Source organism: Lissotriton vulgaris, chromosome 9 (assembly GCF_964263255.1).
Source record: "Lissotriton vulgaris chromosome 9, aLisVul1.2, whole genome shotgun sequence".
NCBI classification, from domain to species: Eukaryota; Metazoa; Chordata; class Amphibia; order Caudata; family Salamandridae; genus Lissotriton; species Lissotriton vulgaris.
The window spans coordinates 521,880,599-521,952,687 of NC_141697.1; positions in this window are offsets into that span (position 1 = coordinate 521,880,599).

The window sequence follows — 72,089 nt, forward strand, 5'->3', positions numbered from 1 at the left end:
CCTTACTGCGAGTCAACTGGGTGAAGGAAGTCTTGCATATTCCCCTTTCTCCCTGGTGTGCCCAATACATGCTTTATCCATAATGGGATGCAATTGGATTGACAACAACACACATTCAGAAATGTAGGGGTGCATGTTTGCCACTCCCTGCCTGATATGTTTGAATGAAATGTCGCTCAGTCCCTGACATTGCATGCTCAAATGGCCATCTGGCACATACTGCTTTGGCATTAGCGGGCAGGGTAGCACTGCTGAAGATGGTGGTTTTGCCCTGATTATTGTATTTATTTACTATCTTCCTATACACATCCATGGCACATTTCGTCATGAGTTTGAGCAACAGACTCGCAAATTCATCTGTAATCAGTAGAGGTGCAGTGTGGCATTGGCAAAACTCTGCTTACCCACAGACGGGGGAGTCTGAATGTCCCGGTTTTCTAGCAGCATTACAAATCCAATGGATAGCACAGTGGCTAGCGAGTTGACATCCGTCAGACAGAACCACGTCCTCCCCTAGCTGGAGCCTGCCCACAGTGCTGACCCTATTTCATCCTTGCACAAGAGCGCGGGCACCTGACTCATTGCTGCGGGGGTTTGCATTTCGATGCTTTCACAGATGCCTATGTATTACTAACCATGTGACTCCCTACGCCCCAGGGTTGGCTCTGCTGGGTACGCCTAGGCTTGGGGGACCACATCCACAGCTGTGCTGCTACCATGGCATTCAGTGGGAATACACACATTGGGGCACTTGTACAGGGATGGTACAGTGGCAACATATGAGGTGCTGATGAAGGAGGATTGCCTACCGGGACAGTTTTTGCTGCACAACACATTACTGGCTACTCTGGGACACCTCTAGTGTGACATGACGACTGAACTGCCCATGCATCACACAATTCGAGACCTACACATTATGGGTGGGGGCAGATACCTCATGCGCTGGGTCGCTGATGCACTCCGCTCCCACACTGCTCCCCAGCTCCTCCCTTTGGGTCACCACTGGGGTAATTATTTAGCACCCTCTTGCATGGAGAGGGAATGGGCTGCATTGTTGAAAAGTGCGCGACACGTGCCACACAATGCCCGATTCAACCTTATTCAGCTTTACATTATACATAGGGCTTTTCTCACATCTGCCAACATAAGCAGGATTTATCACAGAGTAGATGCAGCTTGTCCATGCAGCCCCTAGGTAGATGCTGACTTATTGCACATGTTTTGGCCCTGCCCTTGTTTACATACAGACTGGACCAATGGCACTTCAAGACTGTCTGTTTGCACTGAGTTCCTTGACCTGCATAAATAGGGGATACCTGCATAAATAGATGATATGTATCTAGGGATTGTTTCACAGGAGTAAAAAAAACATAGGCTACCTTCTGCTCCCTAGATTCTGGGCTTCATAGTGGACAAGCATCTTATTACCCGTAGATGGAAAGCTCTGCTGCTCCTACTGATTAAAGCTTAGGAACATTCGATGCTCAACTGAGTGCAAGTCAAAGGCGTAATCGTGCATAGGGAAGACACACTTGAGCTGAGAAAATACCCAATTGCCACTTACTGAGACACCATATTATTTGAATTACAGTCTAATCGCCCTTCTGCAATGCGCAGTAGCTCTGGCATAGCGGTAGAGACACGGGTGAGCAGACAACGGTTATGGGCCGATATTGTTTTTTGCAATTATAATGATGCCCCTCATGCATGCTCCTTTTCTCTGAGATCTTGGGTTTGCACTAATCTGCACAATACCTGTCAAAGAGAACAGACAGGAGGAATGGTGGCGGGCTATTAAGTTGTGGGGACCGTTATGATGTTTTTCTTTGGTATTAATTTTTCTTGTTTATCAACATTTGTGATTCTGTGTTTTTTCAGTGTCAATTATGATTCTGCTGGTGCTCCACCTCTCCTATTATCTATCGCAGGGATTAACATGTAAGAGGCCCACTATCTGTGCAAGTATGTACATTTTGGAAATGTATACTCTACTTTTCTTTTGCTTTTTCAATGCATTATACGAAAAGCAAAAGTGTTAATAAACAAATTTAAACAACAAAAAAGAACCAGGCAACAGCGGCACAGACTCAGACACAGGAGCCAGACCTGCAGGCGAGATTGCCTCCGACATGGTTTCAGGAGCGGGCAAGTGTTGAGGTAGGTGTTTAAAGTGTGATGTGATGTGATGTGATGCAGATTTGCTCATCTGGCTCCCAAACTCTGGAACCAGTTGCCGTTATCTTTCAAATCCTCCATGTCTCTGCTGGAATTCAGAAAACTTCTTAAAACCAATCTTTTTACACAGTCTGGCTAGCTCCCCCTCTCTACATCTCTCAGTACCACCCAGCGCCAGGAAACCTATGGTGACAGAGCGCTATACAAGTCCCTCTTAAGATAAGATAGGATAAGATGTGTCCCAAGTGATGGACTTCCCAGGATGATGTGCTGCAACCATGTGTCCCTTGCATGCCACCACCTGTAAAGGATCAGTGGCGAAAGTTATGTCCGTCTTTCATTTCTGACTCTGCTTTACCAGTATCCATTCTCCATTGACAAATACTATTTCCTGGGCGTGGCAGCATTTATGAACACATGCTTTTGTTTCTCTCTTATGAGTAGAGTCGGTGTAATGAAGTTTGTCAGCATTTGCTAATTGGTTTGATGTCCATTGAGGTAGGTTTCTTCTGATGACACTCCCAAAGAATAAAGTAGCTGGGCTCTCACCCATTGTGAAGTGAGGAGTTGATTGATAGGCCCAGATGGCCTGGCAGATAGCTTGGTTCAAGTTTATTCCTTTTAATGGATGCTTGTTGATTTGCCCTCTTGAGGGTGCCCATAAAACATTTGACTACACTGTTGACATGGGGCCAGAGGGGTGTACTCCTTCAGTGTGTGACGATGAGTCATACAAGAAACTCCTTTGAACTCTTTACTGGAAAACAGCAGGCCATTATCAGAATTAAGGATCTCAGGGATTCCCCAAGTTGCAAAGATGTCATCAAGCCATTCTAAGACTTTAACATGAGTTGTTGAGGACAGTGTTTCCACCAAAGGAAAAGGCGAATATTCATCTATGACTGCCATGAGATGATGTCCATCTCCTAATGGTTTGAAGAAGCTTTCTGCAACTCTCTCCCAGGCATGGGCAGGAAGGTCTGACATGATCACATGGTGCTGTGTCACCTTGGGGACGTGGCATTCTTTCAATTCCTTTTCTACTCGCTCATCTAGTTAAGGGAACCACACTCTGTCTCTCATTGCTCTCTAGGAGGCTACATGCCACAATGTCTTTCATGGGCCAACTCGATGACCCTTTGCCTGAGACTCTCAGGTATGATGATTTTCGAGCCTCTCAGTATTATGCCTTCTTATGTGACTGTAAATTCATCCTGTACGTTTTTAAACTTTTTGAAATTCAGTATTATCTGCCAGAAGCTGTGTGTGTCGTCACCATGATTTTGTCTCAATGAGCTCTTTGACAATAGTCATGCCGTTGTCAGTGTTGGTCGGAGCAATGTTTTGGTCCACAGACATATCCACTTTCGTGCTGGACCTCACAGTAAAATGTTGCTATTCTTCAGCTGTCCTGGATGTCAAACTAGGATGATGTAGCGGCGCTCATGAAAACTAATCTGCTAGGTTCTGATCCTACCCATGTTTTTATGAACAATCTCATAGTTATACTCTTGCAGCCTCATCCCACCCTTTCAATGAGAAGGGGCATCTTAGCCTTCAGGTTTCCAAAAATAGTGAGCAATGCCTGCTGGTCTGTGATGACAGTAAATTATTTCTGTAGAAGAGTACATGATAATGTTTGCGAACTGCTCTGATGCCCTGACCAGGCTCATGGGGGTAGGTTGTGACGGCTGTGACTGCGCACGTATCCGGTATCTGACCATTGGTGCAGGTCCCACGAGAGCAGACTACGAGGCGCCTTAGGGAATCACTTAGGGTCGTCTTTCAATAGCAGGACCTGTCGGCCTGCCTCCCTATTGACCTCCTGTAATAAGGTTGTAAATCACTTTTATTCTCTGTGTAGTACTGAACACTTAGGTCCTGACGAATTACCATTGGAGCAAGAAACACGTTGACCTGACTAGAGGGTCTCAGATGCCCTACTGAGTACTTTCTCAGCACATATCCCCCCTCCAACTCTTTTTAGCCAAGGGCGTCAGCCACGCTAATAAATTCCTTGTGGACTGACCCACCTTTTTTATCCACCACCACTTCACGACTACACCTTCACTTGCCCAATCACGCACATGCACCATATGGCCGGAACAAAAGATCTCCGATAAAGAGCCCCTTCACGGATGCCTGTCAAACATTGCAGCGCCAGTCTGATGAGGAGCAGAACCCATATGATGAATCATGACATCTAGCTTGCTAGGTGTGTGAGGGTTTTAGTTCCAAAGAGGAAAATGCCCTTTTCCCCTTTCTTCTTTTCTCGATGCTGCATGCACTCTTGGTTTCTTACACTCACACCGGGGAACTTTGTACCCTTCTTGTGCTACTAATGTTTGCAAGCCCACAGCATAGCCAGACTATCCTTCTCTAGCTGAGAGTAGGCATGTTCTGTTTCAGACAGACTTCACTAGCATAGGCCACAATGTGCCTCTGAGCATTTGGATGGCCGCTGTGTTGAGCAAGGATTGCCCCCAGCTCCTCCGGGCTTGCATCTACTGTGGCTTCAGTGTGTAGCTCGGGGTTAAAGTAGGCTATTTCAGTTGCATTCTCAATTGCATGGTTTATTTCTTTGAAACTTTGATCACATTCAGGAGACCACTGAAAAGGAACATTTTGCTTTGTCAAATGTCTCAATAGAGCATTCACTGTGGCGAAATGACGAATGTGTTTTAAGCAATAACTGCCCATGCCTAAAAGGGATCGCAGCATGGGAACATCTTGCACCTTGTCTGGAACTGAAATCATGCCCCCATCAGAAAATATGTGCCCACAAAATGTAAGTATGGTTTGTGAAATTCACATTCACTGCATTCAAAGTGAGACCTGCATCAGCAAGTAACTGGCACACTGGATAAGGACTCTGTTGTGTTCTTTCTGGGTTCTACCGAAGACCAATATGCCGTCACTGTAATTGAAAGCATGTGTAATAGGTTGGATTACTCTGAAAATAACATCCTGAAATATCTCAGGAGCCGAAGATACTCCAAAGAGTGGAAAAATGGGTAAAATTCCTGCAGTTCTCTTATAGCTTGAGTTGGTGGTACTCTTTGTTTAGGTCAAGATTGGAAAAGACTTTAGCCCCGTTCAGTTACACGATCATGTCTGCTATATGAGGACCAGGGTTGTCTCCCTTTCAATGGCTCTGTTTGACTGGTACATATCAACACAAATTGCACTGCTCCACTACTGTCTTTTTTTGGTACAACTACGATGGACGAAACCCATGGCGTGGGGCCAATGGAATATTCAATGATATCCTGTTTCAAAGGTTTTGCAAAATATTTATCTACTGCTTCTTGCCAATGAAAGTGACTCTACAGTGTCACTGGGTAACAGGACGAACATCTTTGTTGATGTGAAACTGTACTTTAATCATTTTACGTTTTTCCAAGCCATGAAACAACAGGAAATTGGCTTGTGATATAAGGCTGAGCGCAGAGGTTTTGTGGTTGAGGGATAGTAACCTCATATCAGCTGAGGTGGCAAAACTGAGCAAACATGCAGTAGACAAGGTTCCTTGTCGAACATTAATTGTGGCTCGTACTGATGTTGTTTCCTATTGCATTTCCACTGAGAATGACCCTTGGCTTTGTTACAGTCTAGAAGAAACCCAGGCGTATACCTTCATGTCTGAAGGAGTGAGGGGTGGTGCAGGCGAGAGGCTGTTGAACTTTCCCACTGGCATGATATTACTTGACACCCCACCGCCAATGATAAAGGTTATGGGGAGACAGTTCACCTTAAATGAAATTATGGGACAGTGTCCAAAAGAAGTTTGGAGTGTGGTTTGGTGATTTTCTTTTAAACTTAGGCCTTCTTCACAGGCAGCCAACTCCACATGTGGAAGACATCTTTTGGTGTACATCATCAGCACGCACCCATCTTTTTCACTGGTACTCAATAGCGACATTGAAGAACCTTTTTACGACAAACTTGACAACAATTGATTTTGCTTGGTCTCTATTTGTTGTAGCTGATGCTATTTGATTTTGTGAGTGTGGCAAGAGTGCTTTTGGTATGTTCTCACATCCTTCTTTTCTTTCTATCGTGATTTTTCCTTGGCTCGTTACACAGTTATGAAGCGGTTCTCGTTTCCTCCACCCCTACAGATTTGTCCTAGGGCTGGACATTTTCCTTCAAGGGGAAATGAAAAGCTACATCTGAAGCATAGTTTTGTTTTCTCCGGTGACTTCGACTTACATGCCTCTGTTTTATGCTTGTGCTTCCATTTCATGGTCATTGCTGATTCATTGTGCAGTGTCCCTGCTTTTATGTCAGTAACTTGTCGTTCTACTTGTTCCTCTGCTCTTGCAGCCAACAACATGTTCCCTAAACTGAGTGTCTCTCTCAACATGCGCCTTCTAAAAGAATCTGAAATGCATCCACCTGATGACTCGGAGGCACATAGATTCTCATTGGTAAAGTCACTGAACTTGCAATGTTAAATAAGTGCACCAAGTCTTTTAACAAACGCATCCATTGTTTCACCAGTCTATTGTGCTTTATTGAAGATACTCCTTTCATGATCCACATTAGGCATTGGATTGAACTTTGCTTCTAGTGCTTCTTTCACCTTTAGCTACGATGTTGCGTCACTCTGAGAAACATTCTTTAGCTCTTCTCTCACTCCATCACCTGCACAGTTTTTTTTATATTTGATGATTTTCTAATCATCTTTCTCCTCTAGTGTGTCTATGAAGTCATTGACTGTTTCAATCCACGCAGTCTACCTGACACCAATATTCTGTTTCTTGGATGTGTCGAATGGCGGTGGTGGCTTCAAGAACAAGGTTGCATTGTATTTCAAGCTCCCTTCTGCTGCTATTGTGTAAGCATGTGTCGCAGTATGCTTCAATCGTCCCTGAGTGCGAGTATGGTCTCTGTTTCTTGTACCTTGTTGGTATTGCAGTTATGTTCTTGCTTCGTCTGAATAGTTGCTCTATGTTCAGGGCGCACCGTCTCTGCCGACAACCTCACCAGCGATATTGACAGGAGTTTTGAAATATGCTCCTCTAAAGGGCCTTCAATAGCTTCTGCTGCTATGCTTGGGCAGGAGCACGGCTTTGACTCCGCATGTGCCGGTCGCGGACAGCTTTTCATCGATTCTGGGGACGCGCGGCAAACACAAGCAGATTGCTGTACCATTGCAAATTCTCCAGGGACCAGTCTTGTTTTCCATAGGCATGTATCCCAGTTCTAGAGATTTCCCCAGCCCTGGAGCATGTAAATAGATTGCAACATAAAGGTGAGCTGTGGTTGGGCATATCTTTTATCTCCAACCTTCATTCAATTTCTGCACATTACGTCATGCTTCCCTTAACCACACCCTGACACCTCCCCGTATATGACGTAGTTCCTTTTCAAAATCTGCCCAGAACCACAAGGGTCCTATTGCATATAGCATCAATATACCACACCTCTGAACACGCCACCTTCAATACACTTCACAGCTCTTGTCAGAGTACTGGAAGACCAAATAGGACACTACAGAAACCTTCCACTGTTCCAAGTACAGTGCCAAACAATTCTGCCCTATTTCATTGTTTGCAAAATACGGAATGCAGCATGTATTTTTTGACCCATTGACCCACTTCGGTTTACCAGAAGGGTTCTTACAGGAGTGCAAATATGAGAAAATGTATTTGGGAACCATTGATAAAAAATATGAACATACATGTTTGCTTATAAATTATTTTATCATTCTCAAAAGGTGATATAGATTTAAATATAGAAACCCTGGTCCAAGCTCAACAGTTTATTTTATTTTTGTATTAATACACCAAATAATTTCCTCTGCTTTATCTTTTTATGTAATAGAAACGGGACGAACTCAGTTGAAATCTGCACCACTCCCATAGGTAAACCACATACACGAGCCACCAGTTTCAGAGTAATAACATTTAATTTTGATTGCAAACCTTACCCATTCTGAGAAACCTTCTTTCAGTCTAGCATTGAGGAAGCTGCTCTTCCAAAAATATGTGCCTGGAAAAAACACATTCACAATGTAATGGTAAACGTAGCTGTTGTGTAGCATACTGATGAGCATGGCGAAGGGGGTCGCTGAACATTGATGCATTGCAAGCGCACAACAAAAGCCTACTTCCGCATCCAAGATGGACGCGTCCTTGCACTTGGTAACAATTAGATGTCTTTGATAACGCCCGCTACCTCTGCTCTCCCGGGAGCTCGACCGACAGGCGATGCGTGATGGAGCACGCTACCGAGCTACCCTACTCGCGTCCTCGGATATTTTGCAAAATGATTGCCTCCATTGGCACAATACTCTGGGCAAATCGCCCTATTAATAATTATAACTATTCTGCAGAGTGACACTCCATTCCCTGCAGCTGGCATCAGCTGCTCTCGGTCTTTGCCCCATGATTTAATTTTAATAGATTCCAGCCTTTTTTCATACAATTGTTTGATGAACGGCTAACAAAGAGGCGAGCGTTAAAATTATGTACTTGATTACTGTTTTCTAAATAAAGCTTACGTTTGACACCACGTCTTCGGAAACATGTTTTTTTCTTACTAAATACAGCTTTTGAGGAATAGAAAACAAATTAGATTTTATATTTTGCATTCAAGCGGGATCTGAAATACTGCATTTTGGTTTGCGGTTGAGCTGCGTGCATTGCTAGGCATAAAAAATATATATATCAGTTTTGGCGCGTCATTGATTTTTCACATGCTAGGTTTCTTTGCAAAATTTCTCTACCCATATTCCTAAATACATGTACAATTTTGTTGCTATAAAGCAATCTTTGACCAAAACATTCATATTCTTCTGTTACAGCTATTATAAACTGCAATAGGGCGATATATTTGTAGACGACTATTTAGGTTAGATGATATTTCGACAACATTACGCAATTAATACACCTATTGCGAACGGGAACCTTCCTATTGCGTTGAAGTTCACATCCCGGCAGACGAAGAAGACGCCATGAGTGATCTTGTCATCAGCACAGTGATAACCGCATTAGTCGTGCCCGCCATAATGAAAGGCCCCGGGTCAGTTAATTTACTCGAAGTGTGAAGAATTAGAATGTCATGTGGCACGGCAAGTGTATTGCCTCACTCCCCCCCCCCCCCCCCCCCCCCCTGCGGATAGGGCTTGACAGTTATAAAATAAGCCATAATAGTGATGCTGCTTGGACAAAAACATTAATTAGTTGTGGGCGCCTCACCACCCTGCCCTGTCAGCTCAAGCCCATTCATTATTTACCCTCCAGGGCCCATCCTCAAGCCTCCGGGGATTCACTTATTACAGGCTCTGCTCTGTTTTATGAAGCACTGCATTAGGGACTGCTTCTGGCAGTAATATATTCCATTTGAAATGTCTACATTTAGAAACCACGTGAAATAATTTAAAAATTGTGGGTTTGAGGGATGGATGTGGACTACCAAATTATGACAGCATGATCTGAGGATTTATAATGAGCTCACTATGTAAATTTCCTCAGTTAATGGACATGCTTGGGAGCTTGAAATGCCCTATGACTTAAGTACTAACAATTCAGCCAGTTAGACATTGGCTTCTGAGAGCCTATCTTCATTAAAGCTTCAATTCTTTCCACAAACTAAAAGTAATGTTCCTTTGCTTATAGACATTGTGGGTCTCTTTTATTGGATTTTGGCGTAGGGTAGCGGGTCAAGACACCTGCTGCGCTGCCCTAAGCTAAAGTGAAAGTGCAGGAATACACCATATTTATGCATTTATGTGCATTCCTGTCCTTTCTTCTTACCCTGGTGCCATTTCGCCAGCCTAGCAGCAATGTAGGCACCCTTCCACCATGGTGGAAGGGTGCAAGGGTGCCTCCATTGCATGCAGGTTTGTTTTTGAGCGGAAAAAGACAGCTTCGTTTGCAACAACAATCCCAAGAGGCGTTTTCCTCTTTCTGTGTCTGCTGGAGAAATAAACATATTTCCTAATGCAGCACACATAGAAAGAGGAAAAAACCAGGAGAAATAAACATATTTCTTCTGTTTATGCCTCACCTCATGAGGCGTACAGACTTGGCACTTCCCCAGGTTTATATGATTTTGTAAAACTGGGGCAGCGTCAAAATCCATAGGTGTTGCGCGGGAAAACCCACTGCAACCCCCATGGAATGCCTCCCGGGCGCAGAGTAAGGTGACGCAGCAATTTGCCTTGTATTGCCTTGCTCAGGATTTATGAGGCCACACAAAGCCACGCAGAGTGGCTTTGAGTGACTCCATAAATCAGATAGAGTGTATTGCATCACACATGTACCGCGTTGAGTGATGCAAGAGTGACCAGGCCTCTCAGAAATTAGCCCCTAAGTTATTTGGGTGCTTTGCAAAGTGCTGGTTGTTGTTTCGCAGTAACTCAGAGCTCTTAGGCATACATAAAGAACAAGCATTGAAAATGCAATAGGTCTCGCCTTTGATTAAGTTAAAGCCATTTGCTTTGCTAATGGTATTGTATAGCAAAGCAAATGGCTGTAACTTAATATTTGGCGAGACCAATTGCTTGTTTTCTACTCCTACCACTACTTTTTTACCTGTACCTTTAGCATATTGCCTTTATACTAATACCTCCACCAAAACCGTGTAATACCTAGACACTAGTATATCTGCGTGTAGCTAGATCTTGGTTCCTATACCTTCATACCAATTACCCTTCCCCAGAACCAAGTATCTTTAACCCTGCATACCTGTGCCCTAGTTCCTCTACTACTACCCTCTCTCTACCCAGTGCCCTCACCCTATCTATTTCATAGAACCTCTAAACCTACCTGTACCACAGTGCCCCTTCCATATACCATAGAACCTATTTCCCTTCCTCTTGCCATTACTTCCTCCCTCTTTTCTCCTTGCTTCTTTTCTTGTGTTGTCGCCCCGAGTTGCATTGTCCAGTTTTTTTTTTTCAAATCCATTCTTTAGAGGGTAAGCGTTTTCTCATTTTGGAATCCTACCTACATCAAGGTTTCAGCAGCCTACGGTTGCTAGGCTGTATTTTCAACGGTAGCGCCTGTGGCAGTAGAGTTTGGGAGTTGTAGGGAAGGTGAAACTGATGAGGGAGTAGCCAGACTAGGAAGTCAGGCTAGTGGGTTAATGTCAGTGTCACAGATGGGAGGCAGGGATGTGACGAGCTGCGAGTGAAATCAGAAGTACGTTCATTCAATTCTATGTCAGGACAGGAGGCTCTGATTATGCTATTCTCATTTCTTTATTAGAAATGCTCAGCAGCCAATAAAACAGTGAAAAACTACAGTACCCATGAACACCAGGGTAACAACGATACAGACTACAGTATAAAAGGTCCCATAGATAGTCTCTCTTCCTCTTTCTTTGCTGCTCCGCAGCCAGTTAAGTGCATTTGGCTTCTTATCTCTTGTTACTTTACATTTTCATGCTTATTTACTGCTTCCTTGCTTTGTTTGGTTTAGCGCTTCAACTCGCGCTGTGTTTCGCGTCTCCCGCGCTTTGTTTATATCGGCTCGTTGGGTTGGCGTGTTCGTTGTTGCGCCGCTTCTGTGTGCGCTGCTGTGGGGAGCGTGGGCTCACCTCCCTTTCAACCGGGCGCTTGCGCCCGTGTTTTGCTTTCTTTGTGGAGCGGGAGACCGGGGTTGGGAGGCTCGCTCGCTGTGCGCGAGCTCTTCTCTTAGTGTCTTGGGGCGGCCGTTTCCGCGCATGCGCGGCGGCCATTTCCCGGATTCGCTACAGTGTTTCCACAGCGCCGGGAGTCATTGCAGGTCGTCCTTGTTACGGCAGAGCCCACAGCCTTGATATTTAACCCCTTTGACGCCTCTTGCTCACACATTAGCATTGGCCTGGATAATTTGCATAGGCTTTGCCTAAAGTGCGATTTTTTCTTTGGCAGCAAGCCCTCCCTCCACACTTTATTGATCACTGCGCAGGTTTTGCCTATGTTGCTGGCTTGCTGTGGGGTTTTTGACATTCCCCCTGAATTGTGCCTTTGGCCACGTATATTTTTAGTCATCGTGTGGGCATTACTTTTACACATTGTGTAACCATGGAGGATTATTACGATGAAGATGACTGCTATTATGATGAGGATGCCTCTGGCTCTTTGGAGCATGATTTGGTGGAGGCTTTAGACCAAGGTGTGCAGCGCTCCGTGAAAACGGCGCTTGTGCGTGCCATTAACCCTTTGAAGCGTCATTTGACTCAGTATGCTCAACAGCAGGGTTGGTTGCCTGTTGCACGTAAGTCCTCTAAGTCCCCTGTCAATCCTCACAGTCTGATTTTCAGAAATTGGCTAAAAATTTGGCGTCTGGCAAATCCGCATCCGCTGTGGGTGCGTCGTCAGTCGTTCCTCCACCTACTGACACGGATGACACTCACTCTTCTGCGTCTTCAGATCATGATGACCCTCCCCCTAAGAAGAGGGTCTGTAAGGAACATTTTGTGGATGCTCCCACACACCCTCCCGTGTTAACTTTTGATCCTGCAGATATTATCCATCCCCAGTCCACCTCCTGGCTTCCCTCCCCTGCGGTGGCAGAGTATGTCCAGGCGCACGTCCGCCGACCTTTTGAGAAGGATGTTAGGGCACGCCTACGGTCCGAATGCCCTTGGCCGGATCTTGCTGATCATTTGGCGGAAACTCCTGAGGTTGACCCCACGATGGTCACCTATCTCAGGAAGTACGCCAAGGATCCGAAGAAGGGTCTGGACAGATCTTGGCGTTCCTGTCAAGACAAGGAGCTTGATTTACTGGGTCCTCTCACAAAGATTCTAGATCTTGGATTCCTGGCAAAAGAATCTGCGGCTCTTGTGGACCCGGATGAACTTATTGAATGGGCGCAAAGGGCTATCTGCCAGTTGGGTAATGCCAACTGTGCACTTTCATGTGAGAGACGCTGGTCTATACTTCTTAAGTTGAGTCCAAAGTTGGCAGAGCTCTCCACCTCAGAATCTGGTCCTGATGCGCAGGGTCTATTATTTGGCCAGGCCTTTTTGAAGGAACTCACCAAATTTGTGGCCACCTTCAGTGGCTTGGATAAGGCTCAGGCTTCGCTGCGGCGAGCGTTTCGACCGGTTTTTGCCAAGGCCGGACGAAACACGGGACGCTCGTTCGGCTGTGGCTCTCAACAACATTCCTAGAGGGGGAACCAGTCCCACAGAGGAAGTAGTCAGGATGCCGGATACCAGTCCCGGTCAAATTTCTACCCCTCTCGCAAAGGGAGAGGTCAATATGGGAAAGGACGTTCCGGAGGCCACCAAGTTGGCTACCAAGATTCCAACAATCCAGGTGAGCCTTATTCCTGCTTGCGATGTGGTTCTGGGGGGAAGGATACAATTTTTTCTAAACAATTGGTGACTGATCTCCAGCGATGCTTGGGTGCTAGAAACTGTTCAAGGGTACAAGATAGAGTTTTACCACCCTCAATGTCAAGTCCACCCTCCCACTCCTCTGAGTTTTTCCCTTCAAGATCAAGATTTCATTTCGGCAGAAATAAACTCACTCCTACAGAAGGGGGCGATAGTTCTGACGGTCCGTCATCCCAATGGGTTCGTCAGCACGGTATTTCTGGTCGAGAAGAAATGGGGTGGGTCCCGCCTCGTTCTCAACCTAAAGGAGTTCAACGGAGGGGTTGTTTACAGGCATTTCAAGATGGAAGGGATCCATCTGTTGCGAGATCTTTTGCGAGAGGGGGATTGGATGGTTCGTCTCGATCTCAAAGACGCGTACATGGCGCTTCCCATCTTCGGTCCTCATCGTCGCTTCCTTCAATTCTTTTGGCAAGGGACTTGGTTCGAGTATCAAGTTCTCCCGTTCGGCCTCTCGTCAGCACCTCGGTGCTTCACGAAGCTTCTGAGGCCAGTCATGGAACACTTGCGCGCTCAGGGTGTTCACCTGATTATTTACTTGGACGACATTCTGATTATGTCGGATTGTCCTCTCAAACTCCTGTCTCATCTGGAGTGGTCCATCGACTTCTTACAATCTCTGGGGTTTCTGGTGAACGTTCAGAAATCTGTCTTGGCTCCCACACAAGTGATCGACTTTCTGGGCTTCAAGGTCAATTCACTTTTGTGTCAACTTCTTTTACCCAATCAAAAGATTCTGTGGAATTTTAATTTGCGATCTGAACATCATCTGCGCCAGCTTGTCACCTATGTACTACGTGCACGGCAGCCATTCTAGGTCACCCATGTACTACGTGCACGGCAGCCATTTTAGATATCATGGTCTCCCTGTCCACGATCGATCGCCAGCACGCCCCTCTGACCCAGCAAGTATCCTCCGCGCACCCTGGCTCCCCCTCCCTCCTCCTTACGAGCATGACCCTTCTGCATGACCCTGTCCTTGGGAGTCACGCCAGCGCCTGACCAACACCTCCTCTCCTCCCATGAATGCCCCTCTGTTGATAAACCTCCCCTCTGCACTGGATTGTCCACGCAGCATGAATACCACTCCATTGATGGCCCCTCACCCCGTGTCCGACTGTCCACACAGGTCCGAGGCCATTGCCTAAGCCGGGAGATATCATTTACTGCCCCTTATTGTATGAGGTCACTCTCCTTCAAAGGACCCTCTATTGATCCAGGCCTCTCCACCCCCTGTGATATGATCAGGCGCCCACATCCTAAGACTCGACAGAACACTCAGCTGCGTGATGACCCCCTCCTCTTATCAGCAGGTTGAGGACCTCTATTGTGAAGGTATATGGGGGTGGGATTAACACGAGGATTACGGGGATGTCTTTTCCTTGCTTTACAAAGTTCTGATTGTAATAAAGGAAGGTCACATGCCATAAACCAGTGTATAAGAGGCCAGGCCTCCGAGAGACTGTTAGAGCACCTCGAGACGATACCTTGTTGTCTGATCTGATGTGTTCTGCTCCGTCGGAATAAAACTTCTGTTTCCTGCCTTCTGGTCTCCGGCGCCTGCCTCATTGCTTGGTAAATTTTGAATGGTACAAGGGCGGTTAGCGCCGGGCAAATCTTGAGAAAGGTCCTAGCCCTACCTTTTTCGACAATTGGCGTCCCAAAGCGTGGGGCCCATCAGCGACACGTGGATCCAGTGGGAGAGGTCCCGATGACAGAGTCAACGACTGCAACGATCGGGAAGAGCTCGTGTCCGATAGACCCTCGTCTGACAGCCGATCATCCGACCTTCACTAGTTCTGAACAGACCTCTCTCGAGTGATCTACGGTCCTGACTGGGAACCATCAGGAGTGCCACGAACATCACGAAGGAGAGAGGACGATCGGGCGCTGGATCCAGAGGACAGGAAACCGTCCATGCGGTCCGGGTAAGGTCGTGTAAACACGACGAATTGAGGAAAAATTGTTTTGTTTGGATAATACTAGTATTACGCTTTGTTGAAACCTCTGGAGATTCGCTGTCTGCAAACGGAGAAAAACAACAGGCTCTCTCTTTGCAAACAGTGAAGGATAGGTAACGCAGACTTTTGTCCCCGTTGTAATCCGTCGTGCCTATTTTCCTCCCCCACTGTTTCCCGAACTGTCGTTCGTGGATTATTGTCTGGAGATTCTTTGTCTGCAAACAGGGAAGAAACAAGGTCTCTCTTTGCAGGTAGAGAAAGAGTGGGTAACGATAACTTTTCGTGCCCACTTATTCTCCCCACTGAATTGTTTTGATTGACCGATTGTTCGGTATTGGTTCGTTTGAGGTATTCACCGCCGGCAAATAACGGAGAATAGAAATATTCTGTCTAGTCTTTGCCCGCCGTGATAAGATAGGTAGTGCAGACTTTTTGTCCCCAGTGTAAACCGTCATGCCTATCTTCTCCCCACTGGTTGGTAGCCTGTTTAGCCCGGACCGCTTATTAGAGATGAACCATCCAGCTCCACTGGAGGGCACCCCTAATAAGGACATGTTCACTAAGTATGGACTAGTCGCTATAGCTTACACTAAACTATGGCATAAATATACGAAAAAGAACCCTGAAAGTCAGTGGCCACTGATAGGTTCCTTTAATGAAAATAAAATAAAAACATTAGAAATAGCGCTCCAGAAGAATAAGACCACGCCCACTATGCTCGACAGTATCGGCATGTGGCGCAAAGAAACGGAACAACGAAAGAAAAGAGAAGAAGCAAAAATAGGGAAAGAATTACAAAAGGCAGCCCACCTAGCCGCGAAACAACTAGAAGAAGAAATAAAAGAAAGAAAAGAAGCTACACAAAACCAAGAATCAGGGTCAACAGGCCAATGTCCTGTTAGGACCCCCTCTGCGCTCTACCCTGAACTACCCTCCAAACAACGGGCAAACGATGAGTTACTGCTAGGTCCCCCAATCATCTACATGCCCCCTCCATATGCTCCCAGTCAGCAAAGCCTGCAAGCCCCGAGTGTGAGTGAAAGTGACCCTAGCGCTAGTGCACCGGCCCTCACGGCCTCCGCACCAGCCGCATTGACAACTTCATCAGACGACCCCGAGGCTAGCAAACAATCATCAGCCAGGCTAAATAGGTTAAGCAAAGATGAGCGGGATGGGATCAACGAAATAGCAAAGACATTGGTAGAACGAAGGGAGAGCGAAGAATACACAATGAGCGTATATAATTCACATGCCGACAGCCACAGACGGCATTTCATTTTGCGATTCAGCTACCACACCCTGAACGCGTATGAAGATAGGTATCAGAGTAAGGGTCCCGCTAAACTAACAGCACTGTATAGGAAGATTGATGTTGGAGATGGGACTGAACGTGAGGCGACGGAGCTCTTCATGCAAATGCTTGAGGTCTTCCGCCACCTCGCGGAACAGAAACCAGAAGCCAAGGTTACGGTCCCTGAAACAACCTCGGCAGAAGTAGCCAATACTATGATGCCTATCAGAGAAGCGGCTCCTTACTGGATCCCGCCACGGGGCCAGGGAACGAGCGATGATATTAATAATGAAAATGCAAAGGGGAGGGTCGTGTACAATTGGGTTTACCAACCATGGGACTGACAAGACATCCTAACCTTTAAGCAAACCCTGCCCGACTTAAGAAAGAACCCGACGGCATTTTATACTGTATTAGGCACAGCCTTGGGTTCGACAATAATGACTTTAGCAGATATTGACTTGTTCTTTGGGTTATGCCTGCCAGCTGATGTGTGGAAGCAAATCCGGAAGGCTGACCACACGGATCTGTTTGGACATACCTGGGACCAACTCGGTAAACTAGATAGACAGCGAGAGCCGGGGAGTAAACCAGTGAAAGACATACTGGAACTCCCAGACAAACTGGTTCAGAAGTTAAAAACACTGGTCCCGGAAAGAAAAGTAGACTGGTCGATAGTCACGGCCTGTCGACAGAAACCCCAGGAAGATGTGTCAGAATACTTCTCCCGATTTGAGACAGTGTTCTCCGACTACAGTGGCCAAGACATGACCACCGCAACCGGACAGCACCTGTTTGTGCAAAATTATGTAAAGGGACTAACACAAGAAGTCTCCCAAAAACTACAGACGAGTGAGAGTAGTTGGGGGGCCTCCAAACCCGCAGCTATCCTTCAGATGGCTCAGTATTACGAGCACCAAAAAATGAGAATGATAGGGCGTCCGAGAAAAAGAAGAAAGATTTAAAGGAAAGGGTAATGATAGCCCAGATACAGGGTATAGCGCTAGGACGGGAACACCAAAGGGGGAACTACCAATCAACCACCCCCAGAGATCTACCTCCTAAAGATCACACCCCAGCACCCCACACTGGACGTAGAGACATTAGCAATGACCAATGCGCCTTCTGCAAAGGGCTCGGCCATTGGAAATCCCAGTGTCCGGTTCTGCTAGAGATGAATAGAAATAGGGATTCCAGGAATGTGGCAGGTGGTCCGAGGAATAGAGTACAGGGACGAGGGCACCCCAACGACACCAACAATGACAGATCAGGGAGACTGAACACATTTGACCGTCCCCGGCAGAACCAATATCAGCTATCCGAAGGTGAAAATGCCCCCGACTTTGCATAGGACTGCCAGGGGCAAGGGAGGGATCCAGTCGAGCTCTGTGTTGACCAGCAAGGTCCTTATGTCACCGCTAAGGTCCTGGGTACAGAGTCTCCATTCTTGGTAGACACTGGGGCGACACGTAGTGTGTTATCAAAACGACTGATTCCAAGGGCACCCTTGTCTGGCTCACACATAACGTCGATAGGTTTCGATGGAACGCCCTCCACTAACCCCCTGTCCGTACCTATTACCTTTGACCTGGAAAACAACACCACTGACGCGACATTTCTACTCTCCTCCAACTCCCCTGACGCCATTATGGGTATTGACTTACTGAAACATTTTCGAGCTACCATTAGGTGTTCCCCAGATGGAATACGAGTCATCCTGTACGACAACCCAGACATGCCCAGATCCCGTCCCCCACGACACATGTGCTCCATAACTGACGCTGACCTGTCCCTGCTTGACACCCTGCCTCCGTACCTGTGGGCCAAAAATGACTCTGATGTGGGGCGAATGATGATTGATCCTATTCACATAACTGTACGACAGGACGCTATGCTCCCGAAACTCCCGCAATATCGGATATCGCCAGAGGGTGAGAAGGCACTGGTAGCGATCATTCAGTCTCTGGTAGATGCAGGAGTGGTTGAAGAGGTGGTTAGCAACGTCTGCAACAGCCCAATCCTACCTATTGTTAAGAAGCAAGGTGAAGGAGATGAGAAAGCGTACCGCTTCATCATCGACTTGCGAGAGATTAACAAAGTGGTTGTACCCCAATATCCTGTGGTCTCTGATATCACCACCATTCTGACCCTCATCCCGTCCACTGCCACCACCTTCTCTGTTATCGACCTTAAAAACGCGTTTTTCTCTATCCCCATCCATCCAGACAGCCGTTATCTCTTCGGCTTCACTTTAAAATCCCGCTCGTACCGATTCTGTAGAGCTCCCCAGGGGTACACTGAAAGTCCCAGCATTTACAGCCAGGCCCTCAAAAGACAGCTGGATGCCTTCCAGCTACCAGAGGGAGTGGTGTTGATCCAATATGTCGACGATATCCTTTTGGCGGCCGACACCACCCCACTTGCAACGGCAGCCACCGTCCAACTCCTACACTTTCTTGCAGAAAATGGCCACAAGGTCTCCAAAAAGAAGTTGCAGTTCTGCCAGCCACAAGTGACTTACCTAGGCCATCTCCTGTCCAAAGAAGGGAGGAAACTTACACCCGACCGAATCCAAACCATCCTAGACACCCCCATCCCAAAAACACAAAAGCAGGTCCGCTCTTTGGTTGGCCTAACCTCTTTTTGCAGACAGTGGTTGCCTAATTACAGCCTCATTGTGAAACCACTACTTGCCCTGCTGACCAAAGATGTCCCCTCCCCGCTTCCTTGGACCGCTGAGTGTCAAGCCTCCTTTAAGGAATTACGGGATGCACTCTGTTCAGCGCCTGTCCTAGGAACTCCGGATTACTCCAAACCCTTCTCCCTCTTCACCCACGAAAGGGAGGGATGTGCATTGTCTGTCCTAACTCAATCAATTGGTCCTAAGCAGCGCCCTTGTGCCTACTTCTCCGCCACTCTTGATCCTGTAGCCAGAGCTTTGCCTACCTGCCTTCGAGTAGCCGCCGCTGCTGTCTCTATCCGTCAGAGCGAGGGAATTGTACTTTCCAACTCTCTCACAGTGCTAGTACCCCATGCAGTCGACACCCTCTTGAACCAGACCAAAACCCAGCACCTGACTAGCGCACGACTGACAGGGTACGAGTTGACTCTGCTTGCACCCCACATCACACTAAAGAGATGCACGATTTAGTCTCCGCTCTGATTGAAGCAGTTCTCCTCCCCAAACGATTAGCGGTGATAAAATGTCAGGCACACAAAAGGGTGACAGACTTAGTCGGACAAGGGAATGCGTTGGCCGACATCACTGCACGAACCACAGCTGAGAATAGGACGGTGACACGCATGTACATGACCAGGTCACAAGCAGAAACATGGAGTGACACAAGGATAATGATCAGAGACATACAATCGGCCAGCACCCCTCACGAGTTGACTAAGTGGGCAAGGGTGGGTTTGAAGGATGAGGAGGGCTGTTGGCGAACGAAGGATGCCAGCAAATGGTTGCTGCCCGACTCATATCTGATTCCCATACTGACAATGGCTCACTCCCCCGCACACATAGGATCTGCACCCATGATCGAACTCATTTCCAAAGTCTGGCATAACGACAAAATCCCTGACTCAGCCAGACGCCTAGTTCAGCAGTGCCTTATCTGTCTGCAACACAACCCCGGGAAAGGAACTGTAGTACCCCGGGGAGGGTTTGGGACCCCCAATCACCCCTTTGAGGTCCTTCAGATGGACTACATCCAACTAGAGAGATGCCAAAGCCTGAAGTATGTACTAGTCATCGTGTGTGCCTTCAGCAAATGGGTAGAGGCCTATCCAACCCGTGACAACACTGCCATGACTACTGCCAAAGTACTACTGAAGGAATTCTTCCCTCGCTATGGCCTTTGTCGAATTTTATGGAGCGACAATGGCCCCCACTTCATAGCTGAGGTTATCCAACTAATCCTAAAGGGGTTGGGGGTGAAGCAACGATTCCATGCGGGCTTCCACCCCCAATCCGCTGGTCTAGTGGAACGCCATAATGCCACACTGAAGCTGAAACTGGCAAAAATAGTGGCCACCACAGGACTTAACTGGCCGGATGCCCTCCCACTGGCTTTGTTATCGATGCGCTCCACTCCCACCAAGCACCATTTGACCCCCTACGAGGTCGTGTTTGGGCGACCGATGAATCTCTGGACTGCTCCCAAACCGACCTCCATTCATGACGTCCCGGACGTCCTACTGTCTGATTATTTGTGCAAGTTAACTAAAACGTTGTCTGTCATTCATCAACAGGTGCAGCAGGCCATCCCCGATGCTTCCAGGGGCCCCGGCCATGACATCCAACCGGGAGATTTCGTATTGATACGAAATTTCCAGCGAACCAAGAGTCTGGAACCTCGGTGGACGGGCCCCTGGCAAGTGCTGATCACCACCCGAACGGCACTCCGAGTGGAGGGGAAGAAGCACTGGCTGCACGCGCATCATTGCCGGAAGGTCTCTGCAAACCTGGCCACGACAGAAAACGTCAGCGCCCAAGAAGAGCTCCTGAGCAAAGACCGACCGATATTGGACTGTTATCCTGATACTGAGGCACTCGAACTTGCAAAATTCTCTGATCCCACTGTGCCATCCAGAGAAGGGTATTTCCTGCGTCGAAAGGAGGGAGTTTCGGCTAAGTAGGCCACGGACTAAGTTAAATCTCAGAACGGTGACCTAAACACAATCAAGGGTTGCCGGGAGAGAAGCTAAACGAAGTCTGTGGTTCTGCCCACTACCGAGCCCCTTGAAGGTGATGGAAGCGCCAAATAAGAAGATGATGGAAGCGCCAGATAAGAAGATGATGGAAGCAACGGGAAATACCCATTATAGAAATCCAAAGACTGACAACCTGCACAAATCAAAGACAATTGCACTCTTCATTGTCTTCCTCTTCTGCCTCCTCCTCATGACCTCCTTCTGGATTCTGGAGGAAAGCACACCAGCTCATGAGGCATTGCTACCTACTGCACAGCCAACACCCCTGAAAGAGCATCACCTAATCTCTCTGTCGCCTCAGCTCCGAGAAAGGCGCAGGGAATTCTGGAATAATTCCTTCGTGCAACTGTTGCACCAACACAACCTTGCTGCAAATGCTACGAACTGTTGGATCTGCGGGTTGCTCCCGCATGCCACTGGACACTCCATCCCCTTCATCCCTTCACCCTTCTCAGTTCACGGCTCTTGCCTCGCCTGGTTGATCCTCATGCAAGAGAGCCGCAGGGACAACGCCACCTCCAGCCGGACAGTGTCACACTTCTACTCTGGGTTCTGGCTGAACAAAACAGGAAAGACCCCAGCTGCCCTGTGTCCTGCGCTCGCAGGCGCCACCTTCATCAAAGACATTCCAGCCAAAGAACGAGTCGAAGTACAGGTGCTCCACAATCCGGCCAGAACCACCTTCACTCATCTGCAAAAGCAAACTACCGCCACTTTAACTGTGGCCCTGTCCGTTATCAATGTCACAGGTCTCGTGTGTCTCGAAGGCCAGGGAACGCAGCTGGTGGGTTACAGCGCCTGCCGAATCACCAGAACATTGGACTCAGCTGAACCCCCTTCTTTTGTTGCTTCTCCGAATATGTACTTTGTGTGTGGCACCAAGGCTTACACCAGGCTCCCGAGAGGTTGGAAGGGCACCTGTTATATTGCCTTCGTTCTTCCACCCACATATGTAGCCCCTGCCAACCACCACCGGCAGAGGCATGCAGACGACCTTGGACAAGCCGACTCCACCGGAGCACAGTTCCTGGATGCAGCAAAGGGACTTGTTCCTCTGTGGGGCCCAATGGCAAACAGCCGTGCTATCCGACACCTGACCCAGGCAGTAGAAACAACGATCAACATCACGGCTGGTATCCTCGCCAACAACACTGCGGAGCTCCAGGCGGTCCGCCTTGTGACCCTTCAAAATCGACTCGTCCTAGACGTGGTCCTAGCCGACCGAGGAGGAGCATGCCGCATCATCGGATCCAGCTGCTGCACCTACGTGCCAGACAACTCGCCTTCAGTCTACAAAGCCATCGAACACCTCCACAGACTTTCCTCGGAGGTTCACCAAGAACAGGAAGGATGGTCGCTTGGGAGCTGGTTTTGGGACACTTTGAAAGATTGGGGTTGGAAGTTGTTTTCCTTCGTGCTGATACCTCTTGTGTTATTATGTGGGTGCTGCTTAGGTATCCAATGTCTGCCACCTTTGTTCGGCCTTGTTTCTAACTGTATGTGCCCAAAAACTTTGGACTTCCGAAATGAGCACATGAGCCCCCTCTATGAAGTAGAAATACGTGGCCTTATGGGGATAAATCCAAACTGACAAGTTGGCGAGACATGTTAAAAGGGAGGACTGTGGAATTTTAATTTGCGATCTGAACATCATCTGCGCCAGCTTGTCACCTATGTACTACGTGCACGGCAGCCATTCTAGGTCACCCATGTACTACGTGCACGGCAGCCATTTTAGATATCATGGTCTCCCTGTCCACGATCGATCGCCAGCGCGCCCCTCTGACCCAGCAAGTATCCTCCGCGCACCCTGGCTCCCCCTCCCTCCTCCTTACGAGCATGACCCTTCTGCATGACCCTGTCCTTGGGAGTCACGCCAGCGCCTGACCAACACCTCCTCTCCTCCCATGAATGCCCCTCTGTTGATAAACCTCCCCTCTGCACTGGATTGTCCACGCAGCATGAATACCACTCCATTGATGGCCCCTCACCCCGTGTCCGACTGTCCACACAGGTCCGAGGCCATTGCCTAAGCCGGGAGATATCATTTACTGCCCCTTATTGTATGAGGTCGCTCTCCTTCAAAGGACCCTCTATTGATCCAGGCCTCTCCACCCCCTGTGATATGATCAGGCGCCCACATCCTAAGACTCGACGGAACACTCAGCTGCGTGATGACCCCCTCCTCTTATCAGCAGGTTGAGGACCTCTATTGTGAAGGTATATGGGGGTGGGATTAACACGAGGATTACGGGGATGTCTTTTCCTTGCTTTACAAAGTTCTGATTGTAATAAAGGAAGGTCACATGCCATAAACCAGTGTATAAGAGGCCAGGCCTCCGAGAGGCTGTTAGAGCACCTCGAGACGATACCTTGTTGTCTGATCTGATGTGTTCTGCTCCGTCGGAATAAAACTTCTGTTTCCTGCCTTCTGGTCTCCGGCGCCTGCCTCATTGCTTGGTAAATTTTGAATGGTACAAGGGCGGTTAGCGCCGGGCAAATCTTGAGAAAGGTCCTAGCCCTACCTTTTTCGACAATTCGGTATATCAAGAGGGAACTGACTTCGGTTATTTCCAAACCGACTGTGTCATTGAGATCGTTAGCACGAGTTGTGGGTCTCTTAGCATCCTCCATTCAGGCGATCTTCCCAGGTCCCCTACATTACAGAGCGCTTCAGCGATTGAAGATTCGTCATCTCCAAAAAGGCCTTTGCTACTCAGATCAGATTCCTCTTTCAGAGGAAGCGAGGTGGGAGAGGCAGTGGTGGTTAGACCACATGGATGCCTGGAATGGACGAGCCTTATTCGGTGCATCACCGGAGCTAGTGATCGAGTCCAATGCCATTCAAAGGGGCTGGGGAGCCCGGTGCGGTCTTGTCTCGACGGGGGGTCGTTGGTCTCCCCAGGAGTTGTCTCTCCACATCAATTGCCTGGAACTCCTGGCAGGGTCATTTGAGATCCGTTGTTTCTCTCCTCTTCACTCCAGTTGTTGCATACTTCTCCGCATGGAAAACATCTCGGCGGTTCGCTATGTCAACAAGTTGGGCGGCACGAGGTCCAAGATATTGGCGGAAATAGCCAAAGATTTTTGGCATTTTTGTCTGCAATGCAAAATCACGGTTATTGCAGAATATCTTCCCGGCTGCAATAATCTGATTGCGGGTTAGAATTCGCGGCATCTTCGGGACTTCAGCGATTGGAGGCTTCATCCTCGCGTATTCCGTTCTCTCCTCCGGCTCTGGGGCCAGTGTCAGATAGACCTGTTTGCCTCTCGCCTCAAATACTCAGCTCCCGCTGTTCTTCAGTTGGAAGCCGGATCCGGAAGCCCTGGCCATGGATGCCTTCCTGCAGTCTTGGCCGTCGAGCCTGTGCTATGCCTTTCCCCCCTTCATGAAGATTCCCAGAGTCCTCGCATGCACGAAACGTTATCGCTCCGAATTGATTCTGAGTGCTCCTCTGTGGAGGGCTCAAGCGTGGTTCCAGGTTCTCCTGGAAATGTGTTGTGCAGTGCCGCTCCTTCTTCCCCAGAAGTGGAATCTCTTGATGGATCCTCTCGGCACTCCGCCTCCCCTAATTGTCTCCGACAGTCTTCATCTGTTGGCGTGGCGGATTTCGGGGACCGCTGGACGGTCCCAGGCCTTTCTCGAGACGCTTCAAAGTTCACTAGTGAGGCCTGGTCACCCAATACTCACAAACGCTACAAGGGATCCTGGAAGCGATGGTGTAACTGGTGTGCTCAACGGGAGGTTGATCCCACTTCAGCGGATGTCTCCATGATCATTAATTTTTTGGCCTCTCCTTGCTTCTTCCGGGTTGGCTTATCGCACTGTCAATAACTTCTGTTCCTCCATTCAGCGGGTCATATCCATATTGAGGTTAAGCCTGCAGGTGAACATCCTCTGATTGCCAAATTGCTTAAGGGTATCCGCCTGGCGAAACCCCCTTGTCCTAAGTACGTCTCTTTATGGGATGTTTCCATTGTTTCGCGTTTTCTTGAGGCCTGGCCTTCCAATTCTCAATTGTCCCGTAAACAGCTGTCAGCCAAACTGACTATGTTGTTATGGCTTGTTTCCTGCAAACGGGTGTCTGATGTTCGCGCTTTGGATTTGGCAGGTCTCATCTCTACACCTGAGGGTGTTACGTTTCTCCTTTCAAGACGTACCAAAACTAATACTACTTCGATTACCTACCCTTCTTTTCCCACTCATCCCAACCTTTGTGTTGTTCAATGTGTCAAAGATTATGAAGTAAGTACTGCTCCTTTACGTTCTGATATGCATGGTCAACTGTTGATTGCTTTACAGAAGCCTTTTCGTCCCGTTACCCCAGCTACTTTAGCTCGCTGGGTTTGATGGCTCATGTCAGAGGCTGGCATTGATGTTTCCATTTTTGGTGCCCATTTGGCACGTGGGGCGATGGCTTCTAAAGCATTTTCCATGGGTGTCACTCTTTTTGATATTATGAAGGCCGCTGATTGGTCTTCTGATTCTGTGTTCAAGACTTTTTATTACAAACCTCTTGATCATATTGCTTCTGTGGTGGTAGATCAGCTTTAAACAAGCATAATCGGAGCCTCCTGTCCTGACATAGAATTCAAAATTTGAGAACATTCGTGACAAGAATTTTCAATTCTATTAAGGATAAGGAGGCGAGGATTATCCCACCGATTGTTGTTGTTCTGCATATATTGCTATTATGAACATATTTGTTAACTGTATATGGATTTCTTAGACTTCCTTGTTTTTTCTACCCCCCCCCTGACTTCTGCTTATGACTTATGCACTGGATGTGTATTACGGCTTTGTGTCTCTTTTCAGGTTCTGACCAGAAGTAGAGGTTTTCTGTTCCAACTGGCTTTGCTTGACTTTCTAGGGACTGCTGGTTCCAGACTTCTTCAACGACCTGCATCCTCGTTCAGCTTGGATTTTCCTGCATTTTTGGACTTCCTTCCTGTTGTTCTTCATTTGGATTTCCTGTTTTGATTTGAACTGTTTTCCTCACCAAAGAAAGAGGAAGAGAGACTATCTATGGGACCTTTCATACTGTAGTCTCTATGGTTGTTACCCTGGTGTTCATGGGTACTGTAGTTTTTCACTGTTTTATTGGCTGCTGAGCATTTCTAATAAAGAAATGAGAATAGCATAATCCTCGCCTCCTTGTCCTTAATAGAATTGAAAATTCTTGTCACAAATGTTCGCAAATTTTTAATCCATCGTCACCAGTAATGCGTTTAATCTGTGTTCCTGCATGCAGTGAGAGTGTGTTTGTGTATCCTGCACAGACTGTGTTCACCTTTAAATGCCTGCAGGTTTCTTCCAAGGCAGCAGAGAGGATCGGCACATACAACAGTTTGATATTAGTGCATTGCCTGCTCCTGCCTCACTTCACCATGGGGATTTTGCCGAGGGAAATGCGCTGAAGCTTGGTCAATACAGCTTTCACCCAATACAAACAATTCACGCAGAGAGTAAGGACTCTAAAAAGAGCATTTGATTAAGTGGAAATGCGCACAGAAAAGTCAACCTAATTCTAGAGAGAAACAAGCTGGAATAAGGCCGATGGTGAAGGATTTGCGTGCAGTATCCCGGTGGTCCTAGAGGAAATGTTTCTTCCTCGTCTCTAATAAGAATTGAGGCTCGTCTGTAAACATGTATTATACATAGTGCCAGATGCAATTGGTATCCAATAAGTTAAACATCAAGATGTACTTTTTAATGGCTCCGAATGGTACATGATGAACCACATTCTCATAGGAAGGCTGTTTAAAAGGCAATCTGTCAGAGGAAGTCACTGGCCTGAAGTAGCAAGTAGATGGAATAACAAGTGGTGCTTCTCTGCAGGGAACCTGACCTTCTGCAACACTTAAATCCAGCTAATGACAAATGTGAATACATTTCTCCAAAGTGCGCCATCACCCTTGATGTAGTTTGGCAAGGTGGTAAGGCGTGACCAAGCAGGAGGTAGTGCTGTCCGCCGTGCCTCCATCCAGAATCCCTGCTGGGCGGTCTCGGTGAGCGAGAGTGCCTGCCAGGGCACCTCCAGAGACGAAGCATTAGGGGTTAATATCACCGCCGACGGCCCGGTTCCCGAAAGGAGAGAGCAGCGCTTAATGTGGAAAAGTCAACGCCACCGGCCCAGGAGCCTCAGGGCACTGTGGTTACTTCCCCGCTGATGTCAAGGAAGAGCCGCCCTGGAATTGGCTCCAGCTCGAGGCGTTGCCTAGCAGCCAGGAGGCTCGTCTGCTAGGAGAGCTGCGCCTGCCCAGGAAGTACGGAGGAGCCCGGGGAGCATCTGCGAAGCAATCAGCGATCCAACAGAGACCAGGCACCCAGGTAACAGCCCCCACCAGTTGGCAGAGTGGAGGAGTGTAACCCTTGGAAACTGAGAGCACGAGTCTGGGGTGCGGGTACCGCGCTCGGTGCACGGGCACTTGGAAACTGACGTCCTCATTTGTGTAAAAATTGCGCAGACCCCAGTAGAATGGTCCGGGCTCTATGGCCTTAAGAAGAGGGTGATTTAAAGAGCTGGCAGTAACGGCGCAGGCTCGCGCCAGGTGATAATTGCCTCTAGGTGGTACAGAGAACGACAACAAGTTGCATACAGAAAGTGGAATTTTCGTTGCCATGACAATGAAATGTTCGCAAGATGGCGTCGGCTGTCCACTGTCCGTACGTACACGCGCATGCTGTTAGCTTTGGACACATGGTGAGAGTAGCCATTTTTGTCCATCCCGACAAGTGCATGTAAGCCTTTGAGAGAATCGATTGCAAAAGGTACTCGCATGGCGAACGCAGCGCATGCGCTGCTATCGCCAGGTGAGACCTAAAATGGCATTACTATGTGAATAACATGCTGTGATTTGGGCCTGTTGTGATTGCAGAAATGAACAATAACATGCATTATTTGCATACTATCCTCGATCACCGCATAGAAATCATGTACACAGTAATTTGCAAAGCCTGTGCCGTCAAAAATGTCAAGGTGCGCAATTTACAATTGCAAAATGCGGACCCATTTCGATAGTGGTCAAACTTAATACAGGCCGTTAGAGTCCAGCAGGAAGAGGTGAACACACCTATTTGGCATTTGTTGATTACACGGTAGGAACAAAGACATCAATGGTTGTATATTGTGGCAAGAAATATCAACTGACCTAAATTTTGCTGCTTAAATATAATTTACAGAAATGTCGTCCCTTCGGGTGTAGATTTTCTAATATGAACTCCAATGGGGTGGGATATTTTTAGAAACAATATCTTGGACAGAATCTTTCTGTCAGGATATATTCTGACCAAAATATTCCTATACCATATGGACAACAAAAACAAAATCTCTTCAATAGATCAGTTTAAAGGTTTTCTTGATTCTGAGGTATTTTGGCATAGGGTAGCTGAAAGAAATTTACATGTACTAATTAAGGTGGGTGATTATCCACCTCAAGGAATAATCACAACCCTTGTCAGTGTGAACCCTTAAAGTCAATAGATTAACCTGAGCTCGACCCCCTTTGCATCTATGGCAGAGAGCATTAGGGCAATGTGTAAAATATTTATGCAGTACCACACTGGTTATAAAGTCAAAATGAAAAACAATAAAAATCCCAAAACAAATTAAAGAAATAGAGTACAATTGTTAGAAATTGGATTTTTGGTAAGCTAGGTGTGATAACCGACTTTTTCGACCCTCTTTGAGAGGGAAGATGATGGAGAATGACTCCAGCCTATTACCCTTAGAGTATAGGGATTAGGACTATAAGTAGGACCTATCCATGAGGCACAGTAGTGCATTTTCGTACCCTTTTCTTTAGATCAGGGCTTATAAACTTAAGCTAGGGGATAGATATATAAGTATTAGTGATGATCCATCCTTTTGTAAGAGTATTAGTACATCTTCTGTGGAGTTATGCGTATTTTGGGCCTTGTAGGCCTTAAACGGGACAGACTCCATCTTGCTCTCTGCCTGGTAGTTCGAGAGGCTTTCTAGGTCAAGTGTAATGTTTTAGTTTTAAGGTGTTGTTCGCTTGGAGAGAACCGGTTCAGGCTGGCCCTTATCGAAAGACTGTATTTTTCTCCACTCCGAAGACACAACTCCAGGCCGGCCGGCTGGGAACGTGCCCTTGGTACGGGGAGGTACAAGAATTTGGTGGGCGGCAGGTTACTGGCCGTAACTTTCCATGAAGGGGCAGGTTTTGATATTAGCGAAAGTGTTAGGCAATGAGTCAGTCAGTCTGTAGGCGGCAGCTAGCCGTTAGCATCTATGCCATTAATTATTTCCAGAGCAGACAATCGCCATTTTGAAGTCCGAGAAAGATTCTGAAACCGAGACTCTCTAAGAAAGACTGAAGGAGAAATAGCGCGGAGCGCACAGAAACAGAGAGAGAGAGAGAGACGGTAGCTAATAGCCAGCAAGGTTCCAGTGACTTGGAGGGAAGCAGAGGAGATTGAGCATAGCGGTGCAGACGTGTACCCGTGACTGCTGAGGTGTGATTCCGAGACGAGCCAAGACACAGAGACGAGAAGGGAACCTAGATGACTGCCGAGCCCCGACTTCACATTAATAAGGTGATCTCTGCCCTTTCCTTGTTAAGCGTGCATTCTAACCTTTACTTTTCTTTACAGCATATACATTGTGTAGTATTGTGTTTATTTTTGTTGTAATAAAACACCCCAGTTCTTAGTGAACCGACATGTGCCTTGTATTCTTGTTCAATCAGGGTAACCTGAGCTTCTAGTTAGACATTGTTTGCATGAACGGATGCGAATCCCGATCAGGTAAGGAATGACTGAGCAAGTAGGGAGAGAGGGAACATTTGATGTCAGGAGCAGAAGGTACATATTATAATTTGGCCATATCAATTTCTATTATCGTAGTTTTATCCCGAGTAGATAACCAAAGACTTCATCCTTAAATGTTCATAGGAAAGTGATCGTCATTGGTACATGGCGTGTGTATATGTCTGCCGGATTGCAGACCGTGTGTAAGTGAGAGCACCGGAGGGAGACGGTGTGGAGGCTCGCCGGATTGTGGGCCGTGTGTAAGTGAGAGCACCTAAGATAGAGAGGTGTGTAGATCTGCCAGATTGCAGATCGGATATTAATGAGAGCACTGGGTGTACAGGCCCATGTGTGTAGGCGCGCCGGATTCTGCGTCGGGTGAGCACTGATGATCAGTGTGTAATGGTACATTATCAGACCTGCCCTAGGGTAGACCAGTCTGGGCCTACGTGGCCGCGAGACCAATAGGTGTGAATAGGATATTGTAGAAAACCAATGCATGTTTATTGCTATTTTTCCCATCCTTAGGTATAAGATGTACATACATATATCCATACCCATTGTAAATACATTCTAATGAGGGAGGTGAGTACGTTCCGGCCGGGTTAGAGGGGCTCCTAGGAGCTGATTCCATCTGGTCCGAGAATCTGGTCGGTACATCTGGCGTCACGAACTGTTTACGAAGCCTGTGTGCGCTGTATTGTTTTCATCTTGTTGGTTTGCGCTCGGCTCGTACGTATTTTTCTTTGTTTATAATTGTGTATATATTTTTTGTGTGCTAACATGTTCTCGAAGAAATCTAAATCTACTTTCAAATTGCCTATTGACATTCCCGGCTGGGAATCAACGCCTTATGAGGCTTTGGCCCGTGAGTGGGCCGATTCTACTGGTTTGAGTGAGAATTGGACTTCTTGTTTGGAGCAGGCGGAGCCTGCTGATGTGGTTTCTTGCTTGCAAAAAGCGCCAGTAGTGAAGGGTGATGAGCTTCCTGTTTTAGGACGCAGAGGTTGGATTGTGCTGACTGCTTACAGGATGCTTCATGAGAAGTTTCTGAAATTGCAGAAGCGGTTTGTTGATATGGAAGAAAAGTTTGTTGAGGTGCAGAATGCGCATACTCTTTTGCGATGTCAGAATAAGTTGCTTGCCGACAAACTTGAGACTTATCAGACTATAGCCGAAAGGGCTGTGGTGCGCATTGCGAAATATAAATACAGGCACCGCCGTGGTCGTGTGTCTACACGGAAAGTGCGTCTGGTCGTGGCAAAAGCCGGACTGGATTGGAATCCTGATGAGTGGGATGGTAATATCTGGGACTCGAACGAATCTGGCTCCTCGGCTGAGGAGGGTGACAAGCGCGAGTCTTCTCGCACCGGACGTGATTGTAAATCTGCTTCTTGTGACAAAGACGATGTTTCTGATGATCGTGGTCGCTCTACCAATTCTGATGACATATTACGCTCTGATTGTTCTTCTAAATCTAAGGACCGGGCTTCCTTGGAGGCTCTTCCGGAGGTTTCTGCTCACCCTGTGTTTCGACGCAAATTGCAACAGGCTCCTGGTATGCCGAATGGTATTCATTTGGATAGTATTGAAGATTTTACTCAACAGGAGGTTAGTGACATTTTACAACGATTTCGACAACGACCCGGTGAAACTTTGCTTACCTGGATGGTGCGCCTTTATGAACTAGGTGCTGCCGGTATTATGCTTGATGCTGGTGATTGCTTACGTTTTTGCTCTTTGAGTTCCGATTCTACTGTACAAGATCATTTTCGAAATTATAATGGTGCTGGCCAAATTAGCTTGCTCCAGCTTGCGAACGATGGCTGTAACCATAAATACCCTACTGAATCTGATTGGCCTGTCAATGACAAGCCATGGTACACTTTGCGCGATGCGTCGCAACGTTTGAAAGAGGAAGTGATGAAAACTGCCATTTTTCTCAGTACGTCTGACAGATTGTTGGATGGTCTTTTAACATCTTCTGTGCGTAATCGCATTATCCGTTCTTCGCCTGTTGCTTATAAGCAGGTTATGATGACTTTGTTGATCAATCAAATTGGCAATCCTTTGTCTATGGTGCTTGAATCTGTTCGTCAGCTTGGTGAGTTGGGTGAATGGTTTAAACCTGAGAGGCAGTCTCGACCTGAGGGTCGTGCCGCTGGGGATTATAAATTTTCTTGACGTGATATGTTTCTTGCACTTTTGGCTGATGGTGTGAAAAGGGAGGACATTGATGGTGAACCTAATAATCGCTTGTGGGACATGTTTCGTAAGCGTGGTCTGGATCGGAAGGAGGGTGCCCGTCGTGTACGTAAGAATGATTGTGACCGAGGATCTGATGACAGTGGTGATGAGAGGCGTCGTGTGGATGCTGATCGCCGTGATGACCGGCGTTATGAACGTGATATTTCCCCCCGCCGTGAGAGCGTAAGGGTGAGAGAGGGAGAGAGAGACAGGGGAAGAGATGATCGTGTCTCTAATAGACGCAGAGATGAGAGAAGTTATTCCCCTGATGTTAGACGACGGGAGGATCATCACAAGCTTTCTGACCGTAATTCTCAATTCTTTGAACATGACACTAATCCGTTTCGTAATAGAGATGGATATGAGCAGGATATTCTGATTCCGAAAAAAGTTGAAAACATCTATCCTGATTTGTCTTGGTTGGCTGACCATGGTAAAAATGACTAGGAAATTGGTCAAGCTCCGGTACGCAGGTGGGCTCATAAAGACAATAGACCCTATGTAGATATTGAAATTTTTTGGAAACATCGTAATATCCAAAGGGCCCGAGCATTGGTAGATACTGGGGCGGAGGCCACTTTAATTCATGGTAAATCGAAAAAATTCAAAGGACAGTTTTTTACAATTACTGGTTTAGGTGGTAAGGAAACCCCCGCAGTGCAAACTGCGCTTGACATGAAAATTGGCCGAATTCCCCGTAAAGAATATTCTGTGTTAGTTGTGCCTCTCCTGGAATATATAATTGGAATTGACATTTTGAAAGGAATGACTTTTCATCTTGATGATGGCTGTTATCAATTTGGAACGAAGCATTACATTTCGTCCAGACCCGTACGGGTTGGTCGTTTGCGGATGCCCCCCATTAAGATTCCCCAAGCTACGAAAGTTGTTTCTCAGAAACAATATCGAATTCCAGGTGGTCATGAAGAAATTAGTGCCGCAATTCAGGATCTGATTGATGCAGGGGTTATAACTCCAATCACTTCTGCTTGGAATAATCCCGTGTGTCCTGTGCGCAAAAGTGATAATTCTTGGCGCATGACGGTTGATTATCGACAATTGAACAAACACACTCCGCCTTTGGCTGTTGCTGTGCCTGACATGGTTTCTTTGATTCAGAGAATTCAGAAGCATCCAGGTACATGGTATGCGTCCATTGATATTGCTAATGCTTTCTTTTCGATTCCAATTGCCCCCGAGTGTCAGGAGCAATTCAGTTTTACCTGGCATGGCCGTCAAATGACGTTTAGGAGTCTTCCTCAAGGTTATGTACATAGTCCTATGATATGTCACCGGCTGGTGGTGGAACATTTATCTGAAGTGCCCGTACATCTCCAGATTCAGGTGTGTCATTATATTGATGACGTTTTGATTCAAGGTGAGACGCAAGACCAAGTCCAATCACATTTAGATCAGATTCTTGACTGTTTACGTGCAAAAGGTTGGGAAATTAATGCTGATAAATTGCAGGGCCCTTCCCAGAATGTTAAATTTTTAGGAATTAATTGGCATGAAGGTCACAGAGAAGTGATCCCGCAGGTGAGGCGTAAAATTTTGGATTTTGCTGTTCCGAGGAACAGAAAGGAGGCTCAATGTTTTATTGGCCTGTTTGGTTTTTGGCGTCAGCATATTCCCCATTTGAGTCAGATTTTAGCTCCTTTGTACCGAGTCACCCGTAAAAAGAATGCGTTTGAGTGGGGTGACCCACAACAAAATGCTTTTTATTTGGCTAAAGAAGCAATTCAGTATGCCTTGGATTTGTGGCCCGTGGGTGAAGGTGATGTGGATTTGAATGTTTCTGTGGATGGCCTGTATGCCAATTGGAGTCTGTGGCAAAAGCAGGGCAGACAAAAAGTGCCATTGGGTTTTTGGACTAAAAAGTTACCTGAGGCTGGTGAGCGTTATACACCTTTTGAAAAACAGTTGCTTGCTTGTTATTGGGCTCTGGTGGATACCGAGCAATTGACGTTGGGTCATTCCGTGATTTTGAGACCTGAAATTCCTATCATGCAGTGGGTTTTGAGTTCGCCGAAATCCCATCGAATTGGACATGCTCAGGAGGCGAGTATCATTAAATGGAAATGGTACATTCAGGACTGAGCGCGTGTGGGTCCGAAAGGTGTGGCTGTGTTGCATGAGCGAGTGGCGCAGGCGCCATCGAATGAGACTGGAAATGATTGTTCTGTGCCTGTAGTCCAGGAATCTCCTGTTAGGTGGGGTAAGCCATTTGATGATTTGTCCGCGGAGGACAGAAAACATGTGTGGTTTACGGATGGTTCAGCGAAGTTCATTGGTGAGAAACGGCATTGGAAAGCAGTGTCATACAATCCAATCACGCAAAAATTATTGAGTACAACTGGTGATGGAAAGAGTAGTCAATATGCTGAATTGTATGCAGTTTACCAAGTTTTGAAACAGGAACTACCTGACACATGTCATATTTTTACTGATTCCTGGTCCACTGCTAATGGACTGGCGGTTTGGTTACCAACTTGGCATTCTCATAATTGGGAATTGCATTAAAAAAAACTGTGGGGTAAAGAATTATGGCAAGAAATTTGGGAATTACTCCCACAGAGTGCTGTTACAATCTTTCATGTGGATGCTCATACCCCGATTGACTCCCTTGACAAATTCTTTCATAACAGTGCAGATGAAAAGTCTAAAATTTCTGAGGCAGTGGTGGACATGCAGGATTCTGATTTGGCAGGATTGGCGAAATGGGCCCACCAAAAAGCGGGACATTTTGGAGAAAGAGCCACTAGCAGGTGGGCTTCCGATCGAGGGATTCATATTCCCTTAAATTTGATTAAAGATGTCATTCTGCATTGTCCTATCTGTCAGCATTCTAGAAAAAGAACAGTGCCTCATATTGTTAAAGGCCATTTACATCGTGGAAAAATGCCCGCCCAAATTTGGCAAATTGATTATATTGGCCCGCTCCCTATGAGCAAAAATTGTCAATATATTTGCACAGCTGTTGATACTTTTAGTGGCCTATTGGTCGCTTTCCCTTGCAAACAAGCCACCCAAGTGAATACCATTAAGACCCTGGAATTGCTTATTTTGTATTATGGTGTTCCATTCCAAATTCAATCGGATAATGCATCCCATTTTCGTGGAAGATTGGTGCGGGAATTCTGTGTGGAAAATAACATTGAATGGATTTTTCATATTCCATATTATCCGCAGGCCTCGGGCCTCATTGAGCGTATGAATGGTTTGTTAAAAGAACAACTGCGTAAATTGACTGATGAACATTACAAAAACTGGAGAGATTTTTTGCTCCAGGCATTGATGATCCTGAATAATCGCCCTTTGTTACATGCTGAATCTCCTTTAATGCGTTTATTTCCTCCAACTGTTGATGCAAAACCCAATTCCACGTCCACTACTGTTATGTACTGGGAAATTACCCCCGGAGCTTTAGCTCCATGCAGAGCGACCCCAGGTTCCGCAGGCTTGGACCTGCATGCTATGAATGATGCGATCCTGAAAGGCAGAGACCGAATTATTGTTGAAACAGGCATTGGTGTCTGTATACCAGCCGGTAGTTTTGGACTTATTGCCCCTAGATCGGGCCTTGCCATGAAAGGTATTCAAGTTCTCGGAGGAGTGATTGACAGTGATTATCAGGGAGAGATTAAGGTTCTTCTGCTTAATAGCAGTGAAATTGATTTATCGATCAAGAAATCTGACCATGTTGCTCAGTTACTCATTATGCCTGTCTTCAGTGGTGAGATTAAGAGAGGCTCTGCCCCAACTTTGCTAACAGTACGAGGCCAAAAAGGATTCGGTTCCACCGATAATCCCGGTGCCAAAATATGGGTGCAATCGCCTAAACATCCCCCTGAACAGGCTGAAGTTATTGCGACCGGACATGACAACACCATTTTGGGGATGAAGCCAGGGAAAGATAGCTGGGAAGCTGTCCCAGCTGACAAATGTTACTTACGAGAATGATTAAGGCCTCTGTTTGTATTCTTTCAGATCATTCTCTGGACTGCTGCTGCAGGATGTGCCGGCGTTGGACTCCTTTTGGTCTGCTACGCCGGGAGAGGAGAGGACCCACCGACTTCGGTTGATTGGAGAACACGAGTTCCGCGATCCTTCGCTGCGTGGTATTCGTCGTCGAATTTCTGGATTACCCTTGCTAAACGGGTTACTAACTCTCCGCATTTTTGCCTCACTCCCATGAGGTCTGTGACTGATATCTTGGCGACCTGCTTGGTTGCTGTCCCTGCATCCACTGAGACTTTGCGACATATTTTAAATATTTCAAGTGCCCGACCCAATATTATTCTGGGCGACTTTGCGGCCCATGAGTTTTGCCCTTTATGTACTATTCTTCCTGATTCTGATTCCCCTATGCATTCCCAAATCACGACCTATAATATTACGCAGGGTGATTTATGTTTTATTCTTACATGTGATCCCAAGGCTATCACCGAATGCATTAAATTAAAAATTCAGGCTGCCACTTCCTTTTCAGCTCATCAACGATTGCTGTGTTTAAAGAGACTTCCGAATTCATGTGTTTCCGTGAAAAATAATATGACATGTAAACGTTTATTAGTTGCCCCTTGTTATTACCGTTCTATGTTGCTGCCCTCTGGGTGGTTGTTTTCCTGTGGAAACTCCTCCTGGCCCTATATTCCCGCTAATATTTCTGGAGGTCCATGTGCCATTACTAGATTAAGTTTGTTAATGTTTTCCTCACACCCTGGTTCCCATTCTCGTATGATACGAGACTCTATGTCATTACATGAAGATTGTGATTCCTCTGTTCACCTTTATTCTAAATCAGAATACCTTGGTTTAGCTTTTTCTATTATTGGTGTCCCGGCGTTAGCAGTTTATAATGCCAAAACAATTGGCAAGATGGCCTGCTGGATGGTTAAATCCATTAATCAAACTTCTACTGTATTATCTGACCTGTTATTGGATGCCCAGGGTGAACGTAGAGCCATTTTGCAAAATCGCGCTGCGATTGATTACCTTCTGTTAAAGCATGGACACGATTGTTCTGACTTTGAAGGTCTTTGCTGTTTTAATTTGTCCGACCATTCTAAATCAATTCAGGCCCATATTGACAAACTTCATGACTTGACTACAGAAATAAGACAACATATCGACCAGGGCTGGTTTGACTGGCTCTTTAACTGGTTGCCTGACTTTTTTTACGACAGATTTTAGGGGGTGTCATTATTTTTATTTGCGTTTTGATAGCTATTTGTTGCTTTATTCAGTGCATTCCTTCTCTATTACAATTTTGTAGCTTTGGTAGGAGAAATAGGTTGGTTAATTTTGTTTCTTATTACTCTTCCACTGATGTTAGTTCGATATAAGATATGGCTAATAGACTGGAGTCAAGGGTGAAGTGTGATAACCGACTTTTTCGACCCTCTTTGAGAGGGAAGATGATGGAGAATGACTCCAGCCTATTACCCTTAGAGTATAGGGATTAGGACTATAAGTAGGACCTATCCATGAGGCACAGTAGTGCATTTTCGTACCCTTTTCTTTAGATCAGGGCTTATAAACTTAAGCTAGGGGATAGATATATAAGTATTAGTGATGATCCATCCTTTTGTAAGAGTATTAGTACATCTTCTGTGGAGTTATGCGTATTTTGGGCCTTGTAGGCCTTAAACGGGACAGACTCCATCTTGCTCTCTGCCTGGTAGTTCGAGAGGCTTTCTAAGTCAAGTGTAATGTTTTAGTTTTAAGGTGTTGTTCGCTTGGAGAGAACCGGTTCAGGCTGGCCCTTATCGAAAGACTGTATTTTTCTCCACTCCGAAGACACAACTCCAGGCCGGCCGGCTGGGAACGTGCCCTTGGTACGGGGAGGTACAAGAATTTGGTGGGCGGCAGGTTACTGGCCGTAACTTTCCATGAAGGGGCAGGTTTTGATATTAGCGAAAGTGTTAGGCAATGAGTCAGTCAGTCTGTAGGCGGCAGCTAGCCGTTAGCATCTATGCCATTAATTATTTCCAGAGCAGACAATCGCCATTTTGAAGTCCGAGAAAGATTCTGAAACCGAGACTCTCTAAGAAAGACTGAAGGAGAAATAGCGCGGAGCGCACAGAAACAGAGAGAGAGAGAGAGACGGTAGCCAATAGCCAGCAAGGTTCCAGTGACTTGGAGGGAAGCAGAGGAGATTGAGCATAGCGGTGCAGACGTGTACCCGTGACTGCTGAGGTGTGATTCCGAGACGAGCCAAGACACAGAGACGAGAAGGGAACCTAGATGACTGCCGAGCCCCGACTTCACATTAATAAGGTGATCTCTGCACTTTCCTTGTTAAGCGCGCATTCTAACCTTTACTTTTCTTTACAGCATATACATTGTGTAGTATTGTGTTTATTTTTGTTGTAATAAAACACCCCAGTTCTTAGTGAACCGACATGTGCCTTGTATTCTTGTTCAATCAGGGTAACCTGAGCTTCTAGTTAGACATTGTTTGCATGAACGGATGCGAATCCCGATCAGGTAAGGAATGACTGAGCAAGTAGGGAGAGAGGGAACATTTGATGTCAGGAGCAGAAGGTACATATTATAATTTGGCCATATCAATTTCTATTATCGTAGTTTTATCCCGAGTAGATAACCAAAGACTTCATCCTTAAATGTTCATAGGAAAGTGATCGTCATTGGTACATGGCGTGTGTATATGTCTGCCGGATTGCAGACCGTGTGTAAGTGAGAGCACCGGAGGGAGACGGTGTGGAGGCTCGCCGGATTGTGGGCCGTGTGTAAGTGAGAGCACCGGAGGGAGACGGTGTGGAGGCTCGCCGGATTGTGGGCCGTGTGTAAGTGAGAGCACCTAAGATAGAGAGGTGTGTAGATCTGCCAGATTGCAGATCGGATATTAATGAGAGCACTGGGTGTGCAGGCCCATGTGTGTAGGCGCGCCGGATTGTGCGTCGGGTGAGCACTGATGATCAGTGTGTAATGGTACATTATCAGACCTGCCCTAGGGTAGACCAGTCTGGGTCTACGTGGCCGCGAGACCAATAGGTGTGAATAGGATATTGTAGAAAACCAATGCATGTTTATTGCTATTTTTCCCATCCTTAGGTATAAGATGTACATACATATATCCATACCCATTGTAAATAGATTCTAAGGAGGGAGGTGAGTACGTTCCAGCCGGGTTAGAGGGGCGCCTAGGAGCTGATTCCATCTGGTCCGAGAATCTGGTCGGTACACTAGGGCATGTGCCAAATCCAGGCAGAAACTACCACTCCAGTCAGGATAAGGGAGTTATACTCCCTAAATAACCCCTGCTCACGCCCTTGGTAACTTGGCATGAGCAGTCAGACAGGCAATGTGTAAAGCATTTGCACATAACCAACAGTAATACAGTTCAAGCACTACAAAAGGGCACCACACAAGTTTAGAAAAATATCCAATATTTTTATTTACTTAAGACAAGACCAAAAATGATAAAAATCCACAATACAGTACTTAGAAATCTTCAGTTATCAAAATAACCTTGAAAAACAGTTCCTTAAAGTTGATAGCTCCATCCGGGGCTATCCCGGCGCCATGAACAAACAAATCCAAACAGTTCTGGCCGACCGCGGCATGACGGACCAGCTACGGTGTCGGGAAGACACGCAAACAGTACCTTTGAGAAATGCAGGGCATTGGCGACCTCTTGCTGAGCTTCCAAAAGCACGGCGTCCGCCAGCGTCAGTTCAGTAGGTCGGTGCAGGAGTCGTCCGGCCCTCGAAGTAACATGCGTTGCAGAACAAACTCCTCTATGTTGAAGTCAGGAGCGCTAGTGTCGGCAGGCTTCGGGTGCTGCCGGGCGAAGTGCAGCGGTGCGGTGCCCTCAGGTCGTGGCGCAAGCATTGTCGTCTGTAAGACCAGGGTCGTGGTGCGAAGTGAATGCAGTGCTCGTCGCGGTGCTGGCAGGACGCGGTGCAAGCAGCGGTGTCCTCGTTGCTGGAGTGCTGTCGTCTGAAGTCGATGGCGCCGGCATCGGTAGGCCAAGGCTGCAGTGCGGAATGAGCACAGTGCGTCATGTAACTTTACGAGCGGTGCCCTCGAACCACGGTGCAAGCAGTGGCGTTAATTTCAGCGTGGAGCAGCGTCGTCGGGGAGGCCTAGTCATCGTCGTGAAGTGGTGCAGAGTGGGGTGCCAACAGGTCGCAGTGCGAGCAGCGGCTCAGTGGTGGCATCAGCAGGCTGCATCGGTGGGAGCAGGGTCACGGTGCAGCGTTGAGCGGTGCACTCAGCGGTCCCTTCAAGACACGGAGTTGGCAACGGCGTCTTAGACGGTGTTGAGTTGCTTTTTGCTCTGTTGCAGCAGAAACACACACAGTCCCCAGTGCTGAGGGCATAAGAGCTTGAAGTCTTTGCTGCTCCTGAGACTTCTTGAACAGGGGGCAAGCTCTACCTCGATCCCTTGGAGAAACTCACAAAAGTAGATTGCAGAAAGTTCAGTCCAGTCCTTTCACTGCCCATGACGGAAGAAGCCACTGCAGGCCAACACAGTAAAGCACACAGCAAAGTGGTTAGTTCCTCCTCACAGGCTTCTCCAGCTCTTCTTCTTGGTATTCTTCTTGATCCAAAATAGTTCTAAAGTTCAGGGGTCTGGACCCCACTATTTATATTCCAAAATCCTTTGATCTTTTAGGAAGAGAATGTCTGTGCCCAGCCAGAACCAGTTCTGTCTTCTCTGGTGTGACTTCCTTGCAGGAGGTGGAGACGGCATTGTCAGAGGCAGACCAGGCCCTTTGAGGTGCAAGACAATCTCCTCCCCCTTCCACAATTGCAGCCCAGGTCTTTTCAGCCCTTTCTTGACCCATCTAGACTATCTGGAGCCACTCCTGGTCCCCAGCCTTCTGTCATCCAAAACCCAGACAGGCAATCCACATTCCAGCAGAGCAACACGGGATGACTGAGCAAGAAAACACCTAATTTCTAAAAGTGGTGTTTTCAAACACAGAATGTAAAAACCACCTTCAATAAAAGAGGCCTCTTTAGATTTTGAGTTCAGGCATAATAAACTTTGTTTCCCTACCTAATCCCCAGGCCAGTTATGCTTAATAGATGTTATAAACAAACTACCCATTGTGTCCTCTGGGGACAGGTAACCTTGCAAGTGAAAAACAAAATTGTCCGTAATTCACTATCAGGACATGCCATACACACCAGGGCATGTCCTACCTTTCACATGTATACCTTGGGCCTACCCTAGGGATGCCTGACATGTAAGAAAAGGGAAGGTTAGGGACTGGCAAGTGTGTGCACTGGCCAAGTCGACATAGCAGTTACAAACAGCGCGCAGACTGCAATGGCAGGTCTGAGTTACCTTTTCAGGGTTAATCACTTGGGTGGCACAATCAGTGCTGCAGGCCCACTAGTAGCATTTAATTTACAGGTCCTGGCACACTCAGTGCACTTTACTAGGGACTAACAAGTAAATCAAATATCCAATCATGGAAACACCAATCCATAACACAATTTACACACAGAGCATATGCACGTTAGCGCTGATTAGCAGTGGTAAAGCACCCAGAGTCCTAAAACCAACACAAACAGCTCAGGAAAACATAGGGGAAGAAGCAAAAAGTTTGGGGATAACCCTGCTAATAGTACCATTTCCAACACAACCCCCTTCCAGCCTAAAGCCAGGGTAGACCAATCCATACCTCGATGGACTTCCCTGCTTGGGCGATAGAACATGGAACCTGGCCCGCAACAGCAGGGCTTTCTTCCCGTTCTACGCGTTCCTGAACCTAGTTGGATCCCTCTATCCATACTCTCAGGGCCCACTAAGCTGGCCCATGGGGAACCCTTCTCCTCATCTGTGGACCCCATCTGCCCAGCACCTAAACTTACTTTGCTCACAGATGTGTCCCAACAGGCAGTCAGTACCCACATAGCCAACACAATAGTGTGTCCCCGTCCACACTCAGGGTGTGACTCCTGTCCTTCTCCCAGGGGCAACCCTGTCCACCAGTACAGCCAGCCACAGTGGCCACTGACAATTGTCAGTGATGAGAGCCAGGCCTTATGCCTTTCAGGCCACTCCAACCACTGTGGCGTCAGAGAGTGGGGGCGATAGCCCCAGGTGCCTGGCATCCTTTCTCCACTCCACCCCTGCCAAGTCAGATATAGCATCCTGATACTGGCCTCCTAGCCCAGGGTCTGTACCCTGTGGCTGGACAGGAGACTGGGGTGGGCTCTCCCACACCGTCCCATTCTCCCTGTGGCTCTGTACTCTTCTACCTGGAGTGGTACTCCCTTCTGGAATTGTCCAGGCACCTGTGGTAGGTGTCCTGCACAATTCACCCACCTGTTCAGGGGTGCTATCCTGTAACTGTTACACCAGCCCACGGACAGTGGTGGGCTCTCCCACACCCGGTCCTCCCCCCTGGAGCTCTGTACCCTCCCACCTAGAGTGGCACCCCCAGAAGACAAACTGGTAGGGGCACTGTTAGCAGTTTCCCCTTCCCCCAAGTCAGGGGATACCCTGAACCTGGTCCTCCAACCCAGGGTCGGTACCCTCTGGCTGACCAGAGGTCTCGGGCAAGGCTCTCCTCCCCTCACCTCTCCTTCTGGGGTCCTGCATCCTCCTCCCAGGAGAAACACCTCCAGAACCAAAAACTGTCAGGACACTGAAATCGGACCTCTTACACAATTCTTCCACCAGTTCAGGGCCTTGACCCTGCAACTGATCCACCACCCTCGGATCCAAACCCTCAGGTTGAACCGGAGTCAGAGGCCAGGACTCCATCCCTCTGCACCCCTTTCCAGAGGTCTGCACCCTCCGACCTGGAGTGCTACGCCTAGAAGACAAACCGGTCAGGACACTGCTTAGAGTCGTCCTTCCCTCCAGGTCAGGCAGGATATGAACCTGGCCCCCGAACCCAGGGACTAAACCCTGCGGCTGAGCACCTGCCCGGTGCACCAGGACTTCCTTGGGAGCACGCATGCCCCCCTGAGGGTAACAGATGACTCATGTGTTGTGTGGCAGTTTGCCTGGCGCAGATCTCCCTACCCCTGTCCATCTGACAGTGTGCAAATGTCCTATATTTTGGAAAAAGGGGACCCCTATATAATACTATTGCACTTGTAATACATAGGGAAGAAATGGGTTTAGGAAAGGTCTATAGCCAAGTGACAGAATAAGCAAGTTGTTTTATGGTTATCTAAAGTACAAAGATAGTATAAACAAGATATAAATGATATATAAAGTCTAACTGTATGTAAAACCAATAAGCATTAGATATTTTAGATATGGTTTTATTAGTATATGATATATATATTATTTCTGTTAAAGTGCAAGTATTCATATATTTTCTTCTTTTTTTTATAAACTTTTATTTTATTTTATTTTTTTTTCTTCAGTTTTGTTTTCTTTTCTTATGATTATGTTTTGTTATACGACATTCAGTTAAAATTACATTAGAAAAGGTACATAATCAATAGACATGAAGCTGTGTAGAATGTTGTAGGCAAAGCGGTAGACACCACTACGCGCGTTTCGGCTCTTGAGCCTTCTTCAGGTGACCGTCTATTGTTAAAATTTCATAGAGTAATTGACCCAGACATGATAATGGAGTAGATGTAATAAGTCGGTGGGTAAAATAAGCTTCTTGAAATCTTTCAAAAAGCTGATTGGTGCAAACAATGTTGAGGATTATAGTTGTAACCGTAGAGAGGCGAAGTTGATTTCTCAAAATGAAGAGATGTAATCCTATAAGATATTTTGTCGCTATATGGACACAAAAGATGATAGGGGTAGTTCTAATTTAAAATGAACTTTAGGTTGATATCTCCATAATTATGTTTCACTTCAAGCAGAGGGAAATAGCGATGGAAATATGAGAAAAATAAATAACTGTCTCCACATTTAGAATTCACGTCAGGTAGTAGACGGTGATAACGGACGATAAATACGAAAAATAGTTGACCATCTAAAGATAGGCTGAAAATAGTTTCCCAGGAGCCAAGATCTATGTAGTGGAGGATTTGCCCATATCCTTATTATTACCCGTTGGCTAAGATTGAATTGCTTAAAGCTCCTGGTATCACGGAATCGTGACGAAAAGGACCGACCGCCGACAATTAGAGACGCTGGATACAAGCCTATGTGCAAATGTCCACCAGGACAGAAGTGGTGTCACCATGGTCACTCCTAGGAGGCTCAGCCCTTTTGGCTGGCCCATGACCCACTGGTGTTCTTACTGGGGAACGCATCTCCTGCTCACCCCTCAATCTGGACTACTGCACCCTCCACTTAGGAGCGGCACAGCCAGACACCAGAACCCCTGTAGCTCTGTTTACAGACACTCCACATTCTCCTGACAGTAGGAGATCCCCATCAACAGACGGCCTATCAGTACAGCCTAGGCTCCCCACCTGGTGTTCCCTCCTGGAACCACCCAGGCTTTGGGACAGGGTTTTGGGCACCTTGGGCCACTGCCCATTCCCACTCCTTCTCTGCGGAGACATGACGTGAGTTCCTACACCCTTCCCACAACACCGGGACCTATCTGGGCTACCAAAAACCTTTCCCATAACCCTTTATTGGAAAATACCTAAGGCACTTCTTTCCAGGTCCCCCTCAGATGCTTCTCCAGACCCTCTGAAATCCACCAAAAGGGCTGCCTCCTGTGCAAGCTCCCTGGGGTCAGAGAATTTGCACTCCACTGGGTGTTGGCATAGCTCTGGAAAACAGGGACTTAAAATATGCTCTCCAACAATTGAATCACACAGCCCCACACAGGCGTTACCACACTACCCCTTCACCAAACCATCCAGTGCCTAAGAAAAGTACCCCACATAATTTTCTCACAAGACTGGTGAAACAGTGTCTGATTGTCTAACCCAACCTCCTCTGGTTGGTCTCCATACTCACTTACTAGGGTTTCTATCATGGAGGAACCCCTCTCCCTGGACCTCTCATCTAGAGTCAGTAAAGTGTCCCTCCCACTATCAGGAATATGATCCCCTGTGCCAGTTCCCCAATCGACCTCAGGGACACTGTACATCACTAGAGTAACCTCACAATCCTGAACCCCCTGGTGTATGTCAACCCCTTCCTTGAAGCAGGGTCCCAAATCTGTGTGTGCGTGCACCTCACCCCCAGTACTGGACACTACATTTTTCCTGCCACCATCTGGGCTGGGACTAGCCCCACTGGCTTCCCAGTGCAGCTCTTTCATTTTACACTCATGGTCGAACATCATCTTCCTTTCCTCCATGGCTATTCTTTTGTTTTCCCTCTCACTTTCCACCCTGAGTTTCTTCAACTCAAACTTCCTCACTTCCTGCCTGTTCTCCAGCTCATCTGGGGACATATGGCTACTGCCTGGTTTAGAGGGTGCCCCCCCTCCCAAAAGCACATCCACCCTTGGAATAAGCTCCTCTGCCTCCATGCCAAGATCTCCAGACAGCTCACTAGCATGTGTGACTGCTACAGAGGCCCTCAGCGCCTTTTGTAGCTTCTCTTTTCTGGTGAGGTCCCTGATTTGAATTTTGAGGTTTTTGCAGATCGCCTTCAATTCTTTCACATTGTAGGATTACAAACTATCCTCCTCAAATGCAACTTACAGGAATGCAACAGATGATGCTTATGATTCCGGCATGATGAAGTAGCAAGTTCTACTGGCAAGATCAAAAATAGGCCAAGAAAGAGAAAAGAACCAGTATGTGGCACGTAATGGTCTGCGATATGGTAGTAGTTCACACCAATCACAGTAAGTCAAGTGCAAACGCAAGTCCTATCCTCACAGCTGACAACCAACGTTAGAAATGGGATTTTTACGGGGCTAGGGCATGTGCCAAAGCCAGGCAGAAACCACCACTCTAGTCACAATAAGGGAGTTACACTCCTAAAATAACCCCTGCTCACCCCCTTGGTAGCTTGGCACGAGCAGTCAGGCGTATCTTAGAGGGAGTGTGTAAAGCATTTGCCTGTAACCAACAGTAATACAGTATAAGCACTACAAAAGGAAACCACACCAGTTTAGAAAAATATCCAATATTTTTATAAACTTAAGACAAGACCAAAAACGATAAAAATCCACAAAACAATACTTAGAAATGTTCAGTTATCAAAATAACCTTGAAAAACAGTTCCTTGAAGTAGATAGCACCGTCCGGCATTATCACGGCGTTGTGAACAAACAAATCCAAACAGTTCTGACTGACCGCTGCGTCGCGGGCCTGCTACGGTATCGGGGAGACCCGCAAACAGTACCTTTTAGAAATGCAGGGTGTTGGCGACCTCTTGATGAGCTTCTGAAATCAAGACGTCCACCGGTGTCGGTTCCGGAGTTCAGTGCAGGAGTTGTCAGGGTCCTCGAAGTCACAAGCGTTGCAGATTGAACTCCTCTCTGTTGAAGTCAGGAGCGCTGACGTCGGCAGGCGTCAGGTGTCGTGGGGCAAAGTACAGCATTCGGGGGTGTGGTGCCCTCAGGTTGCGTGCGAGCAGCGGCTCGGTGGCGTCCTCAGGTGGTGTCGTCAGTGAGACCAGGGTCACAGTGCGAAGTGAATGCTGTGCTCGTCGTGGTGCTGGCAGGTTGCAGTGCAAGAATTGTTGTCGTCGTTGCTTGAGCGCTGTTGCCTGGAGTTGATGGCGCCGGCGTCAGTAGGCCAAGGCTGCAGTGTGGGATGAGGGCGGTGCGTCATGTAAATTTATGAGCGGTGCCCTCGAACCACGGTGTAAGCAGCGGCATTGATTTCGGCATGAAGCGTCATCGTCGGGGAGGCCAAGGGTCATCGTGAAGTGAGGTGGTGCAAAGTGCGGTGCCCACAGGTCGCGGTGCGAGCAGCGGCTCGGTGGCGGCATCAGCAGGCGTCGTCGGTGAGAGCAGGGTCGCGGTGCGGCATTGCGGTGGTGCCCTCTGCGGTACCTTCAGGATACAGAGTCCGCTGCGGCGTCGTAGACACTGTTGGGTTGCTTTTACCGCTGTTGCAGCACAAAACACACAGTCCTTAGTGCTGAGGGCAGAAGAGCTTGAAGTCTTTGCTGTTCTTGAGACTTCTTGAACAAGCTCTACCTCAAGCCCTTGGAGAAACTCACAAAAGTAGATTGAAGAAAGTTCTGTCCAGTCCTTTCACTGCCAAAAACAGAGGCAGCCACTGCGGGCCAACACATCAAAGCACCCAGCAAAGTGGTAGTTCCTCCTCACAGCTTTTCCAGCTCTTCTTCTTGGCAGTCTTGTTGATCCAAAAGAGTTCTATAGTTCAGGGGTCTGGGCCCCACTATTTATATCCCCAAATCCTTTGATTTCTTAGGCAGAGAGTGTCTGTGCCCAACCAGAACCAGTTCTGCCTTCTCTGGGAGGTGGAGACTGCATTGTCAGAGGCAGACCAGGCCCTTTGAGGTGCAAGGAAATCTCTTCCCCCTTTCCCAATTGCAGCACATGTATATTCAGCCCTTTCCTGACTTAACTAGACTATCTGGAGCCACTCCTGCTCCCCAGCCCTCTGTCATCCAAAACCCAGACAGGCAATCCACATTCCAGCAGACGTACATGGGATGACTGAGCAAGAAAATACCTACTTTCTGAAAGTGGTGTTTTCAAACACAGAATGTAAAATCTTTAGATTCTGAGTTCAGACATACTAAAGTTTATTTTTCTACCTAATTCCTCGGGCCAGTTATGTTTATAAGATGTTATAAACAAACTCCCCATTTTCCCCTATGGGGAAGCGGTAGCCTTGCAATAGTGAAACACGAAATTGGACGTAATTCACTATCAGGACATGCCACACACACCAGGGCATGTCCTACATTTCACATACACTGCAGCCTGCCCACAGTGGTACCTTGGGCCTACCTTAGGGGTGCCTGACATGTAAGAAAAGGGAAGGTTAGTGCCTGGCAAGTGTGCGCATCGGCCAAGTCGACATGGCAATTACAAACTGCCCACGGACTCTGCAATGGCAGGTCTGAGTTACCTTTTCAGGGCTACTCACGTGGGTGGCACAATCAGTGCTGCAGGCCCACAAGTAGCATTTGATTTACAGGCCCTGGCGCGCTCAGTGCACTTTACTAGGGACTAACAAGCAGATCAAATATCCAGTCATGGAAACACCAATCCATAACACAATATACACAGAAGCATATGCACTTTAGTGCTGATTAGCAGTGGTAAAGTGCCCAGAGTCCTAAAACCATCACAAACAGGTCAGGAAAAAATAGGAGGAAGAGGCAAAAAGTTTGGGGATAACCCTGCAAAAAGGGCCATTTCCAACAACAATATAATAAACAAAATGACACCAAAATGACAAAAATCCAATAAGGAGAACCAGAGATATTAATTTTGAAAGTGTTACATAGGAATAGCACAAAGAAGCATCAAGTACCAATGATAGCCAAAGGTTGCTGTAGACAAGAACCTAGGTGCAATTTGACATTGACCACAATGGAACGTGTTTCTAATACATCAATCAGGTTCATCCAGGTTAAATATTTTAGCTTTGGACTTCAGTCCATTAAGCCTCAATCCACAACAGAAGCACACTTCTAAAGCCCCCCTAAAACTTGAGGGGAGGTACGTAGAGACCCACAGAGCGCAGGTTGTCAGGCAGAGTCCAAACAGCGGAGTCCAGTCCAGGTGAAGTTGCCACTGGTTAGTGAGGCAGTTGCAGGAAAAGGTTTCTTGTAGCTTGTTGGGTCCATGTATCCTTGGCATAATGTCAGCCTTATGACCCTTGGAGTCCACCTCTTTGTCCTAGGTGCAAGAGAGAGCAAGTCTAGTCCTTCAGGGCTCTTCTCAGGTCCCAGACAGCAGTTTCAGTCCTCTTCTGATCATCCTCAAGTCCAGGAGGGTGCTGAAGTAGGTGTCTGGAGGTGCCACTTTTATGCCTAGTGGGTAGGAATAACTCCTTGGCAAACGGTAACCAAAGGGATACAAGTTCCCAGGATCAACCCCACTAACTTTGGGCATTTTCAAGATGGTGAAAGTCTTTGGCAATACTAAACTGAGGGCTGGGGGTGTGTGCTGAGTCTACTATGATAATCCTATTTTCCTCCCACATCTAACCCTAAAATTCAGTTTGGGGCTGTCACAGTACCAACAATAGCGACATATGTCTGGTAGAGCAAAAATAGGATTTTCAGCAACCAGACAGTGGATATTCAAGAATTATTTTGCCATCCTAATTCCCTTCCTTTCAAGTACTACCCAAGGTGTTATATGTAAACCCAGCCGACCTGTCAAGTATGATTTTTCATTCAAGCATGATTTGGCATTGCAATTTCAAGAAGATGCTTACAGCTCCACCCTGCATATTCTGTCCGGTTCAGCGGATCATCTCTACCTGTTCTGGTCAGCTCCTGAGAAGCACTTTGAACATTTTTCACACCTATTAAAATGCTAAATACTGGCTGGCAGAAGCGGGGGAGCAGTTGCAATGTAGCCTCCACGAACTTCAGACAGAGAAATGCTAACGTTCTAAAAGTTACTTTTCCTTATTATTTATTAAAAATCGAACATCACCATTAAATTGTACTTTTTAATAACTAATAAAATAGTTGTTTAATTATTTTTCTAGCTAGCCCCATTCCTAAGATACAGCATTAGGATTTTTGTGGTCAGTAATTGGCCATGAGAACCATTTTTCTGTAAGCATTATTTTATCTTTCTTTATTAAACCAAACAGACAATACCTGCACAGGCAAGATAAGCTTTCCCTTCTCAGGAGGCAGATAGTCTTGGGCATGGACTAGAGCTGGCTGTAAGAAAGACTATGCCTGCTTCCCATCTAGAAGAGGCACTCTATATAGAAAGCCTCCCAGTTGCCCCAATTCACAGCAAGATATAATGTGTACATCTGGGGACAACATAAGTACTCCATACATAATGCTGTAAATCACTGAGTATGAGCAATTGAGAAGCATTCAATCAGTCAGTAGATGTGTATAGCGCTACTTGTTACCCATGAAGGTATCCAGGCCTGGTAGGGTCCAGTTGATCATGCGAATAGCCACATCTTCAGGGACTTTCGGAATTCTGGAAGAGATGCAGAGGTGAAAGGGTAGCTTATTCAATGTCTTCGCTGTTAGGTGGGAAAAGGAGCGACCTCCACATCTGCTACGTTGGAAGCAGGGGGTGAGGGTTATAGAAAGGGGTGTAGAGCGGAGGTGTCTAGTGGGCTGATGGAAGTTCAGGAGGTGGTCCTAGTAGGTGGGTCTGCATTTGTGAAGGGCCTTGAATGCATGAGTCAGGAGCTTGAGCTGGCATTGTTTCTGTACAGGGATCCAGTGGAATTCCATGAGGTATGGGTTGATGTGGGTACATCTAGGGAGAATCAGTCAGTAAGGAATCCCTGGGTGCACACTCACCTATGGTCTTGTTCTACTTTCATGCCCATCTGTCTAGGCCCTCAGACTCGTACAAGAAAAACTAATTCAGTACACTGTATTAATTGAATGTTAATTTCCACACCAGAATTGGAACGTTCACAGTCTAATTTTAATAAAAACATATACATAAATAAGTTGGCACAAAATAACAGGTTAAAATTTCAAAGAAAAATTCTTTGAAAAAAGTAGAATAAAACAATTAATCATAACAATTCATTACATATACAAACAGATTTGACTTAAAATTGAAAGCAAGAGAATCATACACAGATAAATGCTATAAACAGATATTTCATCAAATCACAAATCACACATAGAAGAAAATTTTGGAAAACATATTTGAAGACAACCCCCTATATTCACTGTGGCCTATTGGTATTTTTGCCACCGCTGATCTCTGGATCCAAAGGTCTTGAGTTCTTACAAAAGTGATAACAACAGTAACATTTATACATGTATATCAGTTGCTCACTGGACCCTACTTGGAGTCTACATATGAGAAAATGCGTCGACGCGTTTCGGTGCAGCACAAATGATACTGTAGCACCTTCCTCAGGACTTCTGTATTTGGGGTCACCGGCTTCGGTAAATAGTGCTTAACACCCTCTCCCTTAGGTGTAGGGCAAAGCATCCAAATGGGTGTTTTTAGGACTCTCAGATCGTTGATGGTGAAGGAACGAGGCAGAGACGTGACTCCAGAAAATACAAGAACATATCCAGTTCACTGAAGGAGGTACACAGATTTATGCCCGTTCGAGAAGGGTTTTATAAACTTTTAAGATACACAGAAAAGTGTTTAAAGATTTGGAAAAGAGAGAAGAGGCTCCATATCGGTGAACCCTATACATGTGAAAAGGATCAACAATACCCCAGAGTTGAAGACGTGATCTGAGAGTCCTAAAAACACCCATTTGGATGCTTTGCCCTACACCTAAGGGAGAGGGTGTTAAGCACTATTTACCGAAGCCGGTGACCCCAAATACAGAAGTCCTGAAGAAGGTGATACAGTATCATTTGTGCTGCACCGAAACGCGTCAACGCATTTTCTCATATGTAGAATCCAAGTAGGGTCCAGTGAGCAACTGATATACATGTATAAATGTTACTGTTGTTATCACTTTTGTAAGAACTCAAGACCTTTGGATCCAGAGATCAGCAGTGGCAAAAATACCAATAGGCCACAGTGAATATAGGGGGTTGTCTTCAAATATGTTTTCCAAAATTTTCTTCTATGTGTGATTTGTGATTTGATGAAATATCTGTTTATAGCATTTATCCGTGTATGATTCTCTTGCTTTCAATTTTAAGTCGAATCTGTTTGTATATGTAATGAATTGTTATGATTAATTGTTTTATTCTACTTTTTTCAAAGAATTTTTCTTTGAAATTTTAACCTGTTATTTTGTGCCAACTTATTTATGTATATGTTTTTATTAAAATTAGACTGTGAACGTTCCAATTCTGGTGTGGAAATTAACATTCAATTAATACAATGTACTGAATTAGTTTTTCTTGTTCGAGTCTGAGGGCCTAGACAGATGGGCATGAAAGTAGAACAAGACCATAGGTGAGTGTGCACCCAGGGATTCCTTACTGACTGATTGTCACTGTACCCTGTTCCCTGGAGACAGTGGGGTACTCTCTCTCTAGATACCTACATCTAGGGAGATCCAGCACAAGTCTGGCTGCAGCTTTCTCTTTGGTATGTAGCCGTTGGAGGAGGTGAGCTGTGATCCAGGGTAGAGAGTGTTGCTGTATTCCAGTCAGCTGGAGATGAGGGCCTTGGCGATGGTGCATCTTGAGCTTTGGAGTAGCCTTTTGATTATCCTACGAAGCATGCAGAAGATGAAGAATCAGGAGATGGAGATGACATGAGTTGTCATGTTTAGCTTATTGTCCAGAATGATGCCTAGTTTCCAAGCATGGTCAGTAGGGGTAGGAGTAGCGCTGACTACTGAGGGCCATCAGGATGCATCTATGGGTAGCTTTTGTTTCTGAAAATCAGACGCTCAACCTTGTCCATGTTGAGCTTCAGGCAGTTGTCCATCATCCTGTTGGCGACATCTGTTATGCAGTTGTGTAAGTTGGTCTTGATGGTATCTTCTGAGAGGGAGAGGATGAGTTGTGTATTGTCAGCATATGATATGATGTTGAGTCCATGGGTTTTGGTGATGCTGGCCAACGGGGTCATATAAGTGTTAAAGATAGTGGGGCTAACCAAGGATCCTTTGGGTACTCCACAGATGATTTGCCTCTGGTTTGGAGGCGAAGAAAGGAAGGCAGACTTTTTGCATTTTTCTGGTGAGGAAAGAGGTAACCCATCTGAGAGTGACTCCTTGGATGCCTATGTTATGCAACCTTGTGATGAGTGTGTGGTGGAAGACTACATTGAAGGCTGCTGAGAGGTCTTGGAGGATCAGAGTGGACGAGTAGGGCTCGGGTAGGGCTCAGGTGTCATTGGTAGCTGTGATGAGAGACTCGTCAGCCTGATTGATGGACACACTATGCTTTGCTGTGAAAATGTAAATGATTAAGATTCACAGATAATCAATGCAGAACAAGATAGAGCAATTCACTGTCCAGTAGCCAAACAATACCTGATGAACACAGTGCCTTTTCCAGAGCATTCATCTGAAACAAACACTGGAGCAGAATCAACTGGCAATGTTGCTGATGTCCTGAAAGCAATACTAGATAGTCCATGGAGAGCTTATTGAAGCAGTGAGAAGTTATGTCAATTTGCTTAATTCTCATTTACATAAGGTGATGGTCAGGGCTACATAAACTGAAGTCATTGTGTCAAGTATGAAAGACTTGGTTAAAGGTTTGAGAATAGAGATGATTTATCTCCATGTGAAGATCCTTGAGCTGTGCTAGGTATTCACAAGTATGCTACCCTGCATTTCAGAGTCTGCAGGCTCAGTGGGCGGATGCGTCCACAGAAGGGATTTGTGTTTGACCATTTCACTCCCGGCAGGTACACTCAGTCTTTTGAAGTTGAGCATGCGCTTTACAAACACATGTTATGTAATTGTAACATCGGTATAGTGGGATTACCTAAAGATGAGAAATAGATTGTTGAACACTTAGATTCTAATATTAGCTAAATTATTGAAATACATTTGTATGTATGTATAAATGTGGTATTTCTATAGTGGGAAACAAGACAATAGGCATCAGAGATCTGTACAGGGTCAAAGGCAAGTATAAAGTTAACAAGTGATAGAAGCTGGTTTGTGGACTTTTAATACATTGTGCTGAAAGGTTCTTTAAGAAGTTGTGTCTTCAACTCTTTCCTAAATTGGAGCAGCAATAGAACAATTTTGATACATACATAGATGTTGTTCCAGATCCTGGGGGCAAAGATTGAAAAGACCTACTACTTTTTTTTCTTTTTCACATTTCTTAGTCTTTAGTCTGTCATTGCTCTGACTGCAGATTTTCTGAGAACTACCAGAGATGATGAGCTTGTCTGCAGGACAATGTGGTGTGCTGGTCATGATGGCTTGGTAAATGATGCTTCTGATTTTGAAAATGGTGAGGGCCAGCAAAGGGAGCCAATAGGGTTGCATTGGAATTGAGTTGGTGTGATTATATTTCTTCAGGCCCTGGATGAAATGTACTGTGGTGTGTAGGATGCCTTTAAGGGGCACCAGTGTGGAATCTGGAAGGCCATGGAGCCAGACATTACCATCCAGATTCAGGGGAAGTGGGAGAGAATAGCACTTCAGAAGTGGTTTCTGGAAGAAAGATTTTCACTTTTCTTAGAAGCGAAATCTGGCACTAGGCGGTCTTTGTTTTTCCTATATGTTCCTTGAGGGTGAGGTTGGCACCAAGAGGGAATCCAAGTGACTTGACTTTCATTTAAAGTTGGGGTTCAAAGTTGTCAATGTTCATGTCTTGAGCCAGGTTTGTACTATTTCCTATTCATTGTTCTTGGCAAGTAATAGGAATTCTGTCTTGGTTAGGCTGAGTTTGAGGTAGTAGTTAGAAACCCAGGTCAAGTGCTAGAGGTGCTGGATGTCTAAAGCAGAGGAAACTTTCAAGCAGAGTTTTACATCAGCAGCATAATGGTGAATCTTTATGCTATTATCTGAGTAGAGCACCAAGCGGCTTCATTTGGGGACTGAAATGGAAGGAGACAGTATGGAACCCTGGAGGACTCCACATGTGACAGCGATCTTTTGGGATTTGGAGGTGGCCAGGTGAATAAAGGGGTAGAAGGAGAACCAGGGAATGACATTTGTGGAGAATAACATTTGCGACTCTAGAAGAGGTTGATGCATTGCACTTTTCTTTGGAGTGAGGAATAGGTGGGTAAGGCAGGAGATTGATGCAGTGCTTGATTATTTTTAAAAGACTTCATATTCTGCTGGTGGCTTCTTTGATGGTGTTAGTATCATTCTTTGCTTTGGCTGATGTAATGAGCTTTCTACATGTTGCACGGAGGGACTTCAGTATGACGAGGTCTTCGGGAATTTCTTTTTTTTCCATTTCATTTCCTATCTGTGGATGGATTTTTTATTGTCATCATGGGAGGCTTGTAGATGAGATGGAAAGTGGTTGTCTGAGTTGCAGAGAGTGGGAAAAGGCATGTCAGCAACTCCATGCAGTTGAGTGTTTCTTGTTTACCTAGGGTGTAGGACCAAGGGGACTTATGTATGACAGCGAGGTCTCCTCCCTTCTTATGTGCGCAGGTCATATAATGGATGTGGTAGCCTGAGGGAAGAAGGATGTCTAGGATATTTGTGAGCATGCTGAGTTAACTATTTTCCTGTGATGGGTGATAAGGTCTGCAATGTCTGGTATTCAGAGTACCACAGAGTGAGTGTTAAAAAGTATTAGTTGGAAATAGTGTTCAATAATTTGAGAGAGTGTGGTAGTTAGTGGAATGAATACAAGGTTGTTTCTATGTGTTGTGCAAATGCATGTGAGAGTTTTGATTGTCTAAGTCTGAAGGCCTGAAATAGAACTTGGCGGACCGGTGACTCCGTCACAAAGGTGACTGATTTCCTGTCTGCCGAAATATAATTCCCATTATATCCTATTGGATTTATATTGTGGTGGATGGGATATCCATCACAGTTGTGACAGAGCAACCTGTCTACCAAGATCTAAATCAGTCAGAGTCTCATTGTGGGGTTTGGCAGTATGGGGTACTGGGTGAGGCACATCCTTATATTTTACATTTTATTCTTCAGTGGAACATGAGTTCTGGCCCAAGGCCCTTCCTGTTCCTAACAGACCCAAACATGGAATGCCATTGCTTGTGTCTGCCCTTTGCTGTGGACACCTGGGCAATGGTAGCCCCGAGGAGTTGGTATCAGTAGGGAAATGGCAGGAAGTAATTGTGAGAAGTTGGCCTGATATATGATGTCAACTAGTTCTAGTGATCACCTTATATCAGTCCAAACAACCCTTATGGTGATTGGTTGTAAGTCAACCTTATAGACTAGCTATCCTAGTAGCGTGGACAAAAGCAGTCTTTGGGCTAAACTATGGCATGTGAAGCCAGCTGTTTTACCACATATAACCTTTGAATACCAAATGAAAAGGACACTACACAGGTAGTTATGAAAATAAACAGTTATTTATTAACTAACATACACCTCTGAACTTTTTATGAGGTCAGAGGGCTAAGCACATGGCAAACTCTTAGAAAAAATACGTTTAAGTTGCACGATTTACAATGGTGCCCTAGGGGCACGACAAACCATATACTAAATAAATGGAATGCGAAAGTCAATTAAAGGAATGGAGCTGTCCAGAGGTTGTAGGATCGCTGGGACCACGCTATACTAACTTGAGGTAAGTAATAGGATGCCCACGGAGCGCGTGTGCAGAGTGTGAACTCACACGCGAGATGCATACAAACGTCTATGGACAGTACAGTTTAAAGAAAAAGGTGAGTACGGACGTTCCTGACTAGATAGGACTGAAACGACAATGGAACTGGACACTAGGATAGTCAAGCTACCCTTGAGCAACGAAATGCTCGTGTTACCTCACCCATAGGCTGCGGGTGCATAGGTGCGAAGTCGTGTCGGGTTTCCTTGTCGAAGTCTATGGAGTCTTGGAGAAAGATGCTGCAGGCGACCAGGAGGAAGATGTCTGGTGCAATCCAAGGGTGGATTGGCGAAGAGAGGAACCTGAAAGCAGAGGGGACAATGTTCAAAGTCACTAGCCAGTGACCGGAGTGGAACCAGGAGTGGAACCAGATGTCGTCGTCGCGATCAGGTGAAGGTGGACGCTTGTCTCTGCAGCCACGTGGACCAGGTGGTGTCTTTGACGACCAGGATGGAGGCACAAGCTGTCCCACGCAGGCTCTCGCTGTCGGCGGTGTCGTCTCCAGATTCGGGTTCAACAGGCCTTGGCAAAGGCAACCCACGCGGTGAGTGGAAACGGCGTCTGGAGTGGACCAGGAGGGTCCAGGGTGCTCCTCGTTTGGAAGGGAGCAAGGGCCAGTCTGGAGCAACCAGACCAGCAGCAAAGTTGTCGGTGTTCGTCATCTAGGAGGTCACTAGCCAGCCGGCAAGTGGCCAGACAACGCATCGAGCAGCAACCAGGCAGAAGGGCCCCACGCAGATCTCGTGGACGCTGGAGGGCTGATCTTTGATGCAGGAGCTGCTCGGGGTCTGGGCTTCTCAGTCCCCAAAGCACTTGAACGAGGAGGCCTCGGAAGTCGTGCTGGAGCGAAGTGCTGCTTCTTTCAAGATGGCTGGTCCCACGTGTGTCTTCGCACCCACGGGTCTCAGCTCGGCTGCAGATGTGGGTTGAAGTCGGAGAGGTCTGGGAATCCAGGTGTCGTCGGACTCTGAAGTCTGGATCTTTTGCAGGAAGACGACAAAGGGAAGTCGCGGTACGCTGATGGTGCCTGCAGATGCAGGGTGGACACGCCTTACCCACAAGGGAGATTCCTTCTGTCTTCTGTGGAGCAGAACATCGAGGTCCAGAGTTTCTTCTTGTGAAGTTGATCAGGATAATCTAATTTGGAATGGGACCAGCTCCTACCTTTATTCAGCTAAAGGGGGCTGCACTACGACTAGGTCCCTCCTCTGGGTGGGACCAGGAAGGGGGGTGGTTACACCCCCTTTCTTTTGTCCGGTCCTGCGCCAGCTTTGGGGATGGAGTGCCCCAGGAACTGGTTTGGACCGGCATATGCACAGGGACACCTTGTGTGCCCCGGGCATGTCTCATTCCTTTCAGCCCTGTCCTACCTAATACACAAAATCCTGTCTGGGGTGGTGCTAGCACCTCCCAAGGCAGGAAACCCTATGTCCAAGCCTCCCTCGCTGGACTCCCAGCAGCAGGAGGTCAGACTTGTGTCTGTGGTGGCAGCATCCATTTTGTGATGCTGAGGCTCGAGTTAACTTTAACCGGGGTTCACAGTTACATCCATGTTGTGTCCCTCTAGAAGGGTGGAATGCTAACCCCGTCACCAGAATTGGCAAGGGGTTAGTATTCCAATTTGTATGACACCTTACTCGACATGTTTTGAAAATGCGATACCAAAGTTACCAAATAACCGCGAGGATTAAAATGCACTTAAGAGTATATGGTACGCGTTATCATGGAACAGCTATTAGGACTTGGTTCCGCAAGCTGCAAACGGGCTCAGCTCATACCAGAGCACCATCTCACATAATTCAAAGCACTCTGCCTTCAGGATTGTTAAGGCCTACCATAGGAGTGACTGATAGGAATATATGTGTCCATTTTAGGGTTAGATATAGAGATACTATATCTAAAGCAAAGGGTGATTACACCACCTTGTCCCAGCTGTCGTGCAGCCAGTTGTGTCAGATTTGGATGGCCAGCCAGGGGTGGCATAATACATGCTGCAGCCCCTGGTAGGCCCTGGGTGCACCTATGCCCTGGGTATCTAAGGTACACTGTACAGGGGCTGATAAGGTGACTCGGTATCCAATTATATATGAACCTAGAGTACATGGAATCCATTTTACAGAGAGAGCAGTGGGCCTGGGGTCCTGAATAGCAGGGCCCCAGGTCAACTAAGTCGAAAAACCAGCAAAACTCCAGGCAAAAAGTTGGGGGCAACCATAGTCAGATATCCACCTTCCGACATAACCCCCCCCCCTCTTAGGAAAAATACGTTTAAGTTGCACGATTTACAATGGTGCCCTAGGGGCACGACAAACCATATACTAAATAATTGGAATGCGAAAGTCAATTAAAGGAATGGAGCTGTTCAGAGGTTGTAGGATCGCTGGGACCACGCTATACTAACTTCAGGTAAGTAATAGGAGGCCCACGGAGCGCGTGTGCAGAGTGTGAACTCACACGCGAGATGCGTACAAACGTCTATGGACAGTACAGTTTAAAGAAAAAGGTGAGTATGGATGTTCCTGACTAGATAGGACTGAAACGACAATGGAACTGGACACTAGTATAGTCAAGCTACCCTTGAGCACCGAAATGCTCGTGTTACCTCACCCACAAGCTGCGGGTGAATAGGTGCGAAGTCGTGTCGGGTTTCCGCGTCGAAGTCTATGGAGCCTTGGAGAAAGATGCTGCAGGCGACCAGGAGGAAGATGTCCGGTGCAATCCAAGGGTGGATTGGCGAAGAGAGGAACCTGAAAGCAGAGGGGACAATGTTCAAAGTCACTAGCCAGTGACCGGAGTGGAACCAGGAGTGAAACCAGATGTCGTCGTCGCGATCAGGGGAAGGTGGACACTTGTCTCTGCAGCCACGTGGACCAGGTGGTGTCTTCGACTACCAGGATGGAGGCACGAGCTGTCCCACGCAGGCTCTCGCTGTCAGCGGTGTCGTCTCCGGATTCGGGTTCAACAGGCCTTGGCAAAGGCAACCCACGCGGTGAGTGGAAACGGTGTCTGGAGTGGACCAGGAGGATCCGGGGTGCTCCTCTTTTGGAAGGGAGCAAGGGCCAGTCTGGAGCAACCAGACCAGCAGCAAAGTTGTCGGTGTTCGTCGTCTAGGAGGTCACTAGCCAGCTGGCAAGTGGCCAGACAACGCGTCGAGCAGCAACCAGGCAGAAGGGCCCAACACAGATCTCGTGGACGCTGGAGGGCTGATCTTTGATGCAGGAGCTGCTCGGGGTCGGGGCTTCTCAGTCCCCAAAGCACTTGAACGAGGAGGCCTCGGAAGTCGTGCTGGAGCGAAGTGCTGCTTCTTTCAAGATGGCTGGTCCCACGTGTCTCGTCGCACCCACGGGTCTCAGCACGGCTGCAGATGTGGGTTGAGGTCGGAGAGTTCTGGGAATCCGGGTCTCGTTGGGCTCTGAAGTCTGGATCCTTTGCAGGAAGACGACAAAGGGAAGTCGCGGTACGCTGATGGTGCCTGCAGATGCAGGGTGGACACTCCTTGCCCACAAGAGAGATTCCTTCTGTCTTCTGTGGAGCAGAACGTCGAGGTCCAGAGTTTCTTCTTGTGAGGTTGATCAGGATAATCTAATTTGGAATGGGACCAGCTCCTACCTTTATTCAGCTAAAGGGGGCTGCACTACGACTAGGTCTCTCCTCTGGGTGGGACCAGGAAGGGGGGTGGTTACACCCCCTTTCCTTTGTCCGGTCCTGTGCCAGCTCTGGGGCTGGAGTGCCCCAGGAACTGGTTTGGACCGGCATATGCACAGGGACACCTTGTGTGCCCCAGGCATGTCTCATTCCTTTCAGCCCTGTCCTACCTAATACACAAAATCCTGTCTGGGGTGGTGCTAGCACCTCCCAAGGCAGGAAACCCTTTGTCCAAGCCTCCCTCGCTGGAAGGACTCCCAGCAGCAGGAGGTCAGACTTGTGTCTGTGGTGGCAGCATCCATTTTGTGATGCTGAGGCTCGAGTTAACTTTAACCGGGGTTCACAGTTACATCCATGTCGTGTCCCTCTAGAAGGGTGGAATGCTAACCCCGTCGCCAGAATTGGCGAGGGGTTAGTATTCCAATTTGTATGGCACCTTACTCGACATGTTTTGATAATGCGATACCAAAGTTAGCAAATAACCGCGAGGATTAAAATGCACTTAAGAGTATATGGTACGCGTTATCATGGAACAGCTATTAGGACTTGGTTCCGCAAGCTGCAAACGGGCTGAGCTCATGCCAGAGCACCATATCACATAATTCCAAGCACTCTGCCTTCAGGATTATTAAGGCCTGCCATAGGAGTGACTGATAGGAATATATGTGTCCATTTTAGGGTTAGATATAGAGATACCATATCTAAAGCAAAGGGTGATTACACCACCTTGCCCCAGCTGTCGTGCAGCCAGTTGTGTCAGATTTGGATGGCCAGCCAGGGGTGGCATAATACAAGCTGCAGCCCCTGGAAGGCCCTGGGTGCACCTATGCCCTGGGTACCTAAGGTACACTGTACAGGGGCTGATAAGGTGACTCAGTATCCAATTATATATGTACCTAGAGTACATGGAATCCATTTTACAGAGAGAGCAGTGGGCCTGGGGTCCTGAATAGCAGGGCCCCAGGTCAACTAAGTCGAAAAACCAGCAAAACACCAGGCAAAAAGTTGGGGGCAACCATAGTCAGATATCCACCTTCCTACAGTAATGTCACTTCCTGGGCAGCTGGATGATGGAAATTGAAGTCCTCCTGCCCAGCTATTGCTTTTTAAGATGGGTGTGGCAGGAAGCCAGGGATGTAACATCCTGTTAAGATGGACAATGGGAAATGCAGTTATGCCACTTCTTTTGCAGATGGATGAAGGGAAATAAAGTCCTCTAGCCTGACTTGCTTTTTCAAACCTGTTTTTAGATCCAATAATGGACCCCTATTACAAGACTGCATCCAGGGATTGATTGTCTCAGTTGGTTCCCCCATCAGAAACTCTTGACCTAGGGGACCATCAACCACTAGGCCGCCATGTCACAGTGGCAGCTGCTCTACCTCTTTTAGGCTTGGCTACTTCCTTGGCCAGGAAAATAAGGCTTGGTGAGCCAAGACAATGTAAAGAAGTAATATCCCTGAGGTTCAGAGAGAAAACTACTTGGATGTTAGCACCATTTACATAAAAAAAGAAATACTCCACAGCAGAATCCACCAGCAAAATTGTCTCCACCATGCCATATCTTTGGTGGTGAAATCTCCACTACTGGATTATACATTGTATTACCACCGACCCATAGTCATTTTTCAGAGATGCTCTTTTCAGCCTGTTAGCTTTGACCCCTTGACTTGCATATAACAGGTAGGCCCATTAACTATCATTGAAAATGTTTGCCCTTAATGTGATCTTCTGAACAAGTTATCCATTTTGATACTTTGGTGGTTAATAAAAGTTTAGGGCCTGATTTACAGTTATGGAAAGTCATCAAACTTTTATAAGAAATGCCAGCTGAATACATTTAATCCATTATAAGGATGGACTGGTGGTGACATTCATCTTGTGGATTATTCTGTAAAATCAACATTTTCCATCAAAGAAATTGAAAAGGTTCTAGTGGCATACAACTCTAAATCAAGGTCTTACTCATTTTATAAACCATTGGATTGAATCATTAAGTTCTTTCTTTCTTAATTCTGTTGTGTGTTGAAGTATTGTTACTTACATCTTTTCCTATATCAGATATTGTAAGGCGATTCACCAAACTGTGAGCCAAAGGCAGTGCTTAATTTGAGCCAGTGGTTTCCGGTGCTCAGCACCAGCACTGGAAACCACCAGAATTGCCAGCTCCGGGACTTATGACAGTCTGCCACATGGTGGCGCTGTCTGGCAAATTTACTTTATTAGCACATTAACAGCTGTGTGCGATGGTTAGTACCTGTGTTAGTACTGTCATTGACAGCTGCCAGAGGCAATGTGTGGTGCAAGCTGCAGTCGCCTCCCAATGAGAGCCCCCGCACTTATTGCTTTACAAATTAAGCACTGGCCAAAGGTACCATTTTTGAGAAACCTGATACTTTCTGTGGAGTCCCTCTAACGAGGTTGCTGTGGGAGCTTAGGTAGCACTTACAAGAGATGGGCCAGATTGTTCAACAAAATGCAATGAATATCCAGTAGGCAGCATTACAAGTGTCATAGGCTATAATACAATTGTAATTCAGCAGACAGGACATGTGGCATGTTTGTGAAGGAGTATCCTGTCTGTCAAACTCTAAATAGGGACCTCAGTCTTGAGGGATTTTTTACATTGGTGTTTAGCACCAGGATTTGTATGGAACTACCAATTTCTGAGTAGCCTTAGCAACAAAGAAATAAAAACATACAATGAAATCATATGACTAGATGTTTACTTTCTGCATTTATGAAAAAGAGATTGATTTGCCCCATTCTTATTGATAGCTCTAAGTTCCTATAGGATTTTGAAAGAGAAAGATTTCTATTGTAGTTCCATACATGGAGGCCAGAAAAGGGATAATGATTTGGAGTCCAGCAACAGTCAAGAAACGCCCAAAGGGGGTCAGGGGAATGCCCCTGAATATGTGGAACACAAGAGTGAGGTTAAGGGAGTGGGCCCGACCAACATGGACAAGGCCCAGAGCTACCACACTCTAATGTCCTTAAACCAAAACAGTGGCTTGGCCTCTTCTAAGAGTTTTAGGGTAATTTCTATCTTCTAATGTAGAAACCAGGTTTTCAGATTTTCTTTTGTAGTCACTGAGTTTAGAACAGTTTTCTCTCAGTCGAAAAATTGGTGAATGGTTTTTCAACCGCTGCACTGTCAAATAATGTACTGAAACGAATGTCCAACACCTACGAGCGAGGGAGTAGCCTTGACAGAGTGAATACAGCACAGACGCCTTTAAACATCGAAGCCTTCTTGCTTAACTCTTTTTTTCTTAAATGACCCTGGTTTCTATTTGAATTTATTGTACAGAGTGTGACTACAGACCCTTCCCTCTGTACGGTCTCATGTAGCCAAATGGAGGCAGTTAATATGTATTTGCCATTTAATTACTATCTGTGTTATATGTATGTATGTCCTGTCTGTGCCTTTTTAAAATATTTTTAAAGTAAACCTCTCTAATGGTAGCACTAGAAGTGTTTGCATATACTGCGAGAAATACATCACGTTTTTCCACTCATGTGATGTTTTCCAAAAGATACTAGCATGGTAAAGTGTAACATGGCCAAATCCCCTGGTGAGCTAATCTCTTTTCTTCCCATTCGTTTTATCTTCACAGATTTTCCAGTAACACGTCGGTTGTTGCATGCCCCATTGCGCAGCAGAATGGGAGGAACCCAGTGATGAAGAATGTCACCAAGTGGAAACCCTGGTGGGTGAGGGTTATCTAAACCTTCAGTTTTCCCCCCCAAAAAACAGAGTAGGAGGCAAATTCTGAGTGACAGACGGGCTCTTTTTAGGTCTCGCGCCTAGCGATGCACTGCGCAGCATTGCCCGAGCAGCGAGAGTCCTTTTATCTGTGGTCAAGAAATGGACCCTGGAACTGTACACGCCCGTCCGTGTGTTTTTAGTTTGCTCTTCTATTATTGGGCTTTCAGTGCATGCATTTTTCAAACAGAGCACGTAATAGACCAAAGGTGGGCGCATTGCTCCGCCCACTGCCTATTGGTGTCTGTTACGCGCACCAAAGCCCATGTGTTTTCAAGTATCGTGCCCAGACACGGGCGCGATAATTGAAAACATATGTCTCGCAGCGGCGGGCGCGTGCGCACCACTCGCGGGCGTGTTTTTTTTGCAATAGCGATCGCAATCACTTTCTGTGTCGCTTGTTTTTATAAGCAGCGCTGCACAACGCGCTTTTTTATGCATTTTTTCAGCTGGCGAAAATATTCTGCTTTAATTTCAGCAGCGCGGGCTTCAGCTTTAACAAAAGCAGCTGCAGTGTGGCTCGCACATCTTGTTCAAATAGTTTTGTTGGCATTTTACTAAATAAAAAAAATAACATCTCATCCCATTAGTCTATGTAAAATCATGTGCCATGTGCTTCTGCTACCAGGAGTTTATGCCTGGTGTTCTCTCCAGAAAGGTTTACTAACTCTGTGGGGTCGGTACCTTGATCTATCCTCAGTCAGTAAACTAACTGTAGATGTCATTTGGTTGGTAGTCAAGAATGCACAACTCCCATGAACAAAGAACACCTCAAGGACCGGAAAAGAAGCGCACCGAACATTCACCTCCACACACTAGCCATGACTGCTGCTACACAGAAAATTTGGCGACAAGGTGAACAGAAGAGAGAAAGAGTGGAGAGTTGGGACTCGGGAGATTCCCGCCTACATGTGTTGTAAGCAGGATCAAAGGGGAGCAACCGGCATGCCGGAAAATGCAGTCCGGAACACTGTGCGCAGGTACTTGGTCAAAGGGGCTTGTGTAAACAGGGGTAACTGTTTGAGTTTGCGACTGGCGGTGCTTGTTTCTTTAGAGGCTGCGGAGCTCCTAAGGGGCTTAAAGTTAAAGTGTCATCTAGAATAAGCTTTGGGGGTAAGGGTGAGAGCATAAAATCAAAAGACTTAAAAGCTAATCAGTATTAGAAGACGTATTTATGTGCGTTTGTGTATAATTAAAAAAAACGAGGCCCATCGTGATTCCACCCTTATAGACAATCATTAAATATTATTTCTTCCTTTTTTGGTGTTTCATATTTTGTAAAGAAAACCGCCTTTTGTCCATATCAACGTGCCTTGGTTTTTATGCCTTCTCCCCTTCACGTTTCCAGCTTTTGTCCGGTAGCGAAGGCGTGTTAAAATGCAGCAGTGTGCTGCATTATGTTCGAGGAAGTCTTTATCTCCATATTTCCATATCATTAGAAGAAGTTGATTCCCCACTGCCTCATCCAGGTTTCAGTCACTTATTTCCCAAATCATATATGACCCAGTTTTCATCTGCCACTCTTCGAAATTATCAATTCATCGACCCTCCTATTTCAACACACCATGGGGTAGATTCACGCCCTTCCATTGCTCAACGTATCGCCGATACTTAACACTTCCACAAAGTCCATTGGTTCGTAAAGTTGGCACTCGCCCCCTGCAAACCTTGCTGTGTCTCTTCGCACGAATTCACTGATACACTGATACACTGATACACTGATACACCCCGGCCGTCTCCCCAACTGCGCCCAAGCCGCTCCTGGACTCACCCATGGACCCTTCTCCTGCAACTCCTGCAAGTTCGACGGCACCAAGAACAACTCCTCATCCACGACCACACAACCGATATCTGATTCCAACCACTTAAAATGCATCCTGCTCAACACCCGCTCAATCCACAGACACGCCATCGACCTCTGGAACCTGCTAGACACCATTTCTCCCGACGTCGCCTTCCTAACAGAAACATGGATGAACGCCTCATCAGCCCCAGATATCACCATTGCCATCCCGGAAGGATACAAGATCATCCGTAAGGACCGCACCGACCAAACAGGAGGAGGCATCGCTATCGTCCACAAGAACTCCATCCGCATCTCAACCAGCTCAGACGTCAACCTTACCAGCGCCGAACACCTTCACTTCCAGATCCACACCGATCCCAAGACCACACTCAGAGGCACCCTCCTCTACCGACCTCCAGGATCCCGTGCACAATTCAGCGATGACATCACTGACTTTATCACCCCACACGCCCTCCCCTCCGAGGAATACATTCTACTGGGAGACCTCAACTTTCACCTGGAAAACAGCAATGACAGCAATGCCACCACCCTTCTGGACAATCTAGCCAACATCGGACTCAAACAACTTGTTAATACCCCCACCGACATCGCAGGTCACACACTCGAACCTATCTTCACCTCCAGCAAACATGTCTCCTTCAGTCACACCACAACTCTACATTGGACGGACCACAGCTGCGTTCACTTTATCTACAATAAGACCTCAACTCACAACCATCCTCAACCTACTCTACGAAGAAACTGGAACAAAATCACCATCGACCAGATCTCCTCATCGCTGCTTCAAAAACCTCTTGTCCACTCCTCAAACCCCGACCAAGCAGCCATTAACCTCACCCAATGGCTATCCACCAGCGCCGACATCCTAGCACCGTTGAAAAAACGTCAAATCAAACTAGGCAGCAAAAACGCCTCCTGGTTCAACGATGATCTTAAGAAATCGAAGAAACTCTGTTGCTCCCTCGAGAAGGCCTGGAAAAAAGACTCAAACACCAGCACCAAGGACGCCTTCAAAAACGCCACCCGCATACACCACCAACTGATCCGGACTGCAAAGAAAGCCGCATTCAAAGACCGACTAGATAACAACGCCCACAACAGCAAGGAATTATTCAACATCGTCAAATAGTTTACCAACCCCTCAGCCAACTCCAACAACATCACCCCCTCTCAAGCCCTCTGCGACTCCCTAGCTTCGTTCTTCCACAACAAAATCGCAGACATCAACAACAGCTTCGACAACCAATCCGGAGACCAACCCACTCAACCTTCTGCCGTACCTTCACCCCCCTTGAACATCCTTAACAACTGGAACCCAATCTCCACTGAGGACACCATCCGCCTGATGAACTCCATCCACTCAGGATCCCCCACAGACCCATGCCCTCACCACATCTTCAACAAAGCAGATTCCATCATAGCACCACACCTCCGAGACGTCATCAACTGCTCCCTCAACTCCGCCACCTTCCCGGAAAGCTGGAAACACGCCGAACTTAGCGCCCTCCTGAAAAAACCCACAGCTGACCCCACCGAACTCAAAAACTACCGCCCCATCTCGCTCCTTCCATTCCCAGCCAAAGTCATCGAGAAAGCTGTCAACAACCAGCTCGCCGCCTTCCTCGTAACCAGCAAATCCCTCGACCCCTCACAGTCCGGCTTCCGAGCCAAACACAGCACGGACTATGGAGACACAGTCGCCCTCATCCTCCTCGACCTCTCCGCAGCCTTCAACACAGTCTGCCATAGCACCCTTCTAGAGCGCCTCAGAAACATCGGAATCCAAGGAAAAGCACTGGAATGGATCACCTCGTTCCTCACCGGAAGAACCCAGAGAGTCCGCCTCCCACCATTCAAGTCAGAGGCCACTGAAGTCATCTGCGGCGTACCACAAGGATCCTCACTCAGCCCCACCCTCTTCAACGTATACATGAGCCCCCTCGCAGCCATCGCATGCCAACACAACCTCAACATCATCTCCTACGCTGATGACACCCAACTGATCCTCTCACTCACCAAAGACCCTAACACCGCCAAAACCAACCTACATGAAGGAATGAAAGAAGTAGCCGAGTGGATGAAGCATAGCCGTCTGAAACTGAACTCAGACAAAACAGAAGTCCTTATCTTAGGAACCTCCCCCTCCGCCTGGGATGACTCTTGGTGGCCAGAGGCCCTTGGAAAAGCACCAATCCCGACGGACCACGCACGGATCCTGGGCGTCATCCTAGACTCCTCACTCTCGATGACCAGACAGGTCAGCGCCGTCTCATCATCTTGCTTCAACATTCTTCGCATGCTAAAAAAAACATTTCGCTGGATCCCCACCGAAACCAGAAAAACGGTCACCCATGCACTGGTTACAAGCCGCCTGGACTACGGAAACACCCTATACGCAGGTACCACCGCAAAACTCCAGAAAAAACTCCAACGCATCCAGAACGCATCAGCCAGACTCATACTAGACATCCCGCGTAAAGACCACATCTCCAGTCACCTGAAAAAACTCCACTGGCTCCCCGTCAATAAGAGGATTACTTTCCGCCTCCTAACCCACGCACACAAAGCACTTTACGAACTTGGACCCGATTACCTCAACACACGACTTTCCTTCTACACCCCCCCCCGCCAGCTACGATCCTCCAACCAAGCCCTTGCTACCGTACCTCGCATCAATAAAACCACCATGGGAGGTAGATCCTTCTCCTACCTGGCAGCTAAAACCTGGAACTCACTCCCCACTCACCTTCGTCTCACTCAGAACCACCTAGCATGCAGAAAGCAACTTAAAACTTGGATATTTGACAAATAATTCCCCACCCTTCCTCAAGCGCCTTGAGACCCTCTGGGTATGTAGCGCGCTATATAAATCTTTTTGACTTGACTTGACTTGACTGATTAACCTATCCGAACCTTCACTGGTTTAGTCTTATTCTTGGTATCACAATACTCCTCGGTTTTGTCACGTGTGTTCTTGACCCTTTCCATTAACTAGGTACACATTGAACAATTCCAAAAAAAGTGTAGTTGTATTCTTCCAACCAGTGGAGCAGTACCGAATGTGATTGCAGCCTGCCCTCAAACCACTCCCTGCTCAGCCCTCCACTACGGAACCCACACACATTACCAAAAACATTTCATTCTTAACATTCTGCATCCTCCAAGCCACCACACCACTCCTGTTATGCCAGAAATGCTGTGGAAGCTGTTCCTTCAGACCATGGACGTCAGTTAGGGTTTGCACATGTGGTATCTTTGTTCTGTTCTTGTACTTGTTGTTTTACGGGCATGAAGGCAGTGGCAGAAACAAAGTGTTCTGTATTCTATGAGTCACATTTGATTGACATTCCGTATCCTTGCTCTAGTCTTTATAGAACATAACAGAAAGTCGAGGGGCTAAGGGCATCCCAAGAGGGATCAATTCTGTCCTGTTTTTGGTGGTCAAAATGATTGTTAAATCAAATACATGGTATTGTCCGCTCGTTTTGGAAGAGAAAGTGGATATATTCGTATGAAAAGATAAGATTTTCCTCCTATAGATAACACCACATTTTCCATAACCTCAAAAATAGTTTCTGCACAGGTGTGACTGTTATGGACATGAAATAGTTGTAATTCATATTTTTAATTCAATGTCCTTCATAACTTATGATAAGTGACGGATTGTGACATCTTCATTTGTGGCCAGTAAAAAAGGTGTAGAGGTTTTATTTTTTAAGATAAAAAAACTTTCAATATTACACCGGCCACTTCTTGAGATGTCTTACTAACTTAACCCCTTTACTGCTGGGATTCCTTTAGACTTTCGAGATAGAAGTGTTCAAGACTTTAACCAAACCCCACAATAGTCTTAAATTGGCCAAGGCACTCGAAGTCCAGATTTAAAAGCTTTTACAGTGACTCACCTGGAGAATAATCTTCAGTTTCTTTGCTAGTTGACCTGCATAGCCTACCCGAATTCCCTCGAGCCAAGAACAACCTTTAATGTTTCAGCAGACTGACTAATATCCAGTTGTTTGATGTTATTATCTTTGCACTTTGCTTCAAGCGTCTGAATGTCTGTGGGGTTTGTTTGGCACTGTATATGTGATTGGGGATTTAGGCTAAAATAAAACTATTCTTCTGAAACATAGCCATCGATTTTCCTGGTAGCCAAGGGTATTGGATGTGACATCCCAAACTATTTCAGTGATACCCAGACTTAACTTGCCCTAAAACCTTCAACACCACTGTACTTGCTGCTGAGGGACTAGTTAGGGTGTGTACAGCATATGTGAATGGCATACTGCATAGAAACTGAAGAGGGCATGCATACTAAAGGAACTTTCTGGCAGTCAGGGCCAACTGCTGGCTTTAGTTGCATGTAAGAGGGCATAGCTTGGGCAATATTAACCAATACTTTTGAGTATGGTGGACAACTTTTCCTCCATCTGCCACACTGGCAGAGGAAAATAGATAGACTTTTAGCAAATCAAACAAGCTTTTGCATTGCAATAGGTCTCGCATTTGCGAGAGTTTGAGCTATGGGCATTGTAAATGACAATGCCAATAGCTTCAACTATCGCAAATGAGATGACCTATTGCATTGCAAATGCTTGTTATGTTAAAAATGATTTATTAAGCGCACTGACACCGACTGGTTTCCTGGCGCTGTCGAAGAACAGAAGACGTGACCAGAGGTTTTAATGCGTGCTGGGGTTATTGATATGCTTGTCTGTAGAGCCAGGTCTTTAGTGCTTTCCTAAATGACATGAGGTCCGGACAAGCCCGGATCTCAAGGGGGAAGGCATTCCACATGCGAGGAGCCAATGTAGCAAATCTGCAGCAGCCCGAGCGCTTGCGTTTAAAGGAAGGTGTCTGAAGGAGGCCCAAATGGGCTGAATGCAGGTTGCGGGACGGAACATACTTTGTAATAAGTTTATCAATGAATTTAGGACTTTTACAATGAACGGATTTGAAGATCGTGCAACCTGTTTTGAAGGTGCAAAGCTGGGCCATGGGGAGCCAGTGGAGTTTCCTAAGCAGTGGGGTGGCCGATTGCCATCTAGGTTGGTTCATAATCAATCTGGCAGTGTAATTTTGTACCATCTGAAGGCGTTTCAGCAGGTAGAGGGGTAAGCCTAAGTAGATAAGATTTGCGTAGTCCAGGTGAGAAAGCACAGTGGAGATCACCACCTGGATAATGGCCTCCGGGGTAAGAAGGTGCCGAACCTTCCGAATTTTCCTAAGTTGAAAAAAACACTTGGAGACCACCTGGCCCACTTGTGTTTTCAGTGAGAGATCACTATTCAAGTCGACTCCAAGTGTCTATGCCGAGGAGGAAGGAGTCGGAGCTTGGCCCATGTCTGGTGGACAGTAGTGCGTGCCCCAATATTTGACACTGTCTCCTGTGAGAACCAGCTCAGTTTTTCCCGGATTTAATTTTAAATGATTTTGGTCCATCCAAGCTTGGATGAACCTCATAGTGAACTGAAAGTTGGAGATGGAAGTTTCAGAGTTGTCTATTGTGAAGAGCATTTGCAGGTCATCTGCATAATTAAACACCATCACCTGTTTATCTCTAAGGGCCTGGATTAAGGGAAGAATATAGAGATTAAACAAGTGAGGTGATAGGGAGGAGCCCTGTGGTACTCCGCATGTGATGGTCTGTTTGGTGCCAACCAGATCTCCAAGGCGGACTGCCTGGGATCGGTTCTCCAGGAAAGACTTCAGCCAACTGGCTGCTGTGTCCCGGACGCCGGCCTGGGTGACACGCTCGATCAGGATGTTATGGTCGACCGTGTCAAACGCGGCTGACAGATCCAGAAGCACCAAAGCCTGTGGGGAGCGTTTATCTGCGCAATCCCGGAGGGTGTCTAGTACCGTAATTACCACTGCCTCTGTTGAATGGGCGGGGTGCAACCCAGCCTGATGAGGCTCAAGGCAGTTTGATTCCTCTAAGAGGTTTGACAGGCATCTTGCTACGTGGGCCTCCATTACCTTTGCTAGGAAGGGGAGTAAGGAAATAGGGCGGTAATTTGCCTTGCATGTTGGATCAGCCCCAGATTTCTTTAGGAGCGGTATAACCGTCGCTTCCTTAACCCCTTCGATGCTTGTAACGGAACGGTTCCGTCACGAGCGCCGGTTGGGCTGTGCTTATGACGGAACGGTTCCGTCACGGCCACGCCCATTTCTTAGAACC